Below are 70734 nucleotides of genomic sequence, written 5' to 3' on the forward strand. Positions count from 1 at the left end.
ATGACTGATCAACCTGAGGCTCACACCACTAGAGGGAGCCCAGGCCTGACACAGCCTGGATGGCCAGGATTCAGAGGCTGGGTGACTCAGAGACTAGGTGAGAACCAAAGACACCTGAGCAAAAGAAAAAAAAAAAGTCAATGAAATTATTCCTGATGGTATTCTGCTATACTCATAGGATTGGCGTCTAGTTCAGTCATCATCAGAGAGGCTTCCTCCAGCAGCTGATGGAAACAGATGCAGAGACCCACAGCCAAACATTAGGCAGAGCTCGGGGAACTCTGCAGAAGAGGAGGAAAGATTGTAGGAGCCAGAGGAGTGGAGGACACCAGTAAACGTGACCCACAGAATCAACTAAGCAGGGCTCATGGGGGCTCACAGAGACTGAAGTAACAATCACGAAGCTTGCATGGGTCTGCACTAGTTCCTCTGCATATGTGTTATGGTTGTGTAGCTTGGTGTTTTTGTGGGACTCCCAGTGAAAATGGGGTGTCTCTGACTCTTTTGCCTGATGTTGGGGCCATTTTCTTCCTGCTGGGTTGCCTCATGAAGCCTTGATATGAGGGTTTGTTCCTAATCTTATTGCATCTTGTTATGCCGTGTTTGGTTGATATCCCTGGGAGGCCTTCTGAAGGGAATGGAGGAGGAGTGGATCTGGGGAAGAGAGGGCAGAGCGGGGACACTGGGAGAAGTGGAGGGAAGGGGAACCGCTGTCAGGATGTATTGTGGATGTAAGTTGTGAAAAATACCAGGGAGGTCATTTTGTGTTGGCCACTTTCTACTCCTGGGCATGCGGCCTGCTCTCAAGTGTGGTTGAGATGCCATTGGAGAAAACTGACTTTCCCTTTGCCAGCAGGAGTGAATTGCAGGTAGCTTCTCAATTAGGTGTAGGAACTGTGTCCACTTCCCCTTCTCAGCTGGGACCATCTGCTTTAGCTGGTGCAGGCCCTGTGAAGGCAGCTGCAGTCTCAGTGAGTTCATATGTGCATCAGTCCTGTTGTGTCTGGAAGACACTGTCTCCTTGGTGTCCTCCACCCCTCTGGCTCTTACCATCTTTCTGCCTCCTCTTTGGCATCTTGAGCCTGAGGTGAGGGCTTTGTTGAAGACATCCCAATTAGGACTGAGTGTGAAACAATTTTTATAGGTGCAGGCATTTGAAAATTATAAAACCTGTTTGTGCTCAGTTACAGGCACAAAACTGACAGCAATTTTGCCATTTTCCTTCTCCGGGTATACACTCCAGTAAAGTTACCTACATTCACAGTGTTGGACGACTCACCTCCAGAACGTCTTTCCTCTTGCAACACTGACAGTGCATCCCATTAAACCACTGCTCGTTCCTCCTTTTCCCCTCTAGTACCCAGTCTACTTTGGCTCTGTAAACCTGACTACTGGAGACACTTGTACAAACAGAACCACATGACTTCTCCTTTCAGATCGCCCACGTTCTATCACGTGTCAGAACCTCCTTTCTTTACAAAGGCTAATATAATATTCCACTGTATGTGAAGCACACGTGTTTATCCACTCATCCATCGATGCACATGGCTATTCGTTCCCCTCTTTGGGTCTCCTGGGTGGTTTTGATATGGCTATGAGTGAAGGAGCATCTTTACGAGACCATGCTTTCCAATCTTTTGTCTATACATTCATAAGTGGAACTGCTGGCTCCTATGGTAATTCTTTGGTGACCAAGGAACCATGACACACCACAATGGTTCCACTGCAGTTTCACACTTTACACTCCCGTCACCGGGCACAAGGCTTCCCCGTCCTATTTCAGACAAAAGGCCAAGAGGGGCATGCTTCCAGTTTTTCTTCATCTGTGGCAATACCTGTGATGTCCTACTTATTTTTATTTATTCAGTTTTTGTGTGGTCGTCATCCTAATAGATGTGAGATGGCATCCTCTAGTTCAACTTGCATTTCCCTAGTGATTTATAATGCTGAACATCATTTCATGTGCTTATTGGCTGTTTGTATAAAGCATGGAGAAATTTCTACTTGAATCCCCCATTTCACTTCTTTTTGGGGTTGGTTTTATTGTTGCTGTTGACTGGCTGGGGTTCTATTATTTTAAATGTTAATCTGTTATGAGATACAAATACTTGGGAGTAATTTCTCCCTTTTTGTAGGTTGAAGATATATTATGCTTTTAATCTCTTTATAGTAATGGATGTAACTAAGGCATGGAGGGTGTTTAACTGGCTCAAGCTGGGTCACACAGCTATAAAGGAAGTGACTTATTAGAATCTCCTGGACAGTGAAAACTGGAAGGAGAGAGGTTAATCTATTTGCTTCCAATTCCAGAGCATTTAGTCCGTCAGAGCAGGGAATGCTTGGCAGGAGGAGGAGGAGGCAGCTGTTGCAATGTGTCCCTCATAAAGAAGCGGAGAGCAAGGGTGCATTTACTGAGCTCTTCCTGTGTGTCTCCAACAGAACCTCAGCCTATGGAAAGTACTGTCCACATTTAAGATGGCTCTCTCTCCCTTAATTAATCTGATTTAGACAATCCCTCAAGGACATGCCCAGTGATTCGTTTTCATTGTTTTTTGAGTCCCACTGAGTGGATAGGCGAGACCAACGGTCGCAGCTCTGATGGCCTGGGAGCTGATGTGGCAAAGGACTGGTACCTGAGGACTCAGAGGAAGGAAAGAGGAGAGGGGTTTCCCCACTGTCCCCTGTTCTTGTCAGGCCATGCTAGGGACTCCGCATCTCGGACACACTTGCACTGGGAAATTGGGTGACTCCCTCCACCTTTCTTGGCTGCAGCTTCCTCATCTGTACACAGGCTGGCTCAGTGCACTGCCTTCCTGATAGCCAGCTAATTCAAGTGGCATTTCACTGGGGCTAGATGATTGTGTCTATGAATTCCTGGGAAGTGATCCTTCTTCTTCCCTTGGGCACGAGACACACATGGACTCTCCAATACACTCTACCCCTCACCATCCTAGAGTTGACTCTTCTCTTTCTCCCAAGCTCCTGAGGTCTAAGGCACAGTGACCATTCTGAGAGGGTGGAAGGGTCTCTACTGTGACCATACAGTGACCCAGTGGCTGCTGCAGGGTAGATAGACAGAAGACCAGCACTTACATACCACGGCTTAGACATCCCTAGCTTCCAGAGCAGAATGATCAAGAAGGATCATGGCAGGTTAGGAACTGGCCCAACCCTTGGGAAGAAAGCTTCAGCACCCCTTAAGACTCCACCCACCCATCCAGATACAAGCCCACAGCAGTACTCCAAATGTACTAAAATCCAGTATCTAGGACCAGCGTTCACGTTTCTGAGGTCTTTGGTACTTTGGGGACCTGATGGAAGCTGTGTCTTCTGTGTACCCACACTCTCACAGCAACATCCACCTTCAGAGATGGTAGACTGGACACAACAGCAAAGGGTCAGCAATGGCAAGAGATGGGAGGGTCAAGACTGGGAATTGTCTGTCACAGGGATGGGGTGCCAGGGGTGCCAGGGGCCCAGAAAAGAAAGGACTGATTGCCATGCCCCATCTTGGTTCTTCCTGCTGGGCACTCCTGTCTGGTAAATGTCTTACCTGTCCCCACACTCCCACTTCCTCAGGCTCAGAAATGCCTACTGTGCTCAGTGATTGCCACATGGGCCTGGTTGGGAAACAGAGACTGTGGTAACTCTGGAAGGGAAGAGTGCTGTCTCCATATCCTGAGGCTGTGGGCAGCTGGCCAGGCTTTCCGCTATAAAAAGCAGCTGACACTCAGCTTCACATGCCCTCTGTCAGCTCCGTCTCAGGGACATCGGGTAAGCAGAGCTGTGTGAGTCTCCCACTGTAGGCTTCCCTTAGGGAGGGCTGGGAGATGGAGTAGCCTTCTCTGAGAGGGCAAGGAAGCTTGGGGAAGTCCTTAGCACAGATCAAATGCTTGGGGATGAAGGAAGTGGAATGAGGATGAGGAAGGAGTGGAGCCTTCTAGCAGTGTCTAGTAGAAGAAGGCAGGGAGTGTTTTGTGCGGAGTTTGCTACATTCGGGTGTGTGTGTGTGTGTGTGTGTGTGTGTGTGTGTGTGTGTGTGTGTGTACCGAAGTCCCTACAATGTTCTGTTCTATCCCTTCCTATCAGAGAGAGGGAGAGAGAGAGAGAGAGAGAGAGAGAGAGAGAGAGAGAGAGAGAGAGAGATTCAGTAATCTAGGTGGTACGGGCCAAACCAAAGCTACTTCTTGGGTCACGAACCTTGTGAATATTCACTCAATCTACATTCTGCTGTGAGTAACTGTATCATCATCCCTTGGGGATCTTCCTTTCAGGTGAGCAAATCTTTAGCTATAATGCTGTCTGATCTAGAGAAGGCCTTGGAAAGCATGGTTGAGGTCTACCACAAGTATTCTGAGGTGAAAGGGAATCACCATGCCCTCTACAGGGATGATCTTCAGAAGTTGCTCACCACTGAGTGTCCTCAGTATGTGCAGGTGAGGAGGTGCTGCGTTCTTGGGGTTCTCTAATGGTGCTGAAGAACTGGTCCTCCATGCTGCTTTTTTCTACAGATAGCCAATGCTCATCTACAGATAGCCAATGCTCATCTACAGATAGATAGCCAATGCTCATCTACAGATAGCCAGTGCTTAGTTTTCTCTAAAATCTTTACAGTCTGGTTTTCTTTCTTGCTCTTCTTGACAGAAGAAGAATGCTGAAACCATATTCAAAGAGTTGGACATCAATAAGGACAATGCAGTTAACTTCGAGGAGTTCCTCGTGTTGATGATAAAGGTGGGCGTGGCAGCCCATGAAGACAGCCACAAGAAGTAGCAGAGCTTCTGGCCTGGGGCTGGGCCCCTGGACATGTCTACAGAGTAATAAAGTTGTCATACCTCAGGCCTCTCTGAGTCTCTGCTTTACTTGGGGTGAAGGAAGCGTTGGAAAACTGGAAGGAAGCAGCAGTCTGCTGTCTTGTCCTTACTGCTTACTGCTCTCCAGCCCTCCTCAGCCAGTGTCCCTCTCCTCTCCACTCCCCAAATTGTTCGGAGTGTCTTCTGGCCTCTGAAGTTTGAGCCAGTGGTTCTAGGATTTAAAAAATTTAAAAGTCTATAGCTTAGACTTGACAGTTTTACTGGTTGCTCCTCAATGGGAGATTTGGGAATAGAGAGTTAGTAGGAGAACAGATGCTGTGGGACATAGCTCAGTTTCTAGTCAAATGCCTTAGGAAGGTAGTGGGTAGATATGAAGGGTGTGTATATTGGAGTGGAGGAGAAGCAGAGGGCAGAGGGAGGGAGGGAGGGAGGGAGGGAGGAAGAGAGAGAGAGGACTGATTCTCTGTCCCGGGGCAGGCGGATGCTCTTTAGTCAGACCTTAAGCTCTAGAAGAATCCCATCTGGTCCCACATCTTAGTGCCTCTTCATTTTTCACTCCAAAATTCCAAACTTAATTAAACGATACAGGAATGGGTAGATAGGTCAATATATTCATAAAGCTCAAAGGACAACTCTGGTCATATGTGAACTGGCTAACTTCCCCATCATTCCATCTGTGGATTTTGCTAGTGCCTGGTAAAATGAGAAAGTCAGAGACCTTTCACCAGAGCTTAGCCGTTGAACTGGATTTATTCTTTTTTAATTTAAAAAATTATTATTTCTTGAATAAAAATTTAAATTTCATATATGTTCTGTATTTACATCATTACCCTCTTCCTTCTCCCCCTTCCCACCTCTCCCATGCCATTCCCTCACTCCCTCACTCCCTCTCAAATTCATGGCCTTTTTTTCTTAATTATAATTGTTAAATACATATATGACTAAACACGTAAACACAACCTGCTGAGTTCATTTAGTGTTGCTCATGGATGTTTTTAGGGCTGACCACTTGGTATTGGATAACCAATTGGGGGATCGTCCTTGGTAAAGACCGTCCCTCTCAGCAGTTATTAATTGCCTATAGCTCTTCATCTAGGGGTGAGACCCTATTCTCTTATTCACATTACCATGCCAGTTGGTGTCAGAATTGTTCAGGTCTTGTTTAGGCAGCCATATTGTTGAGATGTCATGGGGGCAGCTTCCCTGTCATATGTAGAAGACACAATCTCACAGCAGATATTCTAGTCCTCTGACTCTTAACAGTATTTCTGAACCCTCTTCTGTGATGTTTCTTGAGCTTTACGTGTAGGGGTTGTATTACAAATGTATCAGTTATTGCTAGGTAACCCAATGTCAGTTATTCTCTTTATGCATTTGACCAATTATGGCTTCTGTAATATTCTCTGATGCAAAACCAAGCTTCTTTAGTGAGGGATGAGAGCTGCACTTATCTGTGGGTAGAAGGATGACTATATAGAACATATTTAGAAATAAATTGGTTTAGGAAAATGGCAGTTGTAGGCTCTTCTCTAGAGTCTACCATCCACAGGTAGATGGCTAGGACTACAATTATAGGCATGAATTCCCTTCTAGTGAGTGGGCCAGTAGATGGCTGTTGGTTACTGCTGTATTCAATAGTGTATATGTACCATATTTTTATTATCCTTCTTCAGTTAAAGGATGTTTAGGTTGTTTCCATTTCCTAGCTATTGTGAATAGAGTAGCAATGAATATGGCTGAGTGAGCATCGGCTGGGTAGGATGTGGGGTCCTTTGGTCAAATGCTAAGGAGGTATGTAGAGGACAAAAGGTCCCTGTGCATACAGATAAGCATTGGAGAAGCCAGGAAAGTTAAACATCCTTCAAAGGAAGGAGATGTTTAACCTGTCTTCCTCCTGGAGTGCTGGGAATGGATGTAGTTTACAACCTGGTGATCCTTTGCTGTTTGGTGAACCAGGCTCTGCCCATATCTTCTAGAATTTATGTTTTATTTATATCAGACCTCCATTCCCCAACTCCCCAGCTAAAATCTTGATCATTACCTCTAGGCCACAAAACTCATCCCTGTGAGAAATGTCGCTTGTACTTTACAACAGCTTAGTGAGTTCTACGCTGTCTTAGGGCCAGGTCCATCCTGACTCCCACAGGGATTGTGATTACCTCAGTCATTCTCCCTATTCCTTTATCTTGAGCATTATTTCTAAGTCAACAGAATCCATCTTTACAGAAGAAGCCATATGTACTTTGCAAAGAGCTTCAATGAAGACATGTCTTGAGCTCTGTTGTACTCACAGGACTGAGTTAATTGTTATCAGAAAACCTTTTCTCCAAAACGTGCTGTGCTTAAATATGACTAAAACAAATGGACTGGTGTCATACTCTTAAAGTGTTGGTTCAGCACTGGTTACCTAAGTCAAGATGAACAGAGATTCATTCTTGTCTCATCATTGACCTTTTCTCTGCCATCCGGAGGCCTGCAGGGACCCCTCCTCCAACAGGGACCCCTCCTCCAACAGGAGTACAGCTGAGTCACATGGTAGAGCTACTTTGAGCTTTTTGAGAATACTCCACACTGTTTTCCATAGTGGTGAGCCAGTTTGTACTCTCAGGAACAGTGAATGAGTGTTCCCCTTTCTCCACCTCCTCACCATCACTGTAAGCTGTAAGTTGTTTTGTTGATCTCTGCCATTCTGACTAGGTTAAGAGGAAATCTCAAAGTTGTTTAAATTTACATTTCCCTAACTAAGGGTGTTGAACACTTCTTTTTTTTTTTTTTTTTTTTTTTTGAGACAGGGTTTCTTTGTGTAGCCTTGGCTATCCTAGAACTAGCTCTGTAGACCAGGCTGGCCTTGAACTTACAGAGAGCCTGCCTCTGCCTCCTAAGAGCTGGGATTAAACGCATGTGCCATCACTGGCCAGCTTGAACACATTTTGAGATATTTCTTAGCCATTTTAATTTTTTTCTTTTGAGAATAATTTGTTTAGATCCATAGCTCATTTTTTTAAAAAAACTGGATCATTTCTTTTCTTAATTCTTTGTATATTCTGGATATTAATACTCTACCAGATATATAACTGGCAAAGATTCTCTAATACTCCACGGGCTTCTCTTCACTTGATTGATTGTTTCCTCCAGGCTAGGGCAGAGCTGGGACTGAGCAGACCAGGTCACAGGATGTGTGGCCTGGAATAGATCTTGGGATTAGGGAGGGTGCAGAAAGCCTAGGCTTTGAGGAACTCTCCAGACTGTATCCTGAGCACAGAATGAGTACCCTACTTAAGGCCTGGAGGTGGTGAAGGCAGGTGAATGTCAGGTAAACTGACCAGACTGGACTGGCATGTGTGACCAGGACCAAGCCTGGTGGTTGGAAAAGGTACAGGAAAGACTAAAACATTATTTTTATATTATTATTATTATTATTATTATTATTATTATTATTATTATTATATGTGTGTGTATGATAACATACATGAAGGTCAGAGGTCAACTTGGTGGAGTTAGTTCTCTCCTTTCTACCTTCCACCTTTACATGAGTTCCAGGGATTAGACTCAGGGTATCAGGCTTGAACACCAAGCACTTTACCAGTTGAGCCCTTGGTCTGGATTTCTGATCTATGGCTTGGGAAACCTTTGATTATCCTAACTTGTGTGTTAGTGATGCAGAAGATAGAGAGCTGTTACTAGAATCATTAAAACAGAGTTGGTGATTGGCCAGTGGATATGGTACATACCCCTGAAGCTGAATTGAAGAGGAATGCTGCATCTTGAATGCACGAGTGTGTGGAATATTCCTTCACAGCTGTCATCACATTCTCAAAAGTGTCAAAGCTGGGTCTGCACCAAACCTGAAAACCTGAGTTGGATGCTCAGAAACCAAATAAAGGAGGGAGGGAAGAACAGACTCCAGAGTGTCTTCCACATGCACACAGTGGCACATGCAGGTGCACACTTTCATGATAACAATAAAATTAAAGAAGTGTCAAAGACTTCAAACCCTTGAGAACACTCATTCTAGCTGTTGGCTTTTTGTAGTACAAGGTGGACTGTTGGGAGTTGTATTTTGGATAGGTGGGTAGAGCCTTTGAGAAGAACTGTGTTTTCAAGTGTTGGATCAGTTTCTACCTGCTGCCCACAGCCCTTCCTGATCTTGCTTTGGAAGCTTAAGGGGTCCTGATCCCTGGGAGGATGACACCAGCTTGAACACTGTCTGCCCTGAAGTAGCCACCTAGCTACTGTATGATTGCAGTAGGGACCCTTCTTGGGCAGTTACCCTGCTTAGATAGTTATTGTACCTTGGGTCCCTGAGCTGAGCTGAAGAAAGGAGCTGACCCTGAGATGGCCAGGTGAGGGTTCTTTGGAGAATATGGATGTGTGTCCAATAGCAGGAGAGGAGGGACCAATTACACAGGAATTCACAAGGATGTGCCATTCCCTAAAGGCCAGTAAAGTACTATGAGATACTTACCTGGCTGCCAGTAAGATGACTTATTTCTGAACACTAGACTTACCACTTGTAGTAGACATTAAATGGAAATGTAGAGGAAACAGAGGTGCTTCTTATTTACCAATGTTTCAATCAATAACCAGTTGGTTATTAGCAACATATTTGTGCAAATAGTGGGCAGCCAGTCTGTTACGAGTAAAGATTGGAACTAAAAAGGTACGGGAGTGTAGTCACAGAACAGGAAGTGGAAATGCCATGCCACACAGGTAGAGAAACAGGTCTTCCAGGTAGCGAGGCCCTCCACAGAGGGGGCTGACAAGAACACAGCCAGCCTCCCTACTGCCCAGGGTCAGAGGCAGAGTGACTACTGTCGTTATGCATTAACCAGTCCTATACATCCCATGTGTCACACACATATCAGCCAGGCCCATTGTTCTGTGAAAGTCCCCACTCTGCCATTCACCCCCAAATCTGGACTTTCCAGGAACTTGCTGCTGGCCCAGATCATAGGGTGAATAAGGCCCTTTCGATCTAATTTGGTTACACAAAGGAACTTTACCTATTTCCTTGTAGCATAGTACCTTCCCTCCCTCTACCTCTTCCTTCTCCTAAGAACCTTAAAAGAAGACACACCTTGCTTTGTTTGGTTGGGTGGAGTTAAGATTTTTCTTCAGATCCCCTCTATACTGTTAATAAACCTTTTGCATGAAGGAGGAGTCAATTAGACCCCAGGCTTCCTCTCCAACCTTCTCTACTCCCTCCCTAAAACCTAACAGAGAAGTGAGAGGTATGGAGTGAAGTGCTTATTTCAGTTTTATGAATGGATACTTTCTTTCATCACCCTCCTAAGGCAGGATCATAGAACACACTGTGTAATGCAGAGAGAAGGATAATTTAACTTGGAGATGGACTCCTGTTATTCTGTGATGTGTTTTTCTAGTGCATAATTGAAAGTGAATAGCTAGTGTCAAAGTGGCCCAGGAAAAGATCGGAGAGGTTCTGGGTTCACCAAGACACATTCCAGGTCCCACTTAATACTGAGAGAGTATGATGTATGGAAAACAGCCCCAGAATACACAGAAGAGAGCAACCTATTTGCTTGGGGTGGTAGAGGTGATGGTGGTGGTGGTGTGCATGCGTGCATGCATGTGTGAGTGAGTGAGTGAGTGTGTGTGTGTGTGTGTGTGTGTGTGTGTGTGTGTGTGTGTGTACATGTCTTAGTGCTTTGGATTCCTCTTGAAATTCCCTTTTGGACTTGTCACTCGATATTTGGGGGGATGTACTCTTAGTAATGCTTGCCTTTGGTTGAGATTTGGTGAGTTAGCTTTCTCTAAGCCCACCAAGATGAACCGTAGGAAGGTGGCCCAGATTGCCCTGTGAATGGGGCACCAGTTGGAAAGAATTAGATTAACACGAAGCTACCAACAACAGATCCCAAGTTCATGGTTGGACAGGGAAAGATGAGGGAAGGGAGACAGGTCCTAGATGCTCCATGGGAGGAGGGTGGGATTATTATAGTGGACAACATTAGGTCCATCATGGGAACAGAGTCAGATAGGGCCTGTGGCCTGGAGCACGGTGATTTGGTTTCCTGTTTCCTCAGATGCAGAAGAAGAACAAGGCAGTGGGAAGTTGAGAAAAAGTGGCTTGGCAGGAAACCTCATGCAACACTTGAACCACAGAGGAGACCTTGGCTCACCGATTGAGGCAGATCCGGCCACTGAGATTTCCGGGGCCTGCAATTTTCCTGTCTATCCAGGTTCTCCACCCAAGACTGAGTTCAGCCAAGATCCCCCTGGTTGTAATAATGGTCCAAAAGTGTATAGAGAGGGTCTGAAATTGGATGATTAGTCTCCAGCAGCTGAGCACAAGTGTTTATTCTGTGGGGTACGTTTGCACATATTCTATTTGGGAAATGAACCATTTTGGTTGGGTCCAGACCTCATCTCACTTACTGGCTTCCAAATTGGTTAAAGAGGGCCAGGCAAGCTATTGGTGTTTATTGGGTTCCAGCTGTGCTGTAGTGTGAAAGAAAAAAGTAATTTCCACTCCAAGAAAAGGCAAATGGTGGCTGCTTATTTCCTGCCATCATCTATCTTAGAAGAAAGTAGGTCTAGTTCCGTGGTGTCATCATTTGATACTTGAGAAAAGTGTTCTGTGAGGTATGCAAAGTTTCAGCAGATAAATAAGGTTGTATTCTCTGTTTCCTGGACAGGACAGTGTAGTTTACAGCTTGGTCAAGATGGTAAACCTCAGACTGTCATGGCCATCACCTTGTTTAAAGCTCAGCGACTCACTTAAGAATCTTAGACATTTGTTTTTCGTCCTCACATATTTTTGAATATTCGTCCAGCCATCTTTTTAGCAAAAAAAAATGACTGTTCTTTTGCTAAAGAATTAAAAAACAATTTTGACATAGCCCTTCTGTACTTGTTGGTAAGTTCTCACTTGAGACACTATAGCGATGTAATTCACGTGTTTCTCATAACAACCTTGTGAGAGAAGGAATTCTGATTTCCATTGCTTATGAAGAGACCCAGAGAGGTTAAGAAACTTGAACAGCTGTTAACTAGTGTGGCAAGTACAGAGCGAGGAGCACACCCATGCTCATCATGGGTGGAAGAGGCTGCTAATGTGTGCAGTACTCTCTTCCAGCCGACTTTCTGTCTAGTGAGTGGACAGGGTCAAACTTCCCTCCCTCCCTCTGCTTGCTTCTCTAGCTTTTTTTCTGTCTTCTCTCTTCAATGCTTCTGCTGCTCAGGGTGCAGAGCAGGTGCCAATGAACTTGTCTCTGGGGCTCTCTCCTCTGCCCAGGACTCCACCCAAGATGCCTCAGGGCCTGAAGTCCTGGTGAGTCTTTCCTGGTGTGAGCAGTCTTCCAGACAATGATAATTTCCTGCAGGTGGAACAAGAAGATTGGCATTTTGATTTCTATAAATTCTTGGGAGTTTCCCCACTCTTCCCCAGAACCTTCCTTCCAGTCTTCTCTGAAACCCAAAGCATGGTTGGCTTAGTCACTCTCCATTTGGAGCACCCCCGCCTACCGTCAGTCTGGTGGGAATTCTGACAGGTATCTGATTGGAAAAGCACAGCTCAATAAAGTTTACCTGGAACATGGACATGTTTACACATTGCCAATGGTGTGTAAGGTGAGTATGCTGTGCAGTCTTACCCCACTACTCAGTTCATGGCTTTGGACTAGAGACTCTTATAAATGAGGACTACCTGGCTGAAGTTACAAGTGCCAGGTTGGCTTATATATTCTTTTGTGGGGTGCTGGTCACACTCAGGTAGAGCATGCTGTTTGGGATTTTGCATCCAGATACATTTGGGCAAAATGATCTGAACCGGGATGGTTGATAGTCTGACATCATGTGGTTGCCAGAAACATTCTTCCAGGAACAAACCAACAGATGACTATGTTCTGTATGTGTCCTCATACCTGGCATAGTCACACATGCCCTGGGAAAGCAGCATCCAAACTGTCACTGACTCTGGTAGAGATATCTACACTACCACCTCATCTGTTTAGGACCATCAACTCACTGAACTAATTAGGTATCTGAGCATGCTGATTCTCTGCTGTAGAATATGGTCATATTTTGTTACTACAACAACTTCCTGCTGTAGATGGGTTAATTTCTTAGGTATTGTAGAGGAACAATGGGAGAAATCTGGAAGCAGGTTACAAACCTATTGTAATAGGTCCCCCTATTGGTTACAAACAATGGAACTGCTAGAGAGCTCTTTAGCTTCTTGTAATGGTTTCCTACCTGGATAGATGGGATTTCGGAAAAGCTCACTGCTCCAGGTCCAGTCATTCTGTCTGTTGTAGGAACTTCCTGGCCTAGTGAATTGTGTTCTGGCTTTGGCTCCACAATTAAGCACTGAGAGCTCTGTTAGTCCAGGTGTAATGTGGATCTGAGAGATAAACCTTGGTCATCAGATCCAGGGAAGTCTGAGGGCACATGGAATTAACTTGCTTTGCCCTGAGTGGAGAGATTGGTTCCAACAGGACTTCCTGACCCAGTGATCTCAGTGTTCTTGTGTGTGAAACCTAAGGAATGCTTTTGGAGACTCTCAGTTCCTCTGCATCCTGGGACATATGCAGATGGAACTCCATCTGCTTTGGGTGGTTCTGAGGGGCTAGCTTGCCACACATTCTAGTTTCTTGTTGTTGGTTCAAGCTTTGCTTAAACCTGTGTGAGAGTTCTTGTTAGCTTCCTGTAAGTGGCAAAGTAGCCAGAGCTTCAGAGATGTCTAGCTCCAAGTGAGTCCCGAGTATTTTCCCATGGCTTCTCATCAATAGGGCATATATTTTAGCGAGTACCTTGCCCCCGGAAGGGAGCCATGCAGCTCATTGGCTGACTTCAGCACCTTGCTCTTCTTCATCATGGTGACCTTAGTGTTATTGCTGAGAAAGGTGTATGGTCTCATTCAGTTTTAAAGTCTCACAGGGTAGCCATTGATGCCAGTTTGTTCCTGAAGTTGGCATTTTCACCCAGTGACCTACAGAATTCTTTTTTTTTTTTTTTTTTGTATGTGGAGCTGAGGACTGAACCCAGGGCCTTGTGCTTGCTAGGCAAGCGCTCTACCACTGAGCTAAATCCCCAACCCCCAGAATTCTTTTGTTTAGTCAATTTTATTTGTAGTTTAAAAATATTTCAGAGCACCACGCAATTATGTGTCCACATTTTCTGATCTGCAAAACAGATACCTTAAATGGAAACTTAAAAAATCAAATTAGGTATGTGCAAAATGCAATAATTATGCATGTCATTTAATTCACGAAGTGTAATTTGCTAGAACATATTCTAAGGATTTAGAATAGGCAGCCAGAAGAAATAGGACTGAATTGAGCAGTCAACTACTTAGACATCTAGAGAGAGCAATGACTCAAGTCTGTCTAGGAGGACAGGGTTTTTTAAAGGGAAAATTGGAAATTAACTGTATTAAGATAAAGACTAGGAGAAGAATTAAAGATTGGATCTGACAGAAGACTGTCTATGCCTTACAAAAATCATTTTAAAAAAAGGTTGAGATGGTATTATTTTCCGAAATAAAAACTCACCCTGGTTTTAGGGAGTTTTATAACAGCAAAGGTTTTGGAGACAGGTGAGTTTGACATTTGAAAAAGTTACTTCACTTCTCCAAACTCATTCTTCATTGCAAAATAGACATTTGACCAACCCCAGCCCCCAAGGCTGATTCATGGGTTAAAGAAAGCCTTTTTGCAACATGGTATCTGGTGTGTGGTAAGTGCCCCAAAGCTCCTTATGCCTTAACTAATGGAGATTCTTGTAGATTTATACAAAAATTAAGAAGGCACTGGAGACAGGTCCGACCTACCTGTGCTTGGTTTCTTGTGTTGTGTAACATGTATTACATTTGCTAAAACTGATCAGTCACCACTGATACATCATTTTAGACATTCCTTTCATTCAGATTTCCTTAGCTTTCAGCTGAAGCCTCTGCCCTTCTGGGATTACAAGTTCACTTGGGTTGTTTTTTAATGTCATCATCATTTTTTGTTGTTGCAGTAAACATTCAGCAAGTGCCTCTCCCTGTCCTTCACTTCCCAGCAGTGAGACTTGCTGGTTTGGCCTTTGATGGGAAACAAGGGTGGAGCTGAACTTGGAAACTGGGTCTAGACCCTTGTCGGAGAACTTTTGGAGAACTTGGGTAGAGGTGAGTGGCCGAGCAACAGGCTTCAAACTGGCACAGGGTGAGATGTCGTAAGTAAAACCTGGGCAGCCATTGTTGAATTAAAGCCCCAGAATGGACATTGCTCTTGAGCACTGTCCTTCAATCATTTCAAAATGAATCACAGAGATTTTTTAAAAAATATATTTATTTATTAATTTTTTTTCAATTTACATACCAACCCCAGTTCCCCCTCCCTCCCCTTCTCCTGCCTCCTCACCTCCCTCCCACTCTACCCCCATCTGCTCCTCAGAGTGGGTAAGGCCTCCCATGGTAGTCAACGAAGTCTGGCATACCCAGTTGAAGGAGAGCCTAGCCCCTCCCCATTGTATCAAGGCTGAGCAAGGTATCCCACCACAGAGAATGGGCTCCAATAAGCCAGTTCATGCACCTGGGATAAATCCTGGTCCCACTGCCAGGGACCCCACAAACAGATCAAGCCACACAACTGTCACCCACATTCAGCAGGTCTAGTTTGGTCCCATGCAGGTTCCCGGGCTGTCCAACTAGTACCGGTCAGGTGTCTCTGTGGGTTTCCCCATCATGATCTTGACCCCCCCCTCTTCTTCTTCTTCTTCTTTTGAATGCCGAATGCCATTTATTGAAGGAGGGAGGTCTGAGTTGTTTTTTTAAACCTAAAGCCTTATGAAAACCTCTGGTCTAGTGTTGCTCGTTCCCACTTGCTTTTTCCCATAATTCACGTTTGTGCGCTGAGGATTAAGTGCCTTTACTTTGGTTAGTACTTAGAGTTCCACAAGACTGTGATTGTAGGTGGCCACTTGGCCATTGGAGGGTGCTGGGAGTCACAGTCTGTCACTTGATCTGTCACTTTGGGACTGATATGTATTTTGGACCGAAGTAGATCTGCTATTGCATTACCATCCACATGGGTCTCAGTGCTGAGGGTTTAGTCTCTTGCCCTTCAGGGGGACATTTCAGGCAGGCTTTTTGTACAGTACAAGCTAAGCTGACCTGCAGGCAACAGCCTTGGAAGCCAGCAAAAAGTTCTGGATTCAGTGGAAGAATAGCCACAGGCCCCTGATTGGAGAATGCTTGGGAACCACCATGACTTTGACTTGGCCAACACAAGAAGCCTTCACAGTTGAAAGGAAGCAAGCTAAACTATTGACATCAAAAAGGGCGATTTCTCACATTGTCTAACATGGCACTGGGCATGCAGAAATGCAACTCCTACCCCTCCAGAACTCAGTCTGAGGGAACCTTTCTTCACCTTGCCCCACCCCAGTCAAGAACGCAGAGATGATCTTCTTCTGAGTTTCTGGGCCATCTTGTGTTTACCACCCAGTTCTCCTTATGTTTGCTCACAAGCCGGTGTTGAGAATGTGTATTTGGCTGTCTGTCACGCCGCCTCCACTAGACGTATGGGTTCTAGATGTATGGGTCTAGCATTCGGTGAGCTTCTGCAATAACTCTCTAAGTGCCCTCCCAGCCTTCACTCTGGAGTTCCCAAACCTGCCTTTCATGAAGCAGCTCCCGTGATCACTACACAAAAATCAAACCATGTCACCTGCCTGGAAAAACCCCTCACCATTCTCCAAGGCATTTGAATAGATTCTTACCTGGGTCTCCTGCCAATTATTCTCTCTGTAACAGGACCTCACCTAGCAGTCACTTGATCTCATCTGCCTCCTTTGTTTCTCAGCAGGACTCATAACCCTCTGGAATGGCCGAGGCTTCATATTTGTCCTCCTGGGTGATATTTTACTCCCCCTGAGAGCAGGGACCTTTACGCCTGTTGACAGCCAGTGTCAATAGCAGCCTCTTGTGTTAGTGGCTGACTCTGCAGAATGGGTGAGCAATCAAAGGATGTTGGTTTCCTTGAACGGAGTCACTATGCTCTGGCAGAGGAAGGAAGAGCTGACACTGAGCACAGGAAAGATGCTTTGGATAGTACTAGGGAGTGTGGGAGATGATTAGCAGATGACTTACATCACGAAAGATCCTGCAGGCCTTGCTGTGGTATGGACTCCTCTCCCTAGGCCTCAGCATTCATTATGAACTTCTCCCAACTCTTTTAAGAACAGTTATGATGATGTCTCATCAATGGCAGACAGCATTTAGGACAGTGATCCCAGAAGACTCCATATGATGGAGCTAGTTCAGTGATGAGTAATGTGTGTAAGGTACAAGGCCTCACTTGTGTGCATTTCTGGTGATGCTGGTATAAACAGAATCACCACATTGCTAGTCAGATAAAAGTATAACAACCCAGCTATATACTGTACATGATACGTGGTCATTTTAACAAATGACTGTGTTACTTGTTTATGTACATATTATTACTCATTATTTTAAAATGTGCTCCTCCTATTTATAAAAGTTGTTTACTGAGGGGCTGGAGAGGTGGCTCCATGGTTAAAAGCACTGGCGCTTCTTCCAGAGGATGTAAGTTTGACTCCCAGCACCCACATGGCAGCTCACAACTGTCTGCAGCTCCAGTTCCAGATGCCCTCTTCTGGTGTTCAACAAACAGCACCAGGCACACATGTGGTGCACAGACATAACATGCAGGAAAAACACTCATACACATAAAAACCTTAGAAAAAGATAAAAAATCCGTTTACTGAAAAATAATACGGTATTTCACCAGCAACAGCTGTATGCATTTTGTATTTGGGAAGTTTCTCAATTGCAAGATAAGGCCATATCGAGTGATTGGCATGTGCCACCTCTGTGTCAGCACGTTATAAAAATAATCGGCTTTCCCCATGAGAAATCGCTCTGCACACTTAGAGATTAATAAGGGAAAAGCTCTTTACATAAAAACAAAACAAAACAAAACAAACAACTTTAGCTGACTGTGACTAATGCCCAAGGCAGAGCCAGCCCTCAGTAGAAGTTATTACCAACTTAAGTACACTTGAGGCTCATGCATTTTTATGCCCACTGCCACCCTCCAGTCTCCATTAGGTCCCAGCCCCAGGTCCTACTTTGGACGATTTGAACAGACACAGGAGACTGCAAGTCTGGCCACTTGGGCAGGTGGGAAATTTACACAACAAAGCTGAGTTTCTTCCTTTCTTTCTTTCTTTCTTTCTTTCTTTCTTTCTTTCTTTCTTTCTTTCTTTCCTTCTTTCTCTCTCTCTCTCTCTCTCTCTCTCTCTCTCTCTCTCTCTCTCTCTCTCTCTCTCTCTTTCTTTTTTGGTTTTCAAGACAGGGTTTCTCTGTGTAGTTTTGGAGCCTGTCCTGGATCTCGCTCTGTAGACTAGGCTGGCCTCGAACTCACAGAGAACTGCCTGGCTCTGCCTCCTGAGTGCTGGGATTAAAGGTGTATGCCATCACTGCCTGGCTACTGAATTATTTCTTAAGCACACCAGAGCTGTTCATTTTGGATAGTTGTCACGCAGGTCCATCTTGCCCACCAGGTAGAATTATACTTTTCCTGATAATGGCACAGGGATCTTAATGGCAGACCAGGACTTGATGGTCATTGTGACTCTGTGGGTGCCCCCTTGAGCTGCCATCAGTGGTGTGCTCTTTGGGGATGGATCAAATATCTGGTCAGTCCTGGTGAACAAACGTTTATATCCTAGCATCCTAAATTTTGCTTAGCTCTAACGCCTGGTGGGAAGACTATTCATCTTTGGGGTGTTTTGGAGGCAGCGTTCCCTTAGTTAAATTCTATGTTGTGTGATTTAATGTGTCGTAAGCAAATCTATTGGTAAATCTATCATAACATCAGTTCTGTTACTTTGAGTTTCTTCTATATCAGACACACTCTATGATGTTCTCACAACAGCAAATCATCCAATACTTTTAAGTGACACATAACTGTATTTCCCTCTGGTGATTTGTCCCTTTCTATGTTATGAGGAGACTTGGGGGCTAAATTCTGTGCTTGAAGTTGTTCATGGTTAGACATGCTCATAATGACTTTACAAAGCTCCCCCTGCCCCCCCCCCCCCCCCCCCCCGCCAACTTGCACCCTAACAGCACAGGGCTGAATATCACTAGGGAGTGTAGGAGGTCAGAAGGCTGGAGTGAGAGGGTGCTCTGAGAAAAACCAGAGAAGATAGAGGGAAAAAGAGGTGCAATTCAAGGAGGAGGAGGAGGCAAAGGAGGAAGAGGAAGAGGAGGAAGGAGACAGAGAGAGAGAGAGAGAGAGAGAGAAGAGAAGAGAAGAGGAGAGGAGAGGAGAGGAGAGGAAGAGACTGATATTAAGGTGGGGCTGCCCTAGGCTCTGGGCCATGGGATCCTGCCCCCCTGCTGTACCTGCCCCTGCTGTTCTGTTCGCTGAGCCCCACTGTGAGCTCTGCACCTGCAGTTTCCAGTTGTGAAGGCAAACACTGGAGAATGGGCAATAGAACGAGAGAAAAACCTGTGAGAAGCCCACGGTTTCTCTCCTGGGGCCCATTTCTCTGTCTCTTGAGCGGGTATCTCTAAGAGGGCCAGGAAGTCCACCTGGTCTTGAGACAAACATGAGCCTAAGAAGCTTGAGCAACCATTACATCATTCCTGCTATTGTCTTGGTAATTGGAATGTCAAAATCCATGACACAGTGTTTTCTAAAATATAAATTTTAAGCAACTCTGGGAGGTGGGGTGAGCAGAACTCCGAGGTTGGGTTCTGGGGTTGTGTAAGATTGCTTCACTGGACTGCTCAAAACAGAGGCCTCTTCCCAGCAAGGTCTTGGCAAACAGGACAAAATGGCAGTAATTTACTTATCCAGTGTATCAAATTTAGGATTATAATCTGAGCCTGAGCCAGGTTTTGCTGCCCCTCCTCGATAAGCCAATTGAAGGGGTCAAGTTGATATTGGAAAGCAGCAAGAGGAGATTCGTTCAGTGTGGCCACATTGCAAAGAAGGATAAGGGGCCCCAGTGAACACCCAAGTCCATGTTCTGGGCCCCGAAGTGAGATTAAAATTTAAGTAATGGGAGGAGGATGTGCGCATCTCAGCAGCCCAGGTCTCCATGTGGTCCTGCCCTGGGCTTCAGTCTCATTCTGTAAGGCAGTATGACAAGTTGTTAGCTGTGTGAAATCTCTCTCCTACACACAGAGTCCCCCTGTGACTGGGACAGTTTCCTTCTCCCAGTATGGGATTCCTGGGAAATTTCCCATTATGGGGTGCAACGTTTCAATAGTTAGATAGTCTGTCTGAGAGGCGCAGTGTCTGTTCCCTGTCGTTGCTATCAGGCTCATCTCAATAGGAGCATGTTGTATGTCTCTAACTGAGGGACATTTTATCTTTTGACCCATTGACGTGTTTTGAGTGGCACCATAACAGGGTCTGTTAAGCTTTCAGCTAGACTATGCTGTTGTCACTATCTTCCAGCAGGCTCTGTGCGTGTGGCCTCTTGTTACCCCTAGTCTATTCCATAAACCTTGGGTGACATGTCCAAAGCACAAATATGATGCTAGAATTATTTCCTTTCCTGCATCCTTTGCTGTGTCTGCCCTTTGCTCTCCCAGCTGAAGAGTGAACTTTTTGGTTCCCTATCTGTCCTGTTCATCTCTGTAACTTTTACTTCTCTCCCTCATATGTCCATGCTCCTCATTCCTACACAGTCTTGTACATGCCACACCCAGGTCTTTTTCTGAAGTGTTTTTGTATCTGTTCTGAGATGTCTGCTGCTCTTAGCCTCAGTGCATTTTGGTTCTCGCTCCTAGCTAGGCTTGGTGGCTTATGTGTAAAAATTCCAGTGCTCAGGAAGCCAAGGCAGGAGGACCACAGCAAGTTTGAGGCTTGCCAGGGTTACATAGCAAGATACTGTTTTTATTTTTTGTTTGTTTGCTTTGTTTTGGTTTTGTTTTTGTTTTAGAAAGAAGGAAGGAAAAAGGAAAAGAAAAAAATAAAAACAGTCCTCAGATACATTCGAGTGCACTTCACCAGCTAACACTGACCATCTCAGGTTGCAACTCAGTATTTTAAGTGTAGTGGTAGATGATGTATCGGCAAATTCTGATATTGGAGAAAAGCCACCTCCCCTCTGGGGAGACAGCTCTACAGATGGGTGCCATTCCAGCCTCAAGGTCCCACTTAGTGTCACATCCCTTGACTTTTTCCTTTTCATATTAGAAGGCCCAAGGTCCTGTTTGGTCTTCTCTACAGACCTTAGGGCTCCTGGCCAAGCCTTACTCAGTGCAGGTGGCTCCTTGGGGTAGTCTGGAGCGCCTAGCACTCAGTAAGTGTCCAATTAATGCATCCTGAAAGAACCAGGGGCCCAAAAAGTGAATGGATAAGGAAATTAATTTCGTTCCAAAATTCTAGAGACTTCCTGATCCACACAGGACCTAGATCAGATTCAGACACAGCTATTTATGACCTCCTTTGTTTTATAAAACTAAAACTTCAGGGAACTACTTCTGCTTTGGAACACAGAATTTGGAGTAGCCCAAATCTGTGTTCCTAGCCATGGTCACTCAACATGACTCCAGAATAAACTCTCTCTTACTCCCTTTGAGATGAGAGCTGTGGTTTTGTGTTGAAAACAGTAACACTCATGATAACAGGTCTAGATCTGAGAGGAGCTCTTTCCCTTTATTAAACAGACCAATCGTTTTTTTTTTTTTTTTCTAATGGGAAGGAGGGGACTCAGTCACCATGACTGACTCTGTTTAGCTATTTACAGAAAATCCTATGGGACTCTGCAAAACTGGGTTGCTCTGAGTTATTGGCCTGGATTCTAGAATGGCCACCACACTCAGAGGTCACAGAGACATGAGACAAGAAGCACTCTCGGCACTAGGAATGCCCATCCTGTCTGCCCTTCACCAGAGGCCAAGTCTCTGAGTAGTGGTGTGGCCTCAAAGCTGCCCCAGTTAGTCACTTGCCACAATGGCTCTGCTTCCTCTGTGTGTGAACCTCTGCTTCCAACTTCTTATGGCTCTAGGCTTTTCTGACCTTCCTTGTTTAGTCATAACCAAGACTCTGTCTCTTAGAAAGCAGAGGCTGAATGGAGTAGGGACAGTGACTGCAGCTCCAAAGGAGACTCGGGAACAGGACTCACAAACTGGAGCCAATGTCCTTGCTGGCCTGAATTCTTGTCCACTGACTAGGGACTGGAAGAGCTTCCTCCATCCTGTGGAGATCATCTTGTCCTTGTAGCTTACAGATTCAATCCTCAGGCTCCACAGGCTCTGTGGACCAAGTCCAATCTATCTATAGGAGCCAGGGAATTTGAAATGAAGAACCAGGGGAGCTCATCCCCTTCACTGGCAAGTGAGTGTTTTCACCCCACTGTCCTGCAGCAGCCATGGTAGACTTGGGGGTAACTGCCACTTCCATCCATGTGAGGACCACAGCAACCCATCAGTACACACACTTAGGATTCTATGTCTATTGGGAGAGTTGCCTGCCCCCTTGTATCCAGTAAAGAGTTTGTACGTGCCTGCCTGTGTTCTGTATATCCTTACTCAGTGCAGCTCCCCAGACATGGAACAGTTTAGGTCCATTTTGGGAAGACTTTCCAAAGGGGAAGGGGAGAGAGGAGGGGGATGGGAATCAGGATTATATATATATGTATATTACAGCAATAAGAGAGGTAGGACTTCGCAATGCCAAGGTAGGAAGACGTCTGTGGAAGGGACAACATGTTTTTGTTTTCTCCAGTGACAAGGGCCATTTGACAAACTGGACTGAGGGACTATGATCTGAGAGGTAAGGCCTAACATCAAAGACAGAGACATGGTGAGGAAGGTAAGCCTTAGTGGTTCAGAATGGACATAGGTTGCTGGATCTTTTTTTTTTTTTTCCCTTCTTATGATTAAATGGAGGGTTTGAGCTGTTTATTACTCAGACCCCTGGGAAGGACAAGCGCAAAGGAGGCAGAAACAACATGCAGATCACTGGAATGGATAAAACTTTATTTATTTATTGTTTCCCAGCTCCATAACTAAGGCCATTTGATAAGACATTCCCTTTTGTCTTGGTTGGGCAGGTGCAAGGTGGCTGGTCTCCTAATTACTTCCCAAAGCCTGAACCGTGGCTGTGTTCCTTCCCACGTAGGTTTTGCTCACTCGCATGCATCTTCTCATGGGTGGCAAAGACCAACTTTGCTACCAGCATCACAAACTCCTCAAAGGCCAGCTGCTTGTCATCATTTGTGTCCAGGTCCTCCATGATGTCATTTATGAGTTTTTCCTTCTTTTTCTCCTTCTGTGGGTGAAACAGAGGAGACTGTTAGAGCTGAGGGTAGCCAGGGAAGAGGACCCTGGAACACAGTGAATGACTAGATGGCAAACACATAGGAAAATTTGGCCCCAGGGTTTAGGTTTAGAAATAAAAATAATGTACTGAGTGTTCATGATGGAGTAGATGCTAAACATGTATAAACACTTTCTAATTTGTTCCCCAGACAGCCCTCTGCCTTGGACACTAGGACTCCACTCTATAGAAGATCAAGCAGTTAGTAAGTCTAGAAACATCCCTCATTCATCTTTATAACTACTTTATAGATAGAAATGGGAAATGGCCGTCTGAAAGGTAGATCATTTTTACAGGTAGTGGAGGCTGGGAGGAGAAGAGAGGAGGTGTAAATCTGAATCTGATTTGGAGGATTGTGTACCCCCCGACTCTTCTCAGCCTCTCAATTATTCCCACTCCAGTCCTTTCCTTGGAGGTAACTAGTTGGTAAAGTTTATTTAGGCTTAGTGGGGGAGACACCCAGGAAACCATGGGATCTTTAAGGGCCAAACCACGCTCTGCTGACCCCAAAGGGGGTGTGATAAAGTGTGGGGGAAGACTCAGATAAAGGGGAAAGATCAAGATTTGGCAGCTGATGCATCAGATGGCTGCCAGTCTTCCACTCACTTGCTGGGACACCTTGGCTAAGCAACGCCCCCTCCCACAGCCTGAGTAGTCTGTGTTTGAGGACCCAGTTTCCTTGGCCCATCACTCTGCTTCTGTCAGAGGATGTCAAGATAGGGCTTAGAATCGGTAGAGGGATCACAGGGAAGACACCTGCCAACGTAGCTTCATGTACACCCTTGATCTACCCTGCTTCAGTGCCTTGCTTGCCTGATATGCCCACTTTTGAGGAGATGTCTGTGTCCCTAATACCTCCCACGATGACAATTCTCCAGTTTTCCTTGGTCCCAAGGGGCCTTGGGACCAGCCCACATGGGATGACCATAATTTGGGCAGGTTCCTCACTTGCCCTGGGGAGAAGTTTTAAAAGAATAAAGGCTTTCTCTGCTTTTGACACACATACATACTCACTCCCTCCCTGGTTGCTTCCCTCCTGTGCCTCCATGGTGGCCATCTTTCCTTTCTTTCACGTTATGCTATTTTCTTTAGTGTCCTCATAATGCATATAATGCTCTCTCACCTAAAGACTGGATCATGGCTCCATCACCTTGAATCTCCCTCTCCTAATAAAGCCCATTCTAAAGGGTAATTGGTCTCAGCTTCCTTCTCCAGGAACCGACTGAGCCTGCCATGCCACCTCATTGTTTCAACATCCTGTGAGTTCTTTACCAGGGACTCAGCTAAAGTGTTACCCCCTCAAAGGGGAGGTCCTTTTATTAATTAAAAAAAAAACTCTAGCCAGTTACCCCATCCTGCTCTACCCAGCACAGACTACCCACAGAGCTCTTCAGTTCCTCCTGACTCCCAGGCCATTGGATTTATTTGTGTCCTCAAGGTTGTGGGTCACCACCATTGGGATGATGGAGTCCAGAATCATCTCTACATCCCTCTACCCAGAATATGGTACCACACATTGCAGATGTTCAACTGAACAATTTCCTGACTCATGTCTAACTTTGCACTGCTTCTGGTGGGAGGTGGGGTTGTCTACCTGACTGTGTACAGAGTGCACCCTCCTCCCTTACTAAGCAAACCTCACCTTCATAAAGTTTGCCAAATCGCTTTTCACCATATTTTTGAATTCCTTCTGGCTCAGGGTGTCTGTGTTTCCTTCCGTCCTAGCGTGCTGGTGGAAGACTTCAATGATGGTGTTTATGTTGCGCTCCATCATGGATGGTGTTTTGGTGGCCATCTTCCTGCTCCTCTCTGAAAGAAGGGGAAACAAAGATCAAAATACAAGGTAGGACCAGCATCCAGCTTCCCTGGCCTGGTCTCTGGCCACTGTCAGACAGAAGGGAGGGAAAACACAAAATAAAAAGAACAGTCTGGAATGTAAAAAGGCAAAATATTTTATAGTAAAATTCTTAGAAAAAGTGAAGGAAGATGTAAAATGGATAGGGTTAACCAAGGAGGGCTGGAAAGAAGGTTGGCCAAGGGAAGGAATGAAAGATCTAGTAGGCAGGTTCCTCTCCGGAGAAGATGAAGCTCACTTACCAAAGCTAAAGAGCTGCAGAGTGTTTGGCAAGAGCAGAGCAAGGCCAGCATTTATAGGCAGCCCCTTGCTAGACACACGGTCATCCCTGGGAAAGATTGCTTCACAGGTGAGCAGTGTGGTAACCCTGCCAGTGAGGGAGCTGGGTGGAGCAGGAAATGTTCACACAGCCCTTCTTGCTTTTTTTTTTTTCAAAATTTCCAGCCCTGGAGCTTGTTTGGGAGGAAACTGGTTAGTTGGCCCACTTCCCTTCTGTTGAATCCCCCATCCCCATCTTAAGCAAGGCAGTCTGCCTGCCACACCTCTGATACTCTTCATTACCCTGTCCCGACTTGTAATATACAAAGGGTGTTAGGGAATCCATAGTGGCCATCTCGCTCTGTCTTTGTTTGGTATGTGGATACTCTGTCCCATTAGTTTATGGAGGACCTAGCCTTCTCCTGTGTTTTTCTGCTCTCTTTGGGAAGGGTGAGGGGTTGTCATGAAGTTCTTGAGTGGAATTAGTGTTAGCAGGATCCTCAGAGGTGGTAACTCTTTGCCACCATACATGAATCTGTTGTCCAGAAGGGGACCTGAACAAGACCTTTTTTTAGCTGCCATGTGACCTTGCAGGGACTGAACTCAGATACCCCAGCTCGTGTTTAGGGACATCTACTACTACAGTCCCCTCTTGCATCCTAGTGAGGATCTATCTTCAGCACAAGTGTGACTCCAGGCACTCAGCGTCACTCTTGAAATGCTACGCCAGCTGTCATTCATGTTCCCTAGGAACTTACATCCTAGAAGACAGCTGCTTTAAAAATGATTATTAACCTATATTAACTGTACAAAGCAGTGGGTTCCCAGCTACCATTCATGTCCCCGAGGAACTTACATCCTAGAAGACAGCTGTTTTAAAAATGATTATTGTCTTAAATTAAGCAATGGGTTTCATTTTAACATTTTCATAATGCATATAATGTACTTTGATAAAAGTTTTCCCTCTATCCCCTTTTCTTACCCCCTTCTCTATTCTGTTCACTCCTTCTACTTTTCTGATAGTCTTCTTTCATATTCTTTCTGGGGGGAGTGGTTAATCAACTCATCCTTTAGATCATGAGTCAGAAAGCAAAGTTTCTTTAGTAGCCTGCCAGGGGCCACAGACTGGGCAGCAGCCTAGGTTCCACCCACAGCCCCTCTCTCTGCTTTCCTGTCCTGTGTCTCTCATCCTTAATCTTCACATATGAGAGAGAACATGCAATGTTTGTCTTGTGAGTGTAGTTTGTTTAACATGATAATCTCTAGTTCCCACTATTTTTCTTGTAAACGGTACACTTAGTTCTTCTTTATGGTTGAATAAAGTTTACGTGCGCGCGCGTGTGTGTGTGTGTGTGTGTGTGTGTGTGTGTGTGTGTATGTGTGTGTGCACCACATTCTCTTTATCCATTGATCTATTGATGGGCACCTAGGCTTCTTATATGTCTTGACTATAGTGAAGAGTTCCACAATGAACAGAGATGTGTGGATATGTCTATTGTATGATGACTTTGATTCCTTTGGCTATATATCAGGAATAGCAATGCTGGGCTAGATGATATCTTCACAAAGAACCTCCATGCTGATTCTCACGGTGACTGGATTAAGTTACATTCCCAACAAGTTCCCCTTTGTTCATATTCATTCCAACACTTTTTGGGCCTCTTTTCTTTCTTATTTACTTATTTTTTTGAGACATGGTTTTGTTCTGTAGCTTTGTTTGGCTTGGAGTTCCCATGTAGATCAGGCTGGCCTTGAACTCACAGAGATCGACCTTCCTCTGCTTCCAGAGTGCTGGGATTAAAGGCGTGCGCCACCATGCCCGGCTGTTGCTTGTTTTCTTGATGGTATTTTCTGTGGTTGAGGTGAGATGGAATTAGGAGTTTTGATTTGCAGTTCTGAAATGGGTAATGATATGAATATATGTCATACATTTATTGGCTGTTTGTATTTGCTCATCTGTAAAAATGTCTGGTCAGTGAATTTGCCCAGTTTCTGACTGGATTATCTGTTCTTTTGATAGTTAATTGTTCCACGTTTTTTGTATATCCCTTGTTAGACGAATAGCTGGCAAATATTTTCTCTCATTATGAAGACCGCTATTTCACTGCTGTTTCCTTTGCTTTCCAGAAACATGTTAATTCGATGTAATCTCACTGATATTTCCTCAGCGGTTGGCAGATAGTTTTGCTGGGTATATTATTCTAGGCTGGCTATCATAATCTTTTAGGACTTGGAATGTCCCAGGCTCTTCTGGCGTTCAAAATTTCCATTGAAAAATCAGCTGTCACTCTGATGGGTTTTGCTTTATGTGTGACTTGGAGTTTTTTTTTTTTAAGCTTTTAATACTCCTTTTTTACAAATTAAAGTGACAAATATACTCCTTTTTATTGTTATTAACATTTCTCCAGTGTCTTTCGGTAACAGAGCACTTGTCTTGTTTCATTCCACTATTGGCCATGGTTGGGCCTGCAAGACTCCCATCCTTTTCGCCTCAAATGGAGGTCCTTTGTATGTGATCATGTGGTGTGTAGGTCAGGCTGGATCTGCTCCCAGACCTTCTTCTTAGGGTTCAGCTGCTTGCCAGGCTCTCCAGTGAAAGCATGAAAAGTCATTCCATCTCCAGGAACAGACCCATTGGGAGGGGCCTGAATTTCCACTTTCTCTGGTGGACTAGCACACATCACCGCTGCTTAAGACAATACTGCCTGCATGTTTGCTGGCTTCCATTACAAAGTAAACATCACCGTTTGATTTTGCATCTGTTCTCAAGGAACACGATTCACCGGTGCACTGAAAACTGTTCTCGGGGCTGCTTATCCCACATCTACCTCTACATACAACAAATCTGCATCGGGGTGTTTCTTGGCATTCATGATAGAACCAATTCGAAGATCTAGTCTCTGTACATCTCTTAGAGTCAGCGCTTGCTGCTGCTACAGCGGCCTCTTCTCCCCTTTCTCTCCTTTAATTTCAGTTTTCTCTTTCACCTTCTTTTCTTCTCCTCCCCTAATTTAATCTGCTCTTCTGCACCAGAAGAGGCAGTTGTTACTAGTGTAAACTGTAGACACTTTCAGAAACTGCAGAATTAGCTTGCAGCAGGGTACCAGGTGGGACTGGTATTTGCGTCGTTCCATTGTGAATTTCTGCCCGATTAGCTCTTGCTTTAGTTTTGTTTGTCAAAGTTTGCCTGCAAAATTGCTTTCTCCCTGAGAAGAGCAACCTGCTGCTCGAGGTATGCACTGTTCTGATCCGTCTCTGCCCCTTTTTGTTACAGCAGCGTTGGTTGCCATCTTTGCCCAGAAACTGGCAGAAAATCATGAAGCAGCCAATCTCTGCTCTGGAGCAGCCTCAGCAGGGTACCACTACACTGTCTTTGTTAGGTATGCTTAATATTTGAACTGTGGTATGCTGTGGGGGTTTCCTTTTCTGGTGTTGTCTAGTTGGTGTTCTGTGTGCCTTTTGTGACCGTATGGGTGTGTCTTTCCTTACTTCGGGGAAGTTATCTTCTATGATCTTGCTGACGATTGTTCTATGCCATTGGCTTGGGATTCCTCTCCCTCATCTATGCCCATATTTTGAAGGTTTGGTTTCTTTCCATGGTGTTCTACATTTCCTGTGTGTCCCTTTCTGTATTTTTTCATATTCCTTGCTTATTTGGTGTAGATCCCCTACTTTATCTCCAAGTCCCGATATTCTGTCTTCTGCTTGCTTCATTTGACTTGGGCGGCTTTCCTTTGAGTTTTCTGGCGGGGTTATTGGGTTTTTCAACTCCACCTTCATTTCATCTTGCATACTCTTTTTATTGAGTTCCATTCTCAAGGCCTGCGTTGACTCTGTCGTTTCCTCCTGCTTCACGTTTTTGTTTTCCTGGGCATCACTCAGGTGCGTGTTCTCCCTCAGTTCTTTCCTCCTTAATTCCACCGAGCTGCTTCTCCGTGTCTTCTTTAAATGCCTCGAATTCTTTGATGAAAATTATGATGGTTCTTTTAAATTCTGTGCACTGGCATTCATATAGGTAATTCTCATCTGGAAACATTTCAATAGGACTAGTAGGTTCTAGAGAGAAGATATTAGCTTGATACTTTACATTGTTGGCATTTTTGCCATGAGATCTGGGTGTGTGGACTTCTTTTGCTAATTCTAGGTTTGGTATGGACAGAGAAGGTTGGGACAGAAGAGATAATATTTGGGCAGGTTGGGCCAAGAGGTTGGAAATGGCTTGGGTGGAAGGAAGTCAGATGGACAGAGGGCTGGTGTATAGGATGTTCCTCTTGTTCCAAGCCTGGGATGCCAGGGTAGATCTGGCCTCTGGAAGGGTTTGATGTGGCATGTGAGGGGCTTGGGCACTGGGAAAATAGGTAAGGCAGGTCCTGGCAGACATTTAGAGGTGGCAGACAGTGGAAGGCAGACAAGATGGGAGCACTGGACATGGCGCCTGGGCTACATTTGGCGGCTTGGGGAGAAGACATGGATGGGGAGGGTCGGGGAGGCTCCTACAGCAGGAAGTGTGAGCTCTGATTGGGTGGGCAGAAGGAAGTAGTGCAGAGAGACAAGGGAGTGATCCTGGGCCTTTGTGGTTTCTGGTTTACATTTTCTCTTACAGAGGAAGTTATCATCGCTTCATCAAAGTTGCCCTTCAGTCCCAACCCCACCCAGGCTGTACCCTGCCTGCCTGTAGGTAGCCACAGATAGCTCCCCAGAGCCATCTTACTGCACCACTGACCCAGAATGAACATTGGGGACAAATGTGCTAGGAAATCTAGATCCAGAGAACTCCTAGCTGGTAGGTAAGGAGCTACAGACCATTGTCTGGGCAATCTCTGGGCTCTGTCCACACCAATTCTTTGCTGACTAGCCACCTGGTAGGCCACCTCCAGCCCTGCCTGCACGTTAGGCTGCTCCTGCATCCATGTGGAGGTCCCTTCAGCCACCTGGCTTCTGAACTCTCATCCTGAAGCCTTCCTAAGTCTACACACTCCCCTCATGTCTACCTGGGCACCTCTGCTGGGCATCTCTGATTGCTGGGAAACTTGACCTTCCAAGCGGACAAAATGCTATTCTCTTTCTTGTCCCTGACTGCTGTTTTCCAGCCCCCCTCCCCAGCCCCCGGTGTTGAATAAGCTATTGTCCCCATTTCACTTCCTACTAAAAATTCCATCTCTCATCTCAAGACTTGGAGGTGTCATATCTCGGTACCTTCCTGCTGGCTGACTCCACCTCACAGGAATCTCCTTGAAGTCTACAACCCTTTGTAGAAAATAATAGGCTTTCCCAAGTAACACACTGTTGGCATTGTAATTATTGGCCTTTTGGTCTGTCTCCCTTACTGCTCCATTAATCTGCTGATAACTCATCACTAGATAAGCTTTGCATACGGGAGACTGATAAACGTTTGCTAAATACAACGAAGGCTGTGTTGGTTTTGATAGAAGGCTATGTTTAGAAGGTCTTTTTCTGTAATTAAGAAGTTGTGCAACCCAAGAGACAGCAAGGGAGAAGACAAGGAAGTGGAGAGGAGTCATTGAGAAATTAGACTTCCGAGGAGGGGGAAGATCCCTGCTGTGTGGGTAGAAGGGCATCATCAGGAATATCAAAGTGCATATGCTGCCACCTCATGGCCCACATGGGTTATGACAGCCATGGTATTCTTCTGGACTTATTTCAGCCTTAGTTCACTTCATTTTTCTTGTATAAATCCTCTTTTGGGTAGCCACAGCTGGAGCCTGGATCATCTGAATGGAGACTCTATTGTGGGTTTTCACAAGATGCTCAATGAATTGCTGATAAGGAGACTTGGTGAACACGGTCTCTTTCCAGAGGTGTGTGTGGGGGGTCAAGTAGGTGGTCTTGGAGACGGCATTGAAGGTGGCCTTGGCAAAGTTGCCCAGGTTGGCAGTGCAGTCCCTGGCTGATGTGAAGCAGTCATCAACACCAGCCATCAGCAGTGATTTCTTGGGCACAGGAGCAGAGATGATGCCAGTGCCTCTGGGGGCAGGAATAAGACATACTAGCACAAGTCACAGCCACCTGTCACCTTGCATGGAAGAGTGTAGGTAGGGCTTGCCATCTTGTTCCCTCTGTAGTAGCTTCTCCACACAGGGTGATGGAAACCTTGACCAAGATGATGGCCTCTTGGATGGCAGTGTCTACTTCCATGGAATACTTAACACCAAGACAAACGTGAACATTATATTTCCCAATAGTGACAAAAGCCTTGAATCTGCTCCTCTGGCTAGCCAGAGTCTGCTTCCACACTGGCATTGTCTTTAGAACCTTATTCTTAAGAGATGTGCCCAGAAAAAGCCAATAATGTTGTATTCCTTATGCTGCTATGAACATAGTTGAGCATGTGTCCTTGTAGCATGATTGAGCATTCTTTGGGTATATGCTCAAGAGTGGTATCATTGGGTCTTGAGGTAGATTGATTCTCAATTTTCTGAGAAGTTGACATACTGATTTCCAAAGTGGCTGTATAAGTTTGCACTCCCACCAACTGTGGAGGAGTGTTCCTCTTGCTCTACATCCTCTCCAACAGAATCTGTCATCAGTATTTTTGATCTTAGCCATTCTGACAGGTGTAAGATGGCATCTCAGAGTCATTTTGATTTGCATTTCCCTGATGACTAAGGATGCTGAGTAATTCCTTAGATGTCTTTTGGCCATTTGAGCCTCTTCTGTTGAGAATTCTCTGTTTAGATCTGTAGCCCATTAAAATTTTTTTGTAGCCCCCTTTTTTAATTGGATTATTTGTTATTTTGATGTCTAGTTTCTTGAGTTCTTTGTATATTTTGGAGATCAGCCCTCTGTCATATGTGGGGCTGGTGAAGGTCTTTTCCCATTGTGTAGGCTATTGTTTTGCCTTATTTACCATGTCCTTGCCTTACAGAAGCTTCTCAGTTTTAGGAGGACCCATTTATTAATTGTTGCTCTCAGTGTCTGTGCAACTGGTGTTATTATATTCAGGAAGTAAACTCTTGTGCCAAGGCATTCAAGACTACATCCTACTTACTCTTCTATCAGGTTCAGTGTAGCTGGATTTATGTTGAGGTCTTTGATCCACTTGGACCTAAGTTTTGTGCATGGTGATAGATATGAATCTATTTGCAATCTTCTACATGTTGACATCCAGTTATGCCAGCACCATTTGTTGAAGATGCTTTCTTTTTTTCCATTGTACAGTTTTGGTTTCTTTGTCAAAATCAGATATTCATAGGTATGTGGATTAATGTTAGGGTCTTTAATTTGATTCCATTGGTCAACATGTTGGTTTTTATGCTAAGACCAAGATGTTTTTATTACTATCACTCTATAGTAGAGCTTGAAGTCAGGGATGGTGATGCCCCAGAATTTGCTTGATGGTAAAGGATTGTTTTAGCTATCTTGTGTTTTTTGTTTTTCCAAATGAAGTTGAGTATTGTTCTTTTGAGATCTATGAAGAATTGTGTTGGGATTTTGATGGGGATTGCATTAAATCTATAGATTGCTTTTGGTAAGATTGCCATTTTTATTATATTGGTTCTATCTATTCATGAGCATAGAAGATATTTTCATTTTCTGACATTATCTTTGATTTCTTTCTTCAAGGACTTAAAGTTCTTGTCATACAAGTCCTTCACTTGTTTGGTTAGAGTTACTCCAAGGTATTTTATATTATTTGTGGCTATTATAAAGGGTGATGTTTCTTTGATTTCTCAGTCTGTTTATCATTTGTATATAGGAAGGCTACTGATTTTTTTTTAGTTAATCTTTATCCCGGCACATTACTGAAGGTGTTTATCAGTTGTAGGAGTTTCCTGGTAGAATTTTTTTTGGTCACTTATGTAGACTATCATATCATCTGCAAAGAGCAGAAGTTTGACTTCTTCCTTTCTAGTATGTATCACTTGATCTCCTTTTGTTGTCTTATTGCTCTAGCTAGAACTTTGAGTACTATATTGAAAAGCTATGGGAAGAGTGGACAGCTTTGTCTTGTTCCTGATTTTAGTGGAATCATTTTGAGTTTCTCTCCATTTAATTTGATGTTGGCTGTTGGATTGCTGTAAATTATCTTTATTATGTTTAGGCATGTTCCTTTATTTCTGATGACTCTAAGACCTTTTTCATGAAGGGTGTTGGATTTTGTCAAAGGCTTTTTCAGCATCTAGTGAGATGATCATGTGTTTTTTTTTCAGTTTGTTTATATGATGAATTACATTGACAGATTTTCATATGTTGAACCATTTGTGAATCTCTTGGATGAAGCCTACTTGATCATGGTAGATGATTTTTTTTTGATGTGTTCTTGGATTTGGTTTGCCAGTATTTTATTGAATATTTTTGCATCAATGTTCATGAGGGAGATAAGTCTGTAATTCTCTTTCTTCGTTGCATCTTTGTGTGGTTTTGGTATCAGGGGGACTGTAGCCTCAAAGAAAGAGTTTGGCAATGTTCCTTCTGTTTCTATTGTGTGGAACAATTTGTAGAGTATTCGTATTAGCTTTTCTTTGAAATTCTTGTAGAAATTCTGCACTGAAACAATCTGGCCCTGACTTTTAATGACTGCTTTTATATACCTATAAGGGTTATAGGTCTATTTAAATTATTTATCTGGTCTTGACTTAATTTGGGTATGTAGTATCTGTCCATAAAATTGTCCATTTCTTTTAGATTTTTCAATTTTATGGAGTACCGGTTTTTGAAGTATGACCTGATCATTCTGGGGATTTCCTCATTGTTTGTTTTTGTGTCTCCCTTTTAGTTTCTGATTTTCTTAATTTGGATGCTCTCTCTCTGCCTTTTGGTTAGTTTGGATAAGGGTTTGTCTATCTTGTTGATTTTCTCAAAGGACCAATTCTTTGTTTCATTGATTCTTTGTACTGTTCTCTTTGTTTCTATTTTACTGATTTCAGCCCTCAGTTTGATTATTTCCTGGCATCTACTTCTCCTGGCTGACTTTGCTTCTTTTTGTTCTAGAGCTTTCAGGTGTGCTGTTAAGTCACTAGTGGGACTAGTGGGATTTCTCCAACTTCTTTATGTAGGCACTTAGAGCTTTGAACTTTCCTCTTGGTATTGTTTTCACAGTGTGCCATAAGTCTGAGTAAGTTGTACATTAATTTTCATTGAATTTTAGGAAGCTTTAATTTCTTTCTTTCATTACTCAGTGGTCATTCAGTTGAGCATTATTCAGTTTTCATGAGATTGTAGGCTTTCTGTAATTTGTGTTGTTGTTGAATTCTAACTTTAAGCCATGGTGGTCTGATATAATACAGGAGGTTATTCCGATCTTTTTGTATCTTTTGATATTTGCTTTGTGATGGAGTGAGTATGTGATCAGTTTTAGAGAAGGTTCCATGAGGTGCTGAGAAAAAGGTTTATTCTTTTGTGTTTGGGTGGAATGTTCTGTAGGTGTGTATTAAGTCTATTTGAGACATAACATCTGTTAGTTCCCTTATTTCTCTGTTAAGTTTCTGTCTGACAGACCTGTCCAGTGGTGAGAGTGGGGTGTTGAAGTCTCCCACTATTAGTGTGTGTGGTTTGATGTGTGATTTAAGCTTTAGTAATGTTTCTTTTACATATGTGAGTGCCCTTGTATTTAGGGCATAAATGTTCAGAACGGAGACTTCATCTTGATGGTTTTTTCCTGTGATAAATATGTAATGTCTTTCTTGATCTCTCTCTCTTTTTTTTTTTTGCCAGAGCTGAGGACTGAACCCAGGGTCTTGCGCTTGCTAGACAAGTGCTCTACCACTGAGCTAAATCCCCACCCTTGATCTCTTTTGATTAATTTTAGTTTGAAGTCTATTTTGTTAGGTTTTAGGATAGCTACACCAGCTTGCTTCTTAAGTCCATGAGTTCTGTTTTTTTTCCCCCCTTAATTAAGGTAGGGGAGGTTGTTTGAGGATAATTCTTTTTACAGTTTAATATTCTACTTAATACTCATATGTTCATACATGTTTCCATCAAATCCATCCCTCATTTCAGTTACTTCTCTGTTCCCCTGACACCCACCTTCCTCTCCCAGCTTCATTGTTATTTTAGTTTTTTAAAATACCCATTGTGGACTCAGGTTAAACATTTAAAAAATCCTTCTCTCCTACATTACATCTGGACCTCAGTTTCCACCCCCATCTACTCCCCTTCTGTTTCCCTTCAGAAAAGAGCAGGCCTCTCAAGAATATCAAGCGAACAGAGCTTAAGAAGTTACAATAAGACTAGTCACAAACCCTCATATCAAAGCTGGATGAGGCAACCCAGTAGTAAGGATAAGTGTCCTAAGGGCAGGCAAAAGAGTCAGAGACACCCCCACTCCCTCTGTTGGGAGTCCCACAGAAACACCAAACTACACAATCATAACATATATGCAGAGGACCTAGCTCTGACCCATGCAGGCTCTGTGATTGTTGCTTCAGTGTCTATGAGCCCCTATGAGCCTTGCTTAGTTGATTCTGTGGGCCATGTTCTCCTGGTGTCCTTGACCTCTCTGTCTCCTACACACCCCCTTTTCTGCAGGGTTCTCTGAGCTCTGCCTAATGTTTGGCTGTGGGTTTCTATATCTGCTCCCATCAGTTGCTGGATGAAGCCTCTCTGATGATGATTGTGCTAGGCATTGATCTAAGAGTGTAGCAGAATATCACTGGGAGTCATTTCATTGACTTTTTTTTTTTTTTTTTTGTCAGTCCTGGTTGGTTCTATCCTAAGTCTCTGTGCTATCCAGGCTGTGGTTCCTGGCCATTCAGGCAGTATCAGGACTGCTCAGGTCAGGCCATGCTAGCCAGAAGAACATGCAGGCCTCCTGACAGAGGAACTCTCCCACCCACTTGGTTCAGTTTCCAAAGACCCAATCCACCACCACCCCTTCCTTTCCCACCCCCTACCCCTGGGGCTGTGTCCCCATCCCTGATTCACTGGACACTCTCTGCTCAAGTGCAGGCCACACCAGCCAGAAGAGCAAGTAGGCCCCCTGCAAAACTTCCCCACTCCCTCGTTCCCACAGACACAATACTCCACCATTCCTCCACCTTCCAACCCCATTGCCACGTCCCCACCCTCAACTCAGGTGGACATGCCCTTCTCAAGTGCAGGCCACACCAGCCAGAAGAACAGCTATGGGAACTCAGGCACCATTTTTTGGTGTGTGTGTGTGTGTGTGTGTGTGTGTGTGTGTGTGTGTGTGTGTGTGTGTATTGTATGTGTGCTTGCATGTACCACAGCATGCATGTGGAGGTCAGAGAACAACCTTTGGGAATCAGTTTTTACCTTCTGACTTGTTGAGGTAGTATGGTATCTTTTGGTTTTTCTGTGACTGCGCTGCATACCCCTGGCTCAGTGAGCAGTGAGATAGCTCTGTCTTCTGTCTCACTGTTGGAGTGCTACTAGTATAGATGTGTGCCACCATATCCAGCTTTCTCGCCTGGGTTCTCAAGTCAACAGGCTGGCACAGCTAGTACTGTTACACGCTGAGCCATTTCGTGGGCCCCTGCCCTCAGATTTTAAAACATTTTGCTCTTAGGATTCTCCTGTGCTTGTGAGAATTATTGAGTATCCCAAATGGTTTTTATGGGTTATATTTCTACATACTTACTGTATTGGAATTTGAAAAATTGTTTACCATCTTATTTAAAGTAGCACTAAGAGTTCATGAATATCAACCTATTAAAATAATTATTTATTTTATGGAGTTATCACAAAACATGTCTTTAAAGCAATGTTCACAAACCTCTTTACGTCTCAGAGGAAGAAAGCTGTGGCTTCCTTTCTATTTCTACATTAAATATATTGCTATATTCTGTTTGGGTTGAAGATGGCAAGAAAAATCCATTTCTCAGATAAATAGTTAGAAGGTAGAGGAACACAATAGTAACTTTAAATACAGTTATAGATATTATATTACATCATAACTACCAAGTAGTGAGTTCTTAGAATCTGAAACCATATGAAAATTTTTTTTTGCACAAAGTTTCATTAGAATTGATTACTGCATCCTCAAACTTGAATGAGTCTTTTTTCAGTTGTGATTTTGTAACATACTAGTCATTTGGAAAATATTGGTTTATTGGCTCATGCATGTCCTCTAAATGCTGACCTGTTTCATTACCCAATCTATGACATGTTTATATGTATGTGTTTACATATGTGTACATATAAAACATTTGTAATACCACCACTGATCTCATCAATAAATGCACCTGTTGGAAAAATGTTAGATCATGGCTACAAACTCCTCCAAAAGCTAGTTTTTTTTTTTTTTTTTTTTTTGTGGAGCTGAGGATCGAACCCAGAGTCTTGCACTTGTTAGGCAATGCTAGGTTTTGCTTGAAAGATTTAATTTCATTATTCCAATAAATTCTATGTTGTTTTTCTTGAAATGAAAAGCTCATGTTGTTCATTTTCAAGAAATGTATGTCATGAAGTCAAGTAGGATCTATATAATTTGCCAGTTTTCTGTTTTTTCGAAAAGAAATCAGTTCAATAAAAAATGTGGCCAATTCAGCTCATAGACTGACCATACATGGGCTTTTTCTTTCAAGAACCAGGATTGAAAGTTAATAAAACAAGTAATTGTCTCTGTTCCATCAAGAACATTCTTAGGGTAAAGTTTTTGAAAGAAATCCTGCACAGACCCATGACAAGCAGGTGCCTCTTCCTCCTCCCTGCCTCACCAGAGCTGGGTCTACTTCATACTGTCTTGTTTTTTCTTTTTCTTTTTTTTTTTTCATTTTTTTTTCCGAGACAGGGTTTCTCTGTGTAGCTTGGTGTCTGCCTGCTCACTTTCCTTTCCTGGATGTTTCTTTTCACGCCTTTTAAAAGCTTTCTCTGCTGTTCCAGGGCTGGACAGGAGACAGACTTGGGAGCTGTCTTCATGAGATTATAATTACAATGTATGATCTGTGAAGGACAGGTGGTGTCTTGGAGGTCCCACCAGGGCTGAGCAGACCTCTGGGAAGAAGCAAGGCTGAAGTGGAGTTTCTTCTTAGGTGGTAGGAGAAGTAGGAGAACATTGGAAGGGTCCTGTGGTGGTGGGAGAGGGCAGATTCATGGGAGCCTTGGAGAGATGTCAGAGATGAGAATTAGGGGAGTAGATGAAGGCTCTGTCATCCAGGAGATAGGAAGCCCTATCAAGATTTTAGTCCTAAATTTGTAAACCCACAGAGTCAATCCTGACTACCATGTTCCTTCATCTTGATGTCCTCATAGAGGAGATTATTATTATTTTTTGAGGGCATCTTCAGCCTGCTAGGCCTTAGGTATTTGTGGCTATCTGGATGGGTCAGAACATTTCCTGACTTAGGCAGCCATTGCTTAGTCTTTTCTTGGGCTTTCTATCCCCTGGTTTTCTGCCAAGGGAAACCTCTTCACTCCATCTCTTGGTGCTCCTTGGATGCATGCTCCAAGGCCTTAATTTTTAAGAGTTATATTGTTGATTATGCTGTGCATTCTGAGTCACTGTAAAACAGTGTTTCCAGGGTCACAATCCCACCATATTGGAATTCTTGAGCTCCATTGCCTTAGTCTCTGGCTCTGACCCATTCACCCTGGCCCTGGCTGAGTTCAGCACCCTGCTCCCTGCATGGCTCAATCCTGGGCTTGGGTGTATGCCTATGGGAGGGCAGTGAGTGAACTTGGTACATAATCAAGGGTCCCTTTTGTTACCAGGGAAATTGGGGTCCTCTTGTGTGACTTTTTAGTCTCACTAACAACATAATTCTAGAATGGACCCAACAGGGGGAGCAATGATAATTTTATAGAGAGTTTAAATAAAAAAAAACCAAGATAAAGAAGCTATAAATCTTGGAGGCTGCCCGGAGGAGGAAGATCAAGCAGAGAAAGAGAAAAAGCCATGAGCTAAGCCAACATGGAGCTCAGCAACTTGGCAGAGAAGCAACCACATGGTAGCGAGGGGAACATTAGGGAAAGAGTGGAAAATCCAAAGTACTGTAGAAAGCATACTTAGGTTTTCACCAACATCCTATAACAGAGACAATAAAGAAGAGAAAGAAAAAGCTATGCCTTTTTGAGTCAGGAAGGCAAAAACGAACAACCCAATGGCAGCTGGTATGGGATTGCACTAGGGAGCAGATCCTCTGGGAAGGAGCAGCATGCTATCTCACTAAAGGGGTGATTGTTTCTCCTCTCTCTTTAGCACAGCTTAATAAGGTAACCCACTTTTGTGAAGGGAGATTGATCTGCCCAACTGGACTGACTCTTATGTGTAGGAGACAAGGGCATGTCTCTACCTCGAGTACTATTCTTTTTGGCTAGGAGGCAACAGCTTTTCCTTGGTAGGCCTTCAGTGCTACTGTAACTCTTTCCAGGGAGTTGTTTTTCCCTGGGACAATCTTTCTGCGTAAGGCCATTTCCTTAGGGTCTCTGAAGGCTGCCCTGTCTGCTGGGAGTGAGAGGCTCTATATCCCCTGTGAAGATGCTGGAGTCTCACTGTCATGTGGTACTTCCTCTATGAGGATCTACAGCTCTGGAAGACCAGGCTTCAGACCATGAAACCTGCTCAGGGATGATGTAATTAGGCCCCAGGGCAGAAGTGGGTGAGAACTGTTTCCTTTCATGGGTCATAGTGTGATGCTGATGGTGGGTATAGAGGGAGGGCATGTGATATGTACATAGGGCACAGGGTCAGAATTAGGCGCAGTGAACTTCCTCCTGGGAATGTGGCTTTCTATTTCTTTCCTTCCATCCTGGCTCTGTAGGTGACCTTGGTAGGAAGGCATTTGGAATAGTACCTGGTAAATGACTTTAATCGATAGCTTTCAGATTTGTGGAGCAGATTGCTATCGGCAAAAAGTTCACTGATGTCAGAAACAGCCGCCAGGCACTCAGGCCCCAGTCAGCCAGGCCTATTAAAGGCTGAGCTGAAGAAAGAGGCCAGGGAGGATGTGGCAATTGGGACCTTTCCCAGGGAGGAGGAACCTGTGCTTATTCACAGGGCGGGTCCCTGTGCTCTCAACCCATCTGGTCTCACCTGTGTTCCTTTCGGGACTCCGAACTGAGTTGACTCTGAGTCTCAGACCTCTGTCCTCCATCTTTTTTGGGGGTCCCTCACTTCCTCTTTTGAGGAAGCTAGAGCCTGAGTGCTCCATTCCTAGGGACTCGGGGGTCCTCTAGAGCCAGGGAAAGCAGGAAGAGACACCTGCTAGAGGAGGTACAAGACTTGCAAACCAAGACTGGAGGAGGGAACTTCCGACAATGAGTGGTGAGCTGGTGGTACTCTGACCTGTCGGGCTGGAATAGTAAAGAGTACCCAGGTAATTCTACTCTGTTTTGTGTGAGAACATGGTGGTATGCAGATGGTATGTGTTCCCCTTCTCCTCCCCTCTTTGTGTGTGTGTGTGCTCATTTGCGTATGGGTATATACTTGTGTGTATGCGTGTGGAAGGCAGAGCTTGGTGGTGGGTTTTTGTCAACTGCTTTCCACCTTACTTTATGAGACAGGGTTTCTCAGTGGATGAGCTCGTAGAGTTGGCAAGGCCGGCTGGACAGTGAGCTCCAGGGATCTGCCTGTCTCCACCTCCCAGTATCGGAATGACAGACTTGCCCCACCACACTCACACTCAGCTATTTTTTTGCATGGCTGCTGGAGAGTTCAGCATCATTCTCGTATGGCAAACACTTTAGCAACTGAGCCATCCCCCAGTTTCAGTTGTTTCTGTTTGAGTGTGATCTTTAAAAAATGTCGCCAGAAGGGACTATGCTGGGGATGTCTTCTTTATGCTGTGAATGTGTTGCTCTGATTGATGGATAAATAAAACACCAATTGGCCAGTAGCCAGGCAGGAAATATAGTACAGGTGGGATAAGCAGAGAGGAGAATTCTGGGAAGTGGAAGGCTGAGTCTGGGAATGCTGCCAGCCGCCGCCTCCACCATGAGAAGTAAGATGTAAAGGTACCGGTAAGCCATGAGCCATGGGGCAAGATATAGATTTATAGAAATGGGTTAATTTAAGATATAAGAACTAGATAGCAAGAAGCCTGCCATGGCCATACAGTTTATAAGTAATATAAGTCTCTCTGTGTTTACTTGGGTCTGAGCGGCTGTAGGAGCTGGGTGAACACAGGAAAACAACAACTACAGGACTAGATTCTATCAAACCAGTCTTAAGGTCAGGTGTTCTCTGCCCCTCAACCAGATCTTGTCTCCTTCAACTCCCACACCCTGCTTGCCTCATGTGGTCCTATCCCTAGCTGGAAAGGGGATGTCTGCATTAGACCCTTCCATGTGAACTTGAGTGTCTTAGACCAGTTTTAGATTTTGTTCCTGCATATACAGAGTTGGGGGTGGTGGTAGATTCCTATTTAAGACTTACTGTGCCAGTATCTACATAAGTCACACACACAGTAGGCACCAGTAAATAGAGTTGCTAGGTGTCTGTACTAGGATGTGCACCAGCTGTGTACAGGGCACTCAGAGGAGCCTTAGCCAGGTGCTGGCCCTCAGGAGGCCACGGCAAGGCAGTAGGTGGACAGGTGACATGTCATTGGCGACAGGCGCAGTCATGTTTACTGTCAGTGTCCCTCCCAGAGCTGCTGATCATACTTTGTGTTGGTGACCGGGACCACCCAAGGATGCTTCCCTGGCCTCTTGTCTTCTCTGCCCTGATTCTCCCAGTATGGGGTAAGTTTTCTTTCTCTGGACCAAATGGGTGCTTTTCCCTGGCATGCAAGAAGAGCTTTATGGCACCTCTAGACTTGGGGACAACTCTTTACCCTACCCCAAGTAATGGCTTTTATTAAATGGTTAAATCTTTAAATCTTAAGTTTCTCTATCTGAAGACTGAGAAAAGGTTGCTTCTCTTCAATTTGAGGATTCAGTGAGGGAATGCACGTGACTGACTTGGCACTTGGCAGTAAGAACCAATAAATGGGAGCAATGGTCATATGTGTCACTATTATGACAACCAGCATTCTAACTAACTTAGATTTGTGCCTGTCAACAAAACAACGTTCCTTTGGGAAATAATGTAAATCAGTGCCTGGGGACATCCTCACAGTCCTTCAAGTAGGAGCATGGGCTTGACGGATGTCCCAGCCCTGAGCAGGAACTGGCCTGATTCCTAAAGGCAATTCTAACTATTTCTTCTTATTGCGTCTGATACACAAAATGTACACAAAAGAGAACATTGTGGTTTTGAGGTGTCTGAATACACTTTCAGTCATTTTTGCCAATTGCATGTTTGGATATGGCTCATAATTGTTCAACATGTCTGACTCCCTGCCTGTAGCAATGCACTACCATCCTGGGGATTACCTGAAGATAGTATTAGAGAAAACCATGCCACCAACTGTTAGAGGTCGTTCCATGGTCAGCCCAGAGGAGCTTGATGGAGGAGGACTGGGGACTCCGGGAGGCAGAGAGGTAGTGGAGAGGGGCAGCTGTTTCTGGTTGGAGCTCTGTTATCCTACTGTTATCAAAGGGTTCTGGAACTCTTTGAAGACAGATGAAAGCAGGGATGTTCTTTTGCAGGTGTTTTCTCCTGGGAAAAAACACAAACTAAACAGATATCAGAAGGGCTGCAGCAACTGCTTGGCAACATCTCCCAGTTCCTGGAGAAAGGCAAACTGGGCCGTGATGGTGAGGAGGCTTAGCGATCTGCCAGTGTTCTCAGGTAGCCAGAATGCATCTCAGGTCTGCACAGCCAGCCGGGACACATGGATAGCATCAAATGTAGAGGAGTTCTGGTCAGCAGCTTAAGTGTAATTTCATAGGCTCTTGGGGTGTAGGGATGATATCGAAAGGCGGGAAACAGCTTATGCAGGAGACTCAACCCTTGAGTTCAGTGGCTCAGAGAGTGAAGGTCAGGTGAAGATTCTGCCTAGTGAGAGCCCTGAGGCTGAGGAGGAGATGCAACCCCATAAGGAGAGTGGAAGTCAGAGGAAATTGCCAGTGAGTACATAGTGAGGCTACAAGAGCTGGGTGGGGACAAGTGGGTGGCATGGGTATATTTCCTAATGTAGTGCATTTATGGTGGAGATTCCTGAGATGGGGGAGCAAAATATCCAGAGTACCTGGACAGTTCAGCTGCCTTAGGAGTGAGAGTCTGAAAGGTGTACACATGGCAGTGAGCAAGGAGGTATGACCACCTGAGGATACCCTTCCTAGGGCATTTTCACAAGCACTGGGCAAAGTTCAGACCAACATGTGGCAAAATGCACTGATTGACATACTCTCTCCACATAGACATCTTCGGCATGGTCTCTCGAGAGGAATGGGGGGCAGAAGCAATTGGCTGCAGCTCTAAGCTGAGCAGGCCAGTGAATGTCCTTGTCATACACCATGTCCCTGGACTAGAGTGCCACAACCAGACTGTCTGTAGTCGGAAGCTTCAGGAACTGCAGGCCTATCACATCCGCAACAGCTGGTGTGATGTGGCTTACAAGTAAGTGGCTGAACCTGGACCTCCAGGCATGTGGTCAAAGCTGCTCTGCCAAGGTTCTTATAGTTCTTTCCCACCTAGTTTCCGCATGTCCTTGGCTCTAATTCTATAGGTTTTGTAATAAATACAGTATTCAAAAATCTTCATGAAATTCTGAGAATTGTCTGTGAAGTTTAATGCCTCTTAGATGCAGAAGACACAAAAACCAAGACATTAACTGCTCCTTCAAACCCCGCTGGAAACTCTTGGTTTGCCTGACACCTCATAGTTTACAGAATTCTTCCTTATACCTGAGTGCTTCTGATCATCCACTAGTCTGAGTTGGGCAGAACAAGAGTCACCATTTTCTGGAGGTAGGGAGGTTGCTTGAGTTCCTCAGTGCCACACACAAGTACAGTCATCGATCCTAAACTAGCCTGACCTGTCTCTGTCAAGGTAGTCTCCACTGCACTGCAGGTATGGACTCTTATCTGACTGGGGCAATCATCTCACCTATGACGCCAACAGCCAGTCTAGGAGACTCCTATCTGACTTTGGCTAGTTGTCAGCAGTCTGGCTATGGCAATGGGAATGGCTTTTGGCTTCAGGTGCCCACAGCACCTCCACTTTCCCACATCAGGCTTTCTCCGAGGCCTCTATGATTCGGAGGAGTCAATGGCACCAGGGGGATAGGAGTTGGTGGGTAACTCCATCAGCCTAGCCCTTCTGTGATGGTTCTAAAGCTATGTATACAGCTCTTCAGAAGGACAAGGTGGGTGAGTGGCAGCCAGGATTTAGTGCTGAGTGCCTACTCTTAAGCTAGCTCAGGGGCATAGGCTGTTGTTGGATTTCTTTCTTCATGTTTTTTCTTCTCTCTGCTCTATCTCTTTGACTTCTGGGATCCCTCCAAAAACACATTGTTTGCCACTGTGACCATATCTCACATGCTGTGTTTCTGTAGGAAGTTACCTGGCAGGGAGAGAATAAGTGAGCAGCCTGAGTGGAGATTCTGTAGGCTGTGTACCTTCTGTGGGAGGTAGGAGAGAGCTGTTTTTTAGGGACGTATGGAATCCATAGAGACTAACACTGTGTGGCTAGGTCATCTATAGTTTCTTCAGATGTCCCAGATCACCCCCCCTTTTTTCTCAGTATTTAAGGTGATTTGTATACAAATTGGGTGTCTGGGAAAGGGAGGGTGTATGGGGTGTGGGTGTGAGTCCTTTTCATTGTTAAAGATGAAGATACATGATTTGTTCTTTCTAGAGTCTCAGAGAAATCCATGTGGATACTTTTTAGTCAACCTGCCCTGTGCCCTTCTCCCTTCTGAGTCTGGGTAGTTTTGTCTCTCAGGAATATATAATGCCAGCAGTAACTTGTATTCCCTGCCCATAGTTTCCTGGTTGGGGATGATGGCAGAGTCTATGAAGGTGTTGGCTGGAATGTCCAAGGCTCACACGACCAAGGCTACAACAACATCTCCTTAGGCCTTGCCTTCTTTGGCGCCCAGGAAGGTAATGGCACCTCAGTTGACTGTCCTTCAAGGAGTTCTCTGATGCCTTCTCTTGAAGCTCTGCTGCCCTCTCAGGCGTCTCTTCAAAGCCACTTTCTCTTGGCATTTCCTTGGCTTCCAGAACACACGATGCAATGCCTTCTGCTCTGGCTTCCTTCCCTGATTCTTCCACATTTCTTCCTCAAACTCCCAGGCTTCTCTAGGCGAACCTCCCCTCTCCCTCTTCTCCCCAAGCTTCTGTCTGCCAGGTCCTTGCTCTGCTCTTCTTCAGGCTTTGCCCCCTGTCTCACACCTTCTCTCCAGGACTGACGACAGGTCTGTGGCTGTTGGCCAGGTGTCCTCTCTGTCTATCTCTCACTCCTAGATTTTCTATTCAGCCTCTGTAGTAGGTATTTTTCTTGCTGCTGTGACCAAATACCAGATGAAACCAACTTAAGGAAGGGAGAATTTATTCCAGCGCACAGTTTGAGGGGATAATTCATTGCAATGGGGGAGACATCATATGAGGGGTATGGAGTGGCTAGCCATATTGCAACTACTGTTAGGAACAGGGGGATGACGTTGGTACTCATCCCATTCTCTCCTGTGTTCAGCCCAGAATCCCATCCCAGGGAATGGTGCTGTCTGAGTTTAGAGTGGGTCATCCCACTTCAGTGAGCCCATTCAGGAAATGTCCCTGGGTTTGTCTCCTAGATCTGCTCAAGTTGACAGTTAATTCCATAAATTGTTTTCCTACAATATATTTTGACTATGTTTTCCCCTCCTCCAACTCCTCCCAGACATCCCTACCCCACTACCCATCCAACCTCATGTTCTCCCTCTCTCTCTTAAAAAAAAAAAAAAAGCCTAAGCAAAACAAAATAGAACAAAAGTCTCAAAGCAGGGTGGGAGCCATGGAATTTGTTTTGTGTTGGGCTACTCCTGGGAGGTCACAGCCTCTGACAGTTTCTATTTCCTTCCGAGTCTTTTGATTTCTGTTAATGTATTTTGTATAGCTAGTTTCTCATTTCCTACTCAATACCCTTTGGGACAGTCCAGGCAAGCTCCATCATTCCCATTACGACAGCATGCAGCCCAAGTTTCAGAGAAGCAAAGAACCCAAAGACACACTGTGGGGAGGAGTTAGAACATGAGCCTGCATTTTCCATTAGTAACAGGAGGGTGCTTCCCGCAGAGTAGGGCTCAGAATGCCTGTTTAATTTACAGATTTATTGGTTGTTTTGGGATTTGAAGCATGTACTTTTTAGATTCTGAATTCTTCTTCATGAACAAGTGGGTCACCAATAGCGTTTGATTCAGGGTTTTGTGCTGTGAAAGATGATGGTGTGGGCAGGTGGGGCTTACTGGGCAGAACCACCTTAAAGCTCTCTTGTGGATACCGAGTGTGGCTATGTGAAGTCGGCACATCATCGGGAAGGGCTTCAACTTGAGGCACCCAGAGCCCTGTTTTCACAGGCTCCTGATACTCGGCCCTCTGACTTGAGGGATGACCTGTCCCCATTGTTTCCTGTAGCAGCTGTGTAGGTTTGTTGGGGGGCACCTCAGCTTCTTCCCACTGCTCCCTGATGCTAGGCTGGAAGAGACTCCCTATAAATCACTCTCTTCCAGGGCACAGTCCCAGCACTGTTGCTTTGTCAGCTATGAAAGGCCTGATCTCCTATGCTGTGAAGAAGGGCCACTTGTCACCCACGTACATCCAGCCACTTCTTGTGAGAAGTGAAAACTGTCTGGTCCCTCCACAGAAGAGGAGACAGAAGAAAGGTGAGGCTCTCTCCCCTTCTGGTCCTCCCAGTCCTACATAGTAGGATGGCAGCACTCCCGAACGCCACCAGGAGCGACCTCATCAGGCTTTTCTCACATCCTTTCCAGTAGACATGTGGTCACCAGCTTTCTGAAATGTTGGTGCTGGCCAACCTTGAACTCTCCAGGCCACTTCTTTCCCCATTAGCTGCAGTGACAGTGCCACAGCAGTATGAGTGGTGTCATGCGAACAGTCTTTCTGCAGTCATATCACACTTGCTTCTTCAGCAGAAACTGGGCCTAAGGAACGAAGTACAAGAACCCTCGAGTCATAGAGCTTCAGTGCAGAGGGGGAGAGAAAGATCATGAGCAAATAAACAGACACAATACTGGGACGAGCTGGATGGTGGTGGTGCATGCTTTTAATCCCAGCACTCAAGAGGCAGAAGCAGGCAGATCTCTGAGTTCGAGGCCAGCCTGGTCTACAGAGTGAATTCCAGGACAGCCATAGCTATAGAAAGAAACTTTGTCTTGAAAAACCAAACAACAACAACCCCCTCAAACTCAGTATGTCATATGGTGGAAATCGTTAGAGAAGAAAATAGACATAGGAAAAGACAGGGTGTACTTATGCACAGTTCTTAGTCCCATGCTCATATATAAGCACACATTTATAAATGCAGAAGGTAACACAAACTTGTTGTCGTCACATTGACTTTACAGGAGGAATTTAAAAACAATTCAGACAACAAGTTTGATGCCGTTTTGTGTTAATAAGCCATGGTATCAAAACCTATGAGTTTTTATATTTATTTATTCTATTGTTTTATACGTATGAGTGTTTTGCATGGACATATATATGTGTACCACATGTGAGCCTGGTGCCACAGATGAGGTCATCGGATCCCCCTGGAACTGGGATTACAGGTGATTGTGAGTCATCATGTGAGTGCTAGAAACTGAACCCAGTCCTCTGCAAGAGCAACAAGTACCCTTAACCACAGAGCCAATGGAGACTGCTGCCATCCGTCCATATTGAGGATTGCTTTATACAGGCAGAATCTTACGAGTTTTAGGTGTCTGTCCAACAGACTTCCAGAATAAAGCTTCTGTGTTTGCTGCTTGAATCGGTACACTCCAGAGCATCAGGGGCAGGATTGGGAGGGGCTTTGAGGGTGGTTGGGAAATCTCAACATGCTGAGGATCAGAGCGGCCTTCAGTGGTCATGTGGCGGGCGTGGTGTGTGTAACGAATCCTTTGTGTTTTATCATTTGTTTTTGTTGTTTTACCCTAAAACAGCTTGCCCCCACGTTGTTCCACGGTCTGCCTGGGGTGCAAGAGAGTCCCACTGCTCCAAGATGACTCTCCCTGCAAAGTATGTCATCATCCTTCACTCTGCTGGGAGAACCTGCAGCCAGTCCGATGAGTGCCGCCTGCTGGTCAGAGATCTCCAGTCCTGGTTCATGGACAGGCTAAACGCATGTGACATTGGGTATAAGTAAGTGGTCCTAGGGATAGGGACTGTTTTTGTTTGGTCAGAGAATCTGAATCTCTCAACAGGATGGGAAAGGGAGTTAATGTTGATTGACTATTCCCCATGTGAAAGACCTATGGGTACTTAGGTTGGCTTTTGACCCAATCCAGGGTGCTCTTATTTATGAGAAAGATAAGGGACAGTCACAGCCCCAAGCATGTTCTCAAAATGTGTACCTATTAAAGACAGCATATGGATATTATGGTGCTTGGCTTGCTCCTTCCGGTGTTATTAAATGGCTCCTTCACATTTAAGACTCTGAACACTCAGAAGGAGAGTCTTCCCTACATGGAGAGACTGGATGACCTCCATTAATTTCAGTGCCAAGGTCTGCAATTCTGTAATAAGAATGTGTTATCTAGGGGCAGACCTTCTTTCCTCCCCTACATTTCTTCTCCCATCCTCTCCCTGTGTAGGTCTGTCTGTCTGTCTTTCTCTCCTCCTCCCCTGTTCCCTTCCTCCCCCTTTCTTCCTTTCCTTCTTACTTAGTGTAATTGAATTGAATGTCAAAATTCTGTGTCTGAGTTTTGTTGGTCAAGAATACTTACGTTAAAAGACAGTAACTTAAGACTGGCCCACATAGAAAACAAAATGTCCTGCAAAACAGGCAAAAACACCATAGATGTTTCCAGAGCTTGAGGGTAAGACTCTAGAATACCTCGTTCATTTCTCACCACAAACAATCAAACTGAAGTTGAAGCCTAAGTATAGCCTACCACAAACTCATATGGTGTGTTTGTATGTGCTAATAAAAAGAGCCGCTACCTTAGGGATGTTCGTGGATTAGCTTCTAGAGCTGAGTGTTAGTCTTGACTGTTCCTGCCAGGCACCGGTGTGCAGTGTGCTTGCCTCAGTTGGATTTGTCACTTGGCATATTCTTCTAAGGTGACTGATCCTCTTCTCTGTCTCCATTTTAGTGAAGCTCTTCAGAGGTGGGAGAAAATATTACCACTAGTCAGCTATTAGGACTCGTCAAATGATTGCTAGGTTCTGCTATTCAGGATAATCTGACGGTGTTCTCCTTAATTACAATGGAGATGTGAATATCAAATATGAATTTGGAAATCTCATTCTGAGGATGAAAGTTTTTCTTTCCTACTTAGGCTCTAGCAGGCAGTTACCTTTTCCTAGGCTGCTGATTTGTATTGTGCATCCTATCATCCATCATTCTGGAGAGGGTCTGAACTCAGGACCAAACATTCACTTCTCACACATTACAGCTCTAGGCCATGCTCTGAGGATGCTTCTTGTGGGAGCATGCATGGGTGGCTCTTACCCTCTTACACACAGTGTCTCTGAGGAATTGAGACATTGACTGTGATCACATAAATACCAATATTGGATATAGTAAGAGGTGAGGCTGGGAGGTGGAAGAGCCATGTCCTGAAGAATGATGTATCTTCAGCTGGGGAGTTTGGGTTCTGTGCAAAGAACTAAGGGTGCTATAGGATTTGTATTTTTGAAAGAAGCCTTGAATGATGCCTTGGGAACAGATTAGTGAGTGTGAACTTGTCGGCAGTGAGATTTGAAGATCTGGCAATTCAGGTAAGGCAAGATGTTGACAAAAGTAAGAGGGTACAGATGTCACAGGGAGAAGTGGAGCCATTCAAGAGTTCAGGAAAGTGAGTGGCTAATGCCTAAGGTGCAGGACTATGTCAGGGAGGTGGCTGGGAGATACCTGCAACAAGCCTTGGCTGGCAAGTGGATGAAGTGAATGGATTGAGGCCTGGGTTTGGAGCCAGTAGATACTAATTGTCCCTACAATGCTGTCCCAGAGAAGAAGAATGGGGGCTCCATCTGTGAGTTGTGTACTTTCATGGATGATAAAGAAACAAGACAATGGATAGCTTAATTCTAAGAGTGTGTAGAGTGAGGAGGAAGAGCCACAGGGGAGCACCCTAATGAGCACACACTTGAGGAGGCTGAGGACAGAGGCCCATCTGCCAGACAGGAGGATAAGTGGACCATCCCAAGTGGAAGTCCCAAAAAGTTGTCTGGAGAAGGAAGAGAGGTTGACAGGTTCAACTTCATGGAAACTGACAGTTAGACATTTGGGAAATCAGGGTGAGTTGCTAAGTTGTTTATATTCTAAAAGCAGCTACTGTGACAATTTACTCCAGCAAAAATCTGCACATGTTTTAAGTCTGGGTCTCTCTAGAACCCCATCCCTCCAAATTTTTTTCATTAGCATACTACTCACAAAGACTCTGTCTTTCTTGTTCTGTAACTTGGTGCTTCATTTAGTAAAGAATGAATGAATGGATGAAGAAAGGTGAGTGTCAGTCCCCAAATGCTTCTCTTTCATGCTAATCTCTGTCTCTCTTGTGATTTTTCCAGCTTCCTCGTGGGCCAGGATGGTGGTGTTTATGAAGGGGTGGGCTGGAATCACCAAGGATCCCGCACTGATGGGTACAATGACATTGCTTTGAGCATCACCTTCATGGGTGTCTTCACAGGTAAGTGGAAGCTTTGGGTAGCTGTGATCCTTCCTTGTGTGATGTTTGAAGAGAGTGTGTGATTTGGACAGAAAGACATCAGACTCAGACCTCATTTAAACCATCATATGCTGAAGCTTTGTATTTATATGAGTGTGGCTAGAGGTGACCCTCAGATCCTAGAGAGAATAAGTACTCTTAAATTACTTTTTATGCACACAGACAAACCTTCCTTCCTCCCTCCCTCCCTCCCTTCTGCCTTTCCTCCCCTTCCCTCCCTCACTCCTTTCTCTGCTACAATGTATGGGTGAAGCAAGGAAAATGCCTTTGTGATTAATTGAGTAATTTCAGGTCCTCTTTGTAACCTATCCCATGGTAACAACTCTAGTCTGCTCGGCCTTATACACAAGGAAGGCAGAGATTTTGGGGATTTTTTTGTTTTTGTTTTTGTTTTTGTTTTTTGTTTTTTGAGACAGAGTTTCTCTGTAGTTTTGGTGCCTTTCCTGGATCTTACTCTGTAGACCAGGCTGGCCTTGAACTCACAGAGATCTACCTGCCTCTGTCTCCCGAATGCTGGGATTAAAGGTATACACCACCACTGCCTGGCATCAGGATTTGTTTTGACTACAATGAAAATGTTCATTTACTCAGAGCTTCTGACTAGGGCTAGGTGTTGTTATTGAATCTCTGGAAAGGTGACATGCTGTCCCTGCTACTCCTTCTGGCTGGTTTGTAAATGAGCATTAGATGGGGGTAAGGGCAAGTGAGAGGATGCTGAATCTTCAGGGAAGGCCTGTAAACCTCACTGCTCCTGACAGTCTGGAAAATTCACTGTCACAGATCCCTCTGTGCTTTAGAGGGTGGTTGGCACTATCTTTGCCTTCTTCCATCTCAACAATCAGAGTGTCCTTTCTTCTTCCCCTTTGGTCAACCAAAAGTATCTCTAGGCACTGCCAAATGTTCCTTAGGGGACTAAAATGTCTCCACTAGAGAACTATTAGGGCAAATTTCTGGAGTAGGAAAACCTTCAGAGTTCTTCAGATCTATATTTATAATTCCAGGACCAGTAATTCAGAGTCAGGAAACCTTTTGAGCTGAGACATGTGAAATCTTGATCTGGCATTCTCTCCATCTATAGAGTGACTGCCAACAGTCGGATATGTGACTTTAGTCGTAGGCTGGGTAGGTTTGAGATCATGTTCTGCCCTGGTCTGGGCACCCCAGGATCCTACAAACCATGGTCTGGCTGTGTTTTGCAGGCTCCTCGCCCAATGCAGCTGCTCTGGAAGCAGCCCAGGACCTGATCCAGTGTGCTGTGGACAAGGAGTACCTGATCCCCAACTACCTGCTAATGGGCCACAGTGATGTGTCCAATACTCTGTCCCCTGGACAGGCATTGTACAACATCATCAAGACATGGCCTCACTTCAAGCACTGAGGGAGGCCCCAGTCCCATCTGATGATGTTCTTCTTCCTGCTGGGTGTCTGTCCTTACCTCTCACTTTGGATTATCATTGCTGTCCTGTCATTTCAAAGCTTTACCTTGTTCATTTCCTGGGTTGGGGCAACCATGTCTTCTCTTGGTGACATTTACCACTGTCCCCCAAGTTTTGTATGTAGTCTTGAATCTTCTTTCCCAGGCATTGCCTTCTCAGACAGGTGAGGTAATGGGCTGGTTCTTGTCATAACATCTATATCCCTAGCAGCTGTGGTTTGTCTGGTGGCTTCCAGTGCTCATCCACAGCCCAGGCAGGGTGTCCTCCCCTCCTCTGCTCACACATCTGCTTGTGCATATGTGAATGCTCCCTGTAGTGGGTAGCCATTCCAGCCTTGGCCTGGAAGTTCCAACACCCATTGAGGCTTTGGTAATGGTCACGCCTACAAGGCAGGGCTGAGGGAGGACACTGAAGACCCAGGATCGAGAGGAGAGGCCTCTCTTGGTAAATGGCTTTGTGAATACTTTACATAACTGGATGAAATTGTCATAATGAAACCTGTAGATGTAACCGTCTTGTTAATAAGAAAAACAGAGCCAGTTGCAGAGCTAAAAGCCAAGAGGTCAGAGCAATAGCTGAGAGCTGAAAACCTTACCCTTCACTGCTGCTCTGTCTTTCCTCTCCACAAGAGAGCTACTTCCTATGTCCTATCTTTTATATAGACTTTCTGTTCTGCCTTCTCATTGGTTGTAAACCCAGCCTCATGACCTCCTCATCACTGCATGTCTGTATGGACCTCCAGGTCTTCTATAGTTGGTATTGAGATTAAAGGCGTGTGTCGCCATGTTGGCTGTATCCTTGAACACACAGAGATCCTGCCTAGCTCTGCCTCCCAAGTGCTGGGATTAAAGGCGTGCAACCACCACTGCCCAGCTTCTGCTTTGGCTTGCTCTGACCCCAAGGCAACTTTGTTAATATACAAATAAAATCACATTTCAGTACAAATAAAATATCACTATAGAAACCTGTTATTTTGTGTAAGCAAAATATGATAATGAAAAATAAACCTACTTTAAGGAAAAAGAATATTTTCAATGACAAATATCACTTTCATTTTTCATTGGTAACTTGATTGTCATTATCTCTCTGGAAACATGTTTCCATCTTTGAAACATACTCATTGTATTCCCCCATTTGAACTTGTCACTTCTATCAATAATGCTTGTATTTACTCCACAGATGGAATGAAAGATCACAGGGCCCTGTACATGGGACCTGACAAAGCTGGGTTTTGTACAATTATTGCTCAGCCCAACAGTAGGAATTTTACAAAGTTATAAAGATCCCAGAGCCTCATTCTTTTCCAGTTAACAGTCATTGATTCTGCCCTTACAGTCATTGCCTCCCCAGGCTGAAAACAGCTAGTACCCCAAAATGATGAAGTTATCCATAATCTTTCTCCCCAGACTCAGAAAATAATTCATTCCAGGTGTTGGCAATTTGGCATCATCCACATGTCTATCCATTTGGGATTGCCTGGACCTTGGATCACATGGATGCAGACATTCTAGTTACACTCTGTCTTTACTTACACCTGACCCATAGACTACTGACTGGCACATTCCAACTCACAATCATGTTTGATTTTGCAAGCACAATTTCACCTACTCAAGAATTATACTAAAATTATACTTCTTCAATGTCCCAGTGCTGCAGGCCGCAGGAATATATCATAAGAACTCAGCTGGTTATGGCAAAGTCACTACCTGGAGGAATCAGGGAATTCCTCCAGAGGAAGCCAAATCCCAAGGAGTTTTTGGTGTTACTTGGCTTGTTATATATCAGCTGTCTTCTGTTATGAAAATCATGTGTGCCTTCATAGTTTTCCCAATTGTCTTTTCTCTATGAAGGGCTAACAGTGTGGACTGATCACTCTCTGGACATACACATTCCAGGTATTTGGATAACAGCCTCAGGAAAAGCTTTCTCTGGAATCAGATATCTCCCTTAGCCACTTTCAAGGACTATAGGAAACACCACCCAGGTGGGCTCCCAACTTCCAAAGATAACAGTGATAACAGCCCACGTTCAAGTCTCCTGAATTAAGGTAAATTCCACAAGGAGACACCGCCCAGGTGGGTGCCCAACTTTCAAGGACTAACAGTGAGAGCAGCCCATATACAAGTCTCCTGACTTAAGGTAAATTCCACAAGGGGACACCGCCTAGGTCAGGTGGACATTAAGTAACAGCTTTACACTATTTAGCTCAGACTCTCCCTTTTTATACTGGGACTTCCAGGGGAAGAGAACAGAGAAGAGAAAAGAGAATGGAAGAACTAGATGGGTAAGGACTTGAGAGGAACAAACTGAGATGGGGAAGAACTAGACTGAAGGGCTAGAAGAGAGTACTAGAGGAATGAGATGGGAGATGAGGAAGAGCCAGATGGGGAAGAACAAGATGAGGAAGAGCCAAATGGGAGAGAAGGAGATGGGAGAGGGATAGGGGAAAGAACTAGATGGACGAGAACCTAGAAGGAACAGAACTAGATGAAGGAATTAAGATAAAACCTAGAGGGGACAGTAGATAAATATAGAGAGAAATCAGGCAAGAAAGGAGCTAGGCATGAGAGCAGAATAGAAGCTATTTAGAGAGAAAACTATCACAGAATAATAAAGTGTATGAACTAAGGAGTTTTGTGTACATAGCTTAATTTCTTTCCATCAAAGATTAATTAACAGCTGGTTGTAGATTCTTCCCAGGGGCTGAACCCCCATAGTCCCCAATATCCCAGTTGCTCTAAATTAGATACTAGTATAGCAGGAATCTTAAATGGTCTTATTAATAAAGTCAAACCTGAGGCCAGGTATTGGGGTGAATGCAGGAAGAGCAGAGAAGCAGAACAAGCTACAGCTACCTCGCCTCGTTAGTTCCTCAGCTGATCCTGTTTCCTCAGACTGGAACCTACTGAGTTCTTATCCAAATGAATCTCAGCTGAACTGTGTTGCTCCAAAGCCTAAAAGCTTAACCAGCCAAATGCTTCTAGTTTCTGGTCTTCACGCCTTATATATCTTTCTCTTTCTGCCGTCACTCCCTGAGATTAAAGGCTCGTATTCTGGGATTAAAGGCGTGATTCACCATCCTAGGCTGTATCCTTGAACAGATGGATTTCTGTCTCTGGATTGCTAGGAATAAAGGCGTGTGTTACCACTGCCTATCTTCTATGTTTAATGTTGTGGCTGTTCTGTCTCTGACTCCAGATAAGTTTATTAGGGTGCACAATATTTCGGGGAACACAATACCACCACGTACTAGACCAATTCCTTCAGGGACTAGTCTGTGATGGACAGAATTAAATTATCTCTGATAAATGGAAAGGATTATACTCTAGAATATGGCAGCAAACATATGTCCATGTCTGTATAGGTACATTCTCAAATATAACATGGACAACACCTCAAAATGGAGAGTGTGGTATAGTGTCATATGACCCAGAATAGTTTTGCCACTATGAGCATTACTAAGAAAATAAAAAATGATAATGGCCCTGCAGACCTGTCTCATAAAGTCCAACATTTTCTTTGTAATGCTTTCATGTTGCACACAAAACCAGGATACTATATAACTCTACATACAACCCATCGTAGAAAGCAAAGACTGCAAATCCCTATTTTTTTTTTAAAAGAAGGGGATGACAGCAGGTTTAGACATTAGGACATCATAACTACAATTGTCTAGAATATTATAGATTTTTTTTTGTTTTGGTTTTTCGAGACAGGGTTTCTCTGTGTAGCTTTGCACCTTTCCTGGAACTTGCTTTGGAGACCAGGCTGGCCTCGAACTCACAGAGACATGCCTGCTCTGCTTCCCAAGTGCTGAGATAAAAGGCATGTATCACCACTGCCCAGCTGAAATTTTTTAAAATTGTTACAGATCTTCCTCCAAAAGAGAATCACTGTACTAATAACTCACAGAACCTGACAACATTGCTAACTCCTTCTTTGTGATCTGCTCTTGGTGTTCAAGATTGGGAGAAGGGCATGTTAAGTAAGTGAAGGGTAAAAGTTTTGTTTGTGTCATTTCAGAAGCAAGCATACCTTTCAGCTTCCTTTGCAGAAGATGAAAATCTGATACGATCCCGACCTTAGCCTGTCCTGGCAGCCCAGCATTGGAGGTTGGAATGACAAGGAGAGACCATCATTTCAGCAGTCTACAAGACCAGGCCTGTTTTCATCTTTCAGGACTCAGACATATGGTCTGACAAGACTGGGCATCCTTGTCATGAACACATATGCTTGGGGAAGCATCATCAAGATACAAACATCCTGTTGACCAAGACTCACCTGGATTCCAGTAGTTTTCAGGAGGAGCTTGATTATTGACCTTTATTTGTTTGATGACCTTGATTTCAGGAGGTCAGTTGGCAAGGCTTCTGTCTTGGGCAAGTTGCTCCTTGCCCCCCTTTGTTTGATGAAGAAATTGAACACTTCCTCACACTCTTATTTTAGTTAGTGAGGGCCCCACAAGATAGGCTAACTTTTGTTGGATGTGAGGGAAACGGTTTTTCTGAATGCATTAGATCTAATACACTGTATGATTAGAAGTGTCTTATGAGGCCCAGGAAGTTTTGCTGGGTTCAAATTATAAATTGTTGTGCTATAATTTTCCACCTGGGAATGTCTGTGTCAAAACCAAAGAGAGTGGTATCTAACCCATAATACTTCAAACCACTTTCTCAGCTGGGGAAAACTGATGATTTGGTTGGCAGCATAAGAAGTTCATGTTTCTTGTTGAACTTGAGTAAGTAGTTCATTTCTGCCAATACAAGCAGAAAAGATTCCTGGAATGGGAGAGCAGGAGCAGTCCTGTACTTTATCCCTTGGTTCCTTGTTGGGAATTTCCTTTACCACCAGAAACTAAGCCAGAATTAGGACTCAAGGTGGAAGATTTGGAGTTTGACAGGCCTCCTAAGAATGAGGGATAGTCTGTCCCTAGGCAATGGGGGAATTTCATGGATGTGACTCAAACTTTTAAATATATATTCCCACAGGTCACCTTGGGGATTAAAGAAAGGTCTAAAGAGTGAGTCCTCACAAAATACTTGGAAAAAGGTTGTGAAAGCAATTGGTTTCCACATTTTCATTAGAGAACAGGTAAACTCAGCATTCTCGGGGGCTTTTGAAGAATAAGAAGCTGAGAGGATGTGGCACATACATCTGACAGAAGTACAGTGAAGGGAAGAAAGCCCAGTCTTCATCTTCTTGTCACTCATCTAGCTGAGTCCAAGTACTCTCAGCTATGAAAATGAAGCTCTGTAGGGTTTCTTCCAGGGATTGTGAGAAAGCTAACCACAAAATAGTCTACTAGAAATGAAAATGTCAATCGAGTTCACCCACAACTATTTCATATGGATTTCAGAAATTGTTACAGTTGTCAACTGTGGAAGGTCTGACATCAGCTCAGAATGCCTACAAGGGACCAGGAGTTCCTTCTGGATGTAGATGGTTGTTGTGGAGACGGTTGGTGAGACACGGGCATCACGTTCTTCACATTTATAGAGCTAGTGAAGCGTGTAGGTGACACTGAGATTTCTGAACCAGGTGCTGGCCCTTAGGAGCAGACAGGGTGCCATGCAATCCAGGGTGCACCTTTTACAAAATGAGTTGGGTTAGGTTGTCAGTGCCCACCTGTGTTGCCGGCCAGACTCCTTGTCACTGTGCTGGGACCACTTCAAGATGCTGCCCAGGCTCCTTGTCCTAACTGTTCTGTGCCTCCCAGGATGAGGGGAAGTTTCCATTCCTCTTATCAGAAGTGCTTTTGTTGAGGGTCAAGTGCCCTTGAGTTGAATGATAGACAGGCTTCCAGTGTCCTCTTTGTTAGAGGACAGAAGTAGCTTTGCTATTTGTGGGCATAGCTCTGGAGTAGACAAATCACTATTCAAATTGGTATTCTATCTGTTTCTGTCACATTCCACATATCAGTACTTTGGGGCTTCTTTGATTCATGGAAAGACACAATACTAGCCATCTTTTCTCATTTCATAGATATGAAATCTAAGGAACAGTCTAAGACTACCAAGCAGACAGCGGTGACAGGAGATGAGGCATTTCATGACTTTGTTAATATACATGAAAGAGAGATGAATGAATGCTAGTGATGAGCTGTGTTGTTCTTTTCATCAAGTTCTAGACTAGAAATAGCCTCAGCAATTTAGGGTTGGCCCTCTTAACCTAGATTATTTCTTATAGACTTGAATATTTAATGAATGTAAATTCGGTTAAACTGGAAAAAAAGATTAGCCATGATATATTCCAAATGCAAAATATTTAGAATAATATTTACATAACAATGACAGGTAATGTATATCCTTGATTTAATTATCTCCAGATTTGATAGCATACTTATCTTAATTATAGTTAAACTCAGTACAGGGGTCACATGTATAAATAAATGTCAATCCCCCCAGAGCCAGGCTGCCTTTACAGGAACATAATATATCAGTTTATAAAGTGATTAGATATATAACAAATGCTCAGTGAATAAAGTCTGGTGACTTAAGTGGATTTGAGCTTGGTAATTTCTTTTAGAAAATGCTTTTATTTTTTAAACTATGTGTATGTGTGTATGGGTATGTGTATGTGAGTGCAGGTGCCCTACAGGCCAGAAGCATCTGATCCCCTGCAGCTGGAGTTACAGTGGGGTAGGCTCACTGATATAGATGTTGGGAACCATACTTGGTCTCTTGAGCCCTCTATAAGAGCAGTCTGTGCTCTTAACCATGCGGACATTTCTCCAGTCCTTTGAGTTTGATAGCTCTTAAATATTAAACACTGGCTGTGTTTTCATGTTGTTTGACATACATAATTGCATCTTGAAGAGGAGAAGATACTTTAGCTGATCTCTGCCCTGTGCCATTTAGACAGTCATGTTAATGAGATTTTATAGAATCAGATTTGGGGAAATGCACAGGTCAGGAAAGGCATTACTGATCCTTTCACTTGTGAGTGGCTTTATGGAGCCTGATGAAGTGACTTGTCCAAGTGAGGCAGGGAGTTGGGGTCAGCCCTCAGCCCTGCGGCCTGGCTTTGTGTTGCACTAATGAGGCTCATTTGCCATTGGCTCTGGATCAATGGCTTTGGCTCTGAGGCTGTGACTTTGTTCTATACCTCCTCTTCTTCAGGATCATCACCTAGCCTGTGTTCCTCTCATACCTCGGGCATGACATCTGAGGAGATATATGGGCTCTTGTCCTCAGAAATCTCTCCTGATGACCTCTACACCAGAATCTCAGTGTCAGGGGCACATGTGTTTAAAGGGCAATACCTCAATGTCTAGCATGTTGCTCTGGGTGATTTTGTCCTACAGACAGAGCAACTGACCCCTAGGAGGAAGTGTCTTCCTCAAGTTCATCTAAATATCTAAGAAGCTATAGAGGATGCTGGATTAAAATCAAGCTCACTCTTCAGGGTGCCTGGTGAGAATCATATCCAGCTGCTTAGACAGCAGATCCTGTAAGAGAAATCAGTTCCACACTCTGAGCCCCAATGAGTTCATGTTTCCGTTTCAAGAACTTGTTGTTGCACAAGTGTGTTTTTAATACACATATAAATCTCTACCACAGGTATCTTTTCTGTAGCATTTCTTTTTCTTTTTAATACTTGGTTCACTCAGTGTTTTCATGTGATTTCCTGTTGGGTTGAGATAAAGTTTCTCTTTGTAGTGCTAAAGTACTGGCTGTCTTTTACATCAAATGGTTGCAGCAGTGTGTGTGTGTGTGTGTGTGTGTGTGTGTGTGTGTGTGTGTGTATCCCTAAACAAATAACAAATAAATAAATAAATACATAAATTCAAAATGGAAAAGAACTAGAGGAATAATTTAGGGATGAGAAAAACAGCTGCTGCAACTACGTTGTCTCAAACAAACCAGACATCAAATGAGAACATACTAAGTTAACCAGTTTTAAAAGAAGGTTTATTTCATTTTTAACTTGATTATGTGGGAGGCTGAGACCAGAGATCTCTGTGGTTCTTTTCTATCGCATGCTAGAGAATGTTGAGGACTTGAAAATCCAGGGGTCTGTAGGCTCTGTGGTGGGTATGAGTGGCTGTTGTCACTGATCATACTTGGGAGATGTTCTCCCAGTACCAGCACCAGGGTTCCTTTGCAGGGCCATCCCTCAATTGTAGTGAAATTAAACCCAAGCCAGAGGCATCTTTACAAAGTTTCAAAATCTGTTTGTTGCATGTCACAGCTCACCTCAGGTGTCACAATGGTTGGCATTTTGTGGATTTGATGGGTTTCATTGGCCTGATAGGTCTGGGCTAGGAGTGTGTGAAAAAGAGGTCATAAGAGGCTCACATGCAGTGGTTTCCATGAGTTGTTCTGAGTCCCTCAGCATTGGAGGACTCTTTTGCCTAAGGAGAGAAAAAGATGACTGGACATCTTGGAGGATATTAAGAAGACAGAAAATCCAGGGAGGATAGACAAATGCATAGCCAACAAATCAACTCCCATGTGAGGATGGAGATACCCTGAAGAGAAAGGAAACCCTAGAGTGTCTATTTGCTCTGGGTGAGACTTCTGGAAAAGAGACACTTGTGCCCTGTATTGAGGAAGCTTCCTGATGGTTCTGTGGCCCCTAATAGTAGGCCTGATGAGACTTCCTTCAGTGAGTCACTAATTTGAGATCAAATATAGGCAAAAACTCAATGCCAATTACAATGAGAGTCTTGGATTTTACAACGCTAATGAATTCTCACACAACTCACCTGGCATAGTTTTTCCAAAGCAATGAAGGGGAATTACACTCACCTGTTGCCCTCCAATGAGGCCAACTGTGGACTAGCTTATAAGTGAGAGCTTGCCAGGAAGTAATACCAGCAAATGATTATTGTGTCATATGTGTTTAGCTATGCAAAGTTGGGTTTCATTTGTTTAACTATGTAAAGATATGTTGAATTTGTTAATGTTGCACAATATTTGTTTAACTATATGAAGATGTATTGCATTCATTTAATTGTGTAAAGATGTGTTGCTGTTTTACATTGCCTGCCAAAGACACCTGATTGGTTTTGTAAATAGCTGAACAGCCAATAGCGATAGAGGAGGTATGGGTGCAGTACAAGGCAGGGAGAGTAAATAGTAGTAGGAATTTTGGCTAGGAGAAGAAAGTAAAAATGCCAAGGAGATGCCAGGGCTACCCAAGGGAGGGGCCAGGGGCCAGCCATTCAGACATGGAGGAAGCAGGAGAATAGGACACACAGAATGGAAAAAAAATGTATAAAAGGGCCCAAGGCAAAATGTAGATGAATAGAAACAGGTTAAATTAAGAGAGCAAGTTGAACAAGCCTCATCTAAGGCTGAACTTTCACAATGAATAAGTGTCTGTGTTGTCATTTGGAAGCTGATTTGTGGCCCGAAGATAATTCCAATTAAAAATGATTCCCTGTAACCAGACTCAAGAGGTCTTAGAATTTCATTCGGTCTAAAACATCACCACATATTATGGTTGCTTTTACTAAGCAGGCTGTTCAGATACCTTATCCTCATACTCAAGTTGCCCCTGTTAGAGTGCTTCCTGCATGGCCTTTCTTTCTCAGTTATTTGGATTTCACTGACATTATTTTTTGAGGGAAAAAAAGGTCTAAGAAGGACTCCACACAAGTCCAGAATACTTCAGAGGTCCTGAGGAGGGACAACTCTAAGCCGCTTCCTCAAGTGATCTTTTCTTGGGGGTGTTCCTGAAAGGAAGTACAGAAGGATATGAGCCCCGTGAGTCTCCCAGAAGAGCAGCTCACAAAGGTCTTCATGGATGATGCCCAAAGACACTCCCACTTCTGCCTGCTTTGTAGTGTGCTGGGGAGGAATCATGACTTTTGCTTCACAGGTAAGGATGTCAAAGTCTAGTATCAAAAGAAGGTTACAAGTGACTCAAAGCTAGGAAACATGGACACACAAAGGGGTGTGTTGGTGCTAATAACCCATTTGACTCAGTTCCTACTGCCAGAGCCCCAGCATTCCTCTGCAGACTTCAGGGTTCTTTTCAGAAAGACTGTTAGAGGGAAACAGTTCAACTAGGAGAGAGATGAGTGCGTGAATGGTGACGGGTAGAGAGGATCAAGGTCTGGTGAAAATGGCTGCTATGTTGATGGGAGGGGACTAGCTACTGTGGGTTTCTGCTGTGACAAGGGCACACTGACTGGCTGGAAGGGAGACTTGTACAGGGTAGTCAGGACTAATGTCAGAGGTGTGACATGGTTAGGGAGATGGGCAAAGGTGACTAAAACAGACTGAAATGGTGCAGGTGCTCATTTCCTTAGGACCAAAGGAGAACTGTGCAAGAGCGCAGAGCACTCCATCTGATGCGGAGATGTCTGGAAACACAAGTTCAGTAGGAAACAACAGGGCACTGAGAACACTGTTGTGGAGACTTTATTTCCCCCACCCTTAGGTCACAACCAAGGCCTGTGACATTACATTCCTGTGGCACTGGGCAGGCAGGTGCAAGGAGACATTGCTGTGCCTCTTCTCTTAGGACGCCTGTCCCATTCTTGCCAACATGGCGAAAAGCTCCTCAGCGTTGATCTTCTCCTCCTCCTCCGAATTGCCCAATTGCTTAAGCAGGTTTTGCATGAAATCTGTATCCTGTGGGTAGAAGGCAGATGGCTGTTAGCACTGACCATGCCCAGGGGAGGACAAAGGAGCACACTGAATGGGGGCAAAAGCACAGGAAAGCTGGCCCAGGAGCTGTCTTAAGAATAAAAGTGAAGACCAAAGTTCTCACTATAAAACAAATACTAAACACATGCTAAAGTTTTCCAATTGGCTCCTGACAGCACTCCAAGTTCAGAGCTACAACTCTCTTTAACAGAATGAGGTCAGACAACAAGTATGGAAAATCCCACAATACTCATTATAATAACTTCAACATGCAGAAATTGTATCTTCTTGGAGGTGGACTGGGGAAGACTGGCCTTTCAGACACTGGGTGGATTTACACTTGTAGAGGCTGGGAGGAGAGCCAAGGAGGGATGCACTCATTCTGACTTGGAGGGGTCCCTGATCCCCCTCCACTCTTCTAGTAGCTCCTCCTTCTTCATTTCCCTTGGAGTCAACTAGTTATTGGATTGCACTCAGGCTACTCAGTGGGAAACACTGAGGGGAACAAGCCTGTGTGGGCCTTGAAGGGGTGGAGTATTCGATGTTCTAAATGAGGTGGTGAGCTGTGGGTAGGGACCCATGTGAGGGTGTTCATGTGAAGTGAAGGATCCTAGTATGTCTAAGAACACTGCTAGCTGCAGACCTCCCACTCAGTGGCTGGGACACCATAGCTAAGTCTCTCCCAGAAAGAACCTACTGGCCCATGATGCAGGTGTCTGCATAGGGAGGAAAGTTCATGGAGGGATCATGCAAAGGACAACTCTCTTCAGAAGCTTCCTGTGCACCCTTTACCTCTGCCTGACCTAGCATTCTGACTTCCTGAAGTCTTCACTTATGACAAGCTGTCACCTAGGGCAGGAAAGATCCTTCAGCAGTTAAGAACACTCACTGCTCTTGCAGAAGACATGGGTTCAGTTTTCATGGTGGATCACAAGCCATCTGTGTTCCAGCTGAAGGGGGCCAAGTCCCTAGACTTGCCTCTACAGACAGCAATCAACACACACACACACACACACACACACACACACACACACACACACTCAATCACAGGGCACATGTATGCCTTACACACCAAATCATCATATACAGAAAATGAAATAATATATCTCTGAAAAAAGGAAGTAGTATTTGTAGGTGTCACTAACACTGTCCAAAATAGAAAAGTTCCACCTTAAGCATTTCCAAAGGAGGCTGGGGCTTTGCTCTCAGACCTTCAATCTTAGATATGAAAAATGGAGACTAGGATCTGTGTGTCATATCTGTCTTCACACATGCCTCTGTTTCCCCAGGTTTAAAAGAGAATACTAACTACTTTGGAATGTGCTTTCCATGTGTTCTTTTATTCCTACACTTACTACCCTAGAACCCCAGGGCAACAGCAGCCCCCTAAGTCTGCTCTAAGTCCCCAGCTGAGGCTTAGTGTCCCTCAACTGACCAGTCAAGCGCCAGCATGGAATGTGTCATTTAGCAGGGAAGTGAACTCAGCTCAAATGTGCCTGCTTCAGAGTAGAACGTCCATCTCTTGGAGTGTAATCATTACCCTTTGCTCCCTCCAGTGAAAACCACCCACTCTAGCTTACAGGATACTTGGGCATTGGAATTAACTGGAGTCTTAATTTTGTGCTTTTCTGTCATTGGTGGACTACTATGTCCCTCTGTCAAGAACTTGGTGTCACATAGTACAGTCCAGCTACAGTTTCCTGAGGGTCAGTAGCTAACCATGAGCACCTCTAGTGACTGTGCCTTGGTTGACCCTAGGTGGAAAGAGCTTCAAGTTTCTCTCTGACTGTTGCAGACTGTACCCACTGCACTCTGGAAGAAGCCCTACCTTGACAAAATTTCGTAGTTCCTTTTGAAGGAACTCTTTCACTTACTTCTCAGTCAGTTCTGTCGGCACAGTCAAAGAGTACCTGTTGAGGACATTCATGATGGTTTTTATGTTGCTTTCCACTGGGGACAAATCTTGATCCATTTTAACCTGAAAAATGGAAAGGTAAAGGTTACAAGGAGCAGAATGAACTTTCATCATTCCTTGACCTGTGTCCTGGCAACTAGTTGATTAGAGGTATGGAGAATATCAAATAAAAGAGAAAGCAATTGTTCCCTTTGTTTGATAGAAATCTTGTTGGTCTGTCATAAAAATGAGATTTTGGCCCATTGGAGAATTTCTGAGAGTAAAGCACTATGTAGCATAAGGCTCTTAGAAATTGTAAAGAAAGAAAGAAACCAAGTAAAATCAACGAGGAGGGCTCCCAGGAGGAGGGTTTTGAAGGATGTTGGATAAAGTAAGTGATGAAGGAGGAGGAGGTAATTCCCCTCCAAGAGACTCTGCAGTCCACTTACCAAAGCTAAGGAGCCACACAGAGTGCTTGGCATCATAGGGTCAGGCCAGCATTTATAGGCAACCCCTAGATGGTCATATGACTCTCTTTGGGAAAGACTCAATCCTAGGTGAAGATGTGATGATCTGCCAAGGATGGAGTGGGGCAGGAACTTCCTCTCCTAGCACTCCCCTTTATCACTCCTCCGCCTACTCTTTGTTCTCTCCCCTCTTTGGAATTCCCAACCCAATCCTGGAGCTGGATTGAGAGGATGCTGTGAGGTCATTTCCACCCCTACTTCATTTTCTTGAGCAAGACAGCCCGTCTGACACTCTTCACATTCCCTCTCTAACCATGAGAGGCAGGCTGAACGTCGATGGGAGCTGACCCAATCTGCCTCCCCCACAACCCATTCTGTCCCTCCTGTTTATGGAATGAGTCCTATCCCTTGCTTCCTGGCTCTGTTAATGCTCTTAAGAGCATGAATTGTATTGATGGAGTGGAGATCAAGGTTAAAGATTGTGAGAGTTGATAAGTATCTTGTATTTTAGAAGAATTTAATATCTAGCAGGTGTTGGGCAAGAACACATAGCCAGTAGGTTTCCCAACAGGAACAGGTCTCACATATCCAGGTTGTTGGTTAAGTGAAATTCCGTGGGTCCCTTCTTGTTGCAGAGTGGGTGATGATCCTTGAACAAATGTGGTTCCAGAATTCCTAGGATCACATCCTAATTCTAGTCCCCATTTGTGTCCAGCTCTCCTAGGAGATTGCTATTTTGTTTTTAAATTATTTTCTTAGAGTATATTAGCTCTACAAAGTAAGGGAGTTTATTGTGGCAATTCAAGGACATTCAATGCACTGGTGTCCTATTTACCCAGCATATCAGCCCTCCTTATTCCCATTCTTCATTCTTTCACATGCATAGTAGTGTGACCTCTACACCCAAAACATTTTCCCCTGCAGACAGCATACAATACGCATCTTTGTGAGACTGGTCTATTTTGTTCAACTTGACAAAGTTTACATGTTCCAAATATATTCCATCTCATTTCCTGAAAAGGAAATGTTTTTTTAATTTTTTTATGACTGAATTTAACTCTACTAGGTATTTTGAACATGAACATAGGCGTCCTTATCCATTCCTTCTTCTGTGAATGGACACCTAGGTTGATCACATGTCATAGAAACTGTAAATATCTCAGTTATGTCACAGAGCCATGTCACAAAGACAATGTTAATCTGAAAACACAGATGCAGATCAATGAGACAGAATAGAAGATCCAGGCATGAACCTATGCAGCTATATCATCTGAATTAATGTTTTTGAAATTTTATTTATTTTTATTTTACATGCATGTGTGTTTTGTCTGAATATATGTCTGCACAGTATGTGTATTCAGTGCTCACAGAGACCAAAAAAGGGCATTGGACCATGGAATTAGAGTGACAGATGACTGTTAACTACCATATGGGTGATAGATATTGAATCCAGATCCTCTAGAAGAACAGCCAGTGGTCTTAATCATTGAGCCATCTCCCAGCCTCACATATCTGATTTTTTGACTTGTTTCCAAAAATACTGATAGGAGAAAAGCAGCCTCATTGACAAATAGTTCTAGGAAACCTGGATATGTACCTGTAGAGGGATGGAGTTGGATGCTTATCTCACATTATTCTCAAAATCAATACAATGGATTAGATACCTTAACCAAAACGTCAACTTCCAAAACTGCCAGAAGGAAAAGATCAGGAAAACTCTTTGAGGTGTAAGGATGGGTAAGGAGATTGTGACTAGAACATCAATTGCTCAATAAATAAGATCAAGAACTGCCAAGTGAGACCTCATGAAATCAACAAAAAATCTGTACATCAAGTAAGAAGTTAACTGGATGAAGAGACTGCATGCACAATAGGAGAATCTTTGCTGGATAGGTTAGCAATATCTAGAATATAAAAGATCAAAACATCACCAATAACAAAAAAAAAAAATCCAATGAGAAAATAGACTAAGGAATAGAATAGAATGTTCTCTAAGGAGAAAGAACATAGATTATTTTTAAAAGTTCTTAACTTCCTTGAACATGAGGTAAATGCAATTGGAATTACTTTGGCATCTTATCCCCAGTCCTTTCATAATGGCTATCATTAGGAAGATAAATGAAATAAAATCTGGGAGGGTCAGGAGAGGAGACTCCTTATTCACTGTGGGTAAGGGTGTACATTGGAATAGCAAGCATAGAAATACCATAGGACCCAGATATAATACCTGTGGGCATATACCCAAATGATTGCCATGCTATTAGAGGGATACCTGCACATCTGTGCTTATTGCTACTCTGCTCATAATAGCAAGAGAATGATATCAGCCTAGAGTCAACAACTAATGAATGAATGATGAAAATCTGCTACATATACAAAATGGCATTTTATGTCATAAAGACATTTCCTGTCATAAAGAGAGAAAATTATGACATTTCCATGGAAAAATAAATCAAATTGAAAAATATTGTATTGTGAAGTAATTAAGACTTGGAAAGTCAAATACTTCATGTTTTCTCTTATACTGTAAATCGTGAGGGGTAGTTTTGATTTTAAACTTGACAACATCTCAAATCACGTTGTAAGCACACTTCCAGTAACAACTGTGGGGGATTATTTTGATTAGCTCAGCCTTCTGTTAATCCTGTTGAGAATTACTCGCTGAGGTGAATTCTGATGAGAAGGCCCAGTCTAAATGGAGGAAACAATTAGTTACCTTGCGTTGCATCTGGAGTTTGACAAGGATAGTATGTAGGAGGGATTGTCTCAGTCCTTATGCAATGGAGGGATTTAATCAATGGGACTCAAACTTTTGGATATATTTCCCCACAGGTCACTTTGAGGCTTAAAGAAAGGTATGAGGAGCCCTCACCAAAGACTTGGAAAGAGCAGTGAGTGCAAGGCTGGTTGTTTTCCACATTTTCTTTACAGAACAGGTAAACTCAGCATGCTTCAGGGGTCTTTGAAGAATCAGGAACTGAGTGGATGTGTCACATACATCTGACAGAAATACAATGAAGGGAAGGAAGCCCAATATGCTTCTACTTGTCACTCAGTCTGTCTGAGTCCAAGTACTCTCAGCTATGAAAATGAGGCTCAGCAGGTTTCCTTCCAGGGATTATATGAAGGCTAACCACAAAGCTATACAACTAGAAATTAGAATGTCAATCGAGTTCACCCACAACTGTTTCAAATAATTTCAGGTATTATTACATTTGCCAACTTTGGAAGCCTACCACCAGGACAGAGTGCCTCCAAGGGTCCTGGAATACGTTCTGGTTATAAACTGTTGTTGTATAAAAGGCCGGCTAGACACAGACATCACTTTCTTCAACTTTATAGAGCTCCTGAGATGTAGAAGTGACCCTGAGATTTCTGAGGCAGGTGCTGGTCCTTGGGAATAGACAAGGTACCATGCTGTCCTGGGTTCCCCTTTTACAGAGTGAGCAGGGTAATTTTGTCAGTGTCTAGCTGGGCTGGGAACTCCTCTCAATGTTGGCATCCTGAGACCACATGAAGATGCTGCCCAGACTTCTTGTCCAAATACCTGGGCCTCCCAGTATGAGGATAAGTTTCCTTTTCTCTTCCCAGAAATGCTTTTGAGTGACAAGTGCCCTTGAGTTCATGGATAGACAGGCTTTCAGTGTCCTCTTGACTAGATGACAGACTGATGTGCTATTTTGTGGCATTACTCTGGAGTAGACAAATCACTATACAAACTGGCATCCTTCCTGCGTCTGTCCCATTCTACATATCAGTACTGGCTTAGTCAGCATTTTATTGCTGTGACAAGACACCATGACTATCAAAATCTCAGAAATGAAAGCATTAGTTGGGAGTTGCTTAGAGTTTCAGAGATTTATACTCAACCAGGCGGGGAGCACAGCAACACACAGGCAGAAATGGCAAAGGATCAGTATCTAAGAGTTCTACATGCTGATCCATGGGCAGCAGGAAGAATGACAGTGATCCTGACCTGACTCAATCCAGCTGACAAATTTCCTCCAACACGGCCACACCTACTCCAACATGGCATTTACCCAGAAGATTCCTATTAAAACTTGTTGCTCCTATCATTAATGCTTCTACTTATTTCACAGATGGAACAGAAGATCACATGGCCCTGTACATGGGACCTGAACAAGCTGGGTTTGGTACAATTATTACTCAACTCAACAGTAGCAATTTTACAAAGTCATAGAGATCCAGAGCCTCATTCTTTTCCAGTTAACAGTCATTGCTTCTGCCCTTACAGCCATTGCCACCCTAGGCTGGATACAGCTAGTACCACAAAATGATAAAGCTATCCATAATCATTCTTCCAAGACTCAGTAAATAACACATTCCAAGTGTTTGCAATTTGGCATCATCCATATCTGTGTCCATTAGGGATTGCCCCGGCTTTGGTTTACATGGAGGCAGAATTTCTAGTTACCCTGTGTCTTTACTTACATCTGTCCTATAGGCCACTGAGTGACACACTCCAACTCACAATGCTGCTCAATTTCTGCAAGCAAAGTTTCACCTACCCAAGAATCAGGCAAAAAACTACACTTCTTCAATGTCTCAATTGGTCTAAATTGGATACTAGACCATTTCCTTCAGGGACTAGTCTCTGATGGACAGAACTAAATTATCTCTGATAAATGCATAGTATTATAGTCTAGAATCTGGCAAGCAAATAAATGTCCATGTATAGATACTTTCTCAAATATAAGAAGGGCAACACCTCAAAATGGAGAGTGTGGTATAGTATCATATGACCCAAAATAGCTTTGCCACTATGAGCATTCCTAAGAAAATAAAAAATGATAATGACCCTGCAGACCTGCCTCATAAAGTCCAACATTTTCTTTGTAATGCTTTCATGTTGCACACAAAGGCAGGATACTATATAACTCGACAGGACAAGACATTGTAGCAAGCAAACACTGCAAATCCCTCTTTATTAAAACAAAAATTGGGGGAGAGCAGACTTAGACTATAGGACAACACAACTACAATTATCTATAGTATTATAGAAATTAATTTTGAATTATTATGTATAATGACCTTTCTCAAATCAGAATCTCTATTCTAATAACTCAAAGAACCTGATGTCATTGCTAACTCCTTCTTGATCTGTTCTTGGTTCTAAAGATTCAGAGAAGGACATGTTAAGTAAGGTAAGGTTAAATGTTTTGTTTGTGTTGTTTGAGAAGCAAGCATACCTTTGGGCTTCCTTTGAACAAGAGGAAAAGCTGATATGGACCAGACCTTAGCCTGTCCTGGCTGCTTAGCACTGGAGGTTGGAATGAGAGATAGATGCCATCATTTTTGAATTCTGAAAGATCAGACCTGTTTTCAACTTTAGGACTCAGATACATGGTCTGACAAGACTGGGCATGGCTGGTGTCATGAACACACATACTTGGGGAAGCATCATCAAGATACAAACATCCTGATGACCAAGACTTACATGGAATCCAGTAGTTTTCAG

At 44.1% G+C, this 70734-nt stretch overlaps 3 protein-coding genes and 2 pseudogenes across 4 annotated transcripts; 2 read left to right on the plus strand and 3 right to left on the minus strand.

The window, feature by feature from the left end:
- Positions 1–3755: 3755 nt before the first annotated feature.
- S100a8 (S100 calcium binding protein A8) lies at positions 3756–4826 on the plus strand. The gene is made up of 3 exons (XM_036191541.1): positions 3756–3774; positions 4275–4436; positions 4645–4826. Exons 2-3 carry the CDS (start codon positions 4296–4298, stop codon positions 4771–4773), a joined length of 270 nt encoding a protein of 89 aa, XP_036047434.1. The 5' UTR covers positions 3756–3774; positions 4275–4295; the 3' UTR covers positions 4774–4826.
- Positions 4827–22806: 17980 nt separating this feature from the next.
- Positions 22807–25236, minus strand: S100a9 (S100 calcium binding protein A9). Its single transcript, XM_036191313.1, has 3 exons — positions 25226–25236; positions 24771–24937; positions 22807–23080 (listed from the first exon to the last, which is right to left on the minus strand). The coding sequence occupies exons 2-3, from the start codon at positions 24921–24923 to the stop codon at positions 22886–22888; spliced, it is 348 nt and encodes a 115-aa protein (XP_036047206.1). The 5' UTR covers positions 24924–24937; positions 25226–25236; the 3' UTR covers positions 22807–22885.
- A 2358-nt stretch (positions 25237–27594) lies between these two features.
- LOC118586188 lies at positions 27595–28537 on the minus strand (annotated as a pseudogene).
- Positions 28538–30913: 2376 nt separating this feature from the next.
- Positions 30914–35247, minus strand: LOC118586189 (annotated as a pseudogene).
- Positions 35248–41794: 6547 nt separating this feature from the next.
- Pglyrp4 (peptidoglycan recognition protein 4) lies at positions 41795–52238 on the plus strand. Of its 2 annotated transcripts, none has more exons than XM_036189293.1 (8): positions 41795–41843; positions 42693–42800; positions 43407–43605; positions 44974–45092; positions 46700–46852; positions 48131–48329; positions 50703–50821; positions 52060–52238. In XM_036189293.1, exons 1-8 carry the CDS (start codon positions 41795–41797, stop codon positions 52236–52238), a joined length of 1125 nt encoding a protein of 374 aa, XP_036045186.1. The 2 variants fall into 2 exon arrangements, with proteins under 2 accessions (XP_036045186.1, XP_036045187.1); XM_036189294.1 differs by having other exon boundaries at positions 42693–42794.
- The last annotated feature ends 18496 nt before the right edge of the window (positions 52239–70734 follow it).

This window comes from Onychomys torridus, chromosome 6 (assembly GCF_903995425.1).
Source record: "Onychomys torridus chromosome 6, mOncTor1.1, whole genome shotgun sequence".
Taxonomy (NCBI): Eukaryota; Metazoa; Chordata; class Mammalia; order Rodentia; family Cricetidae; genus Onychomys; species Onychomys torridus.

Bases quoted from the DNA above. Each gene is read 5' to 3' on its own strand.
- S100a8 (XM_036191541.1), top strand. From the start codon at position 4,296: ATGCTGTCTGATCTAGAGAAGGCCTTGGAAAGCATGGTTGAGGTCTAC. The intron at 4,437-4,644 runs GTGAGGAGGTGC...TCTTCTTGACAG, and splicing joins AGTGTCCTCAGTATGTGCAG to AAGAAGAATGCTGAAACCAT.
- S100a9 (XM_036191313.1), bottom strand. From the start codon at position 24,923: ATGGCCACCAAAACACCATCCATGATGGAGCGCAACATAAACACCATC. The intron at 23,081-24,770 runs GTGAGGTTTGCT...TTTCACCCACAG, and splicing joins ATTTGGCAAACTTTATGAAG to AAGGAGAAAAAGAAGGAAAA.
- Pglyrp4 (XM_036189293.1), top strand. From the start codon at position 41,795: ATGCTTCCCTGGCCTCTTGTCTTCTCTGCCCTGATTCTCCCAGTATGG. The intron at 46,853-48,130 runs GTGAGGCTCTCT...ACCCTAAAACAG, and splicing joins GAAGAGGAGACAGAAGAAAG to CTTGCCCCCACGTTGTTCCA. The intron at 48,330-50,702 runs GTAAGTGGTCCT...TGATTTTTCCAG, and splicing joins GCATGTGACATTGGGTATAA to CTTCCTCGTGGGCCAGGATG.